This window comes from Dendrobates tinctorius, unplaced genomic scaffold (assembly GCF_039654945.1).
Source record: "Dendrobates tinctorius isolate UK_male_01 unplaced genomic scaffold, ASM3965494v1 ptg000233l, whole genome shotgun sequence".
In the NCBI taxonomy this organism is placed as follows: Eukaryota; Metazoa; Chordata; class Amphibia; order Anura; family Dendrobatidae; genus Dendrobates; species Dendrobates tinctorius.
In genome coordinates, this window is record NW_027361900.1 from 3008720 (window position 1) to 3080808 (window position 72089).

The 72089-nt window shown below is 45.6% G+C and overlaps 1 long non-coding RNA gene across 2 annotated transcripts; it reads right to left on the bottom strand.

Annotated features, from left to right (window-relative positions):
• Positions 1 to 25118: 25118 nt before the first annotated feature.
• Positions 25119 to 48214, bottom strand: LOC141060204 (uncharacterized). 2 transcript variants are annotated; one of them, XR_012222675.1, is made up of 4 exons: positions 48117 to 48214; positions 31563 to 31641; positions 29548 to 29629; positions 25119 to 25283 (listed from the first exon to the last, which is right to left on the bottom strand). It is a non-coding gene; the product is annotated as an uncharacterized lncRNA (long non-coding RNA). The 2 variants fall into 2 exon arrangements; XR_012222674.1 differs by lacking the exon at positions 25119 to 25283 and having other exon boundaries at positions 29211 to 29629.
• Positions 48215 to 72089: the final 23875 nt, after the last annotated feature.

Below are 72089 nucleotides of genomic sequence, written 5' to 3' on the forward strand. Positions count from 1 at the left end.
TCTTTTCTGTAGCTTGTATGGTAGTGGTTTCCCGGGTGCAGTCCAATTAAGCCACAGGCTCCACTCCTGGTGGTGCCCTTTTGGACATTCCTTTAAGGTTCAGCTTTGCAATCATACTGCCCCCGGAAACCAAAAACTTTGCCTTCAGGGACGCTGTTTGGAGGTTCGTGTGAATAACGCCGCCCGATCAGCAGTCGGCATATGGGTCGCCCTCCAAGGGCTGTGGGGTACTCGGTACCGGGCCAGTGTCAGTGGGATGTGTCACAGCGGCGGTGACCCGGACGGTGGCCCTGGGCGCCCATGTAAATGGCGTGGTATAATGGTAAAGAGTTTATATAGATAGTTTGACGCCACCTGTGGTGTTCGGCAACATAGATGTTAGGCCGACGCTGCATTCAGATCCTCTGGGACTGATGGTGTTGTGCAGCAAAGATGGTGAAGTTCCCCACAGGTGGAGCTGGAGTCCCAGGGAAGTGTAGATGTAGTGATGGGGGAAAGGCACAGGCGGTGTAGGTGCTGGTACCCAGATGTAGCGGTGCTGGAATAACTAGGACACCAGAGCGTGCAGTTCCAAAGCTTTACTCACAGTCTGCAGGTTACACAGATGCCTGCCTCCGTGCTGTGTCCTTCGGGTCAGGACCTCTGCCAACCTCCAGGACCAGAATGAAAAGCTCCCTTCCAACACTCCGCCAACATGTACCTTCCTGAACATCTCCTTTCTAGCGCTTGTGGGGGAAGCACTCACAGGACCGTGGTTCACTGAAACGCCTCCTGTCTAACAGATGTTCCTCAGACTTTACTTGTATGGCAGACAGCTGTAGCCTTTTCCTTCTGCCTCGCACACGTCGATGCTGGGGCCTCCGAGCCTTAGTTGGGTACAGAGCATTTATAGCTGCTACTTCCCCCGGTTTCTGCTGCAGGAACGTCAGTGTCCCTACAAACTCGGAGACCGGAATCCGGACCATGCGCACCAGCTAGGAGTGAGCCTTAACTCTGCTCATCCTCCAACTCCCCTTCTCACGTCCACACACTTCCCCTTCCCTGCACAGAGTGCCCTAACTTACCTCCTCCCGACCACAGAGAGCAGCTCCTCAGCAGTCAGGTTCAGAGGTCTCCCTTCTGGCCTGGAGTGGGAAATGTGTTGTGTGTTGGTTTCACTGCTAGAGAGATCCTTCGTTACTCCCAAGCTTGACAACACACTCCCTAGGAGGAAGGTAATGCCACAGTGGTGACCGTACTCTTGGGGACGCCACAAGTGCACTGAGGCCCAGCCACTGCTGGATGATGCTGCTGGTACATTGACCCAGACCACTACATTCCCCTCGCACGCTACACAGCCAGAATCTGACCCAGAGGAAACTCAGGTTCCCCTTCCCGCATACTATACCACCTTACACGGTGACAAAGAGGAAGGTGCAGATGAAAGTGCAGGTTCCTTGAGCAGGTGGGGGGGCATACTCATGGGCGATGGCACTGGCACAGGGCACCGCATAGTACGCAAAAGTGTCTCTGCCGGTGGGAGGGCCTAAACAGCCAAGTGCAGTGAGATGGAAGATGGGGACGACAAGGAGTTCAGAGTAGTGCAGGTATTCCCTAGCAAGGAGACTTATGTAATTGTTTTCAATGTTGGGACAGCAATTTTTGGGGAGCACTATACTCTGGAGAATGATATATGGGGCCCACCATACACTGGAGCATTCCAAAGGTGGGCATCAGACACTGGAGCAGCATTTACAGGGCCCATTATACACTAGAGCAGTAGAAATGGGGCCCATTTTATATGGAGCATTATTTGGGCCTATAAGACAGTGGAGCTTCATCCATTGGGACCAACATATACTGTAGCATTATGTGGAGCTCATCATATACGGTTTAAAACATTATATGGGACCAATGATTCTGTATGGAGAAATATATGGGCCTCATTACTCTGTATAGCGCACTAAGCGCTGGCCATAATACTGTATGGAGTTATATACTGTCCGTTTTTGGAGGTATTGGAGAATTTAAAATGGATATCAGTCATGAGATGTAAGAAGTGAAGTATTTTTCATTGTACTATACTGCTATTTCTCTGCCGTATCGGAGCATCATGAGTTGTGGTATGTGTTAGGCCGGGGTCACACTGGCGAGGAATACGGGAGAGTGAGAGGCGCTAAAAGCACGCATTAGACACGGACCAATGATTCTCTATGGGGTCCCTCGCACCAGCCGTATATTTCTCATCCGTATTCTACGGTCCATGCCAATTGCAGCATGCTGCGATTGTTAGCGTACTACACCCGTAGTATGCCAATGCAAGTCTATAGGTGCGCAAAAAATACGGATTACACACGGACCACACATGTGACTTGCGAGAAATACGCACCAGGTGTCTTTTAGTAAAGCCGGCAATTCAGTGCGCTATACAGTAAAGTCACACTGACAGGTTTAATAAAGAAACGAAAGAATAGATATAGACACATAGAATACATATATATATATATACAGTGGGGGAAAAAAGTATTTAGTCAGTCAGCAATAGTGCAAGTTCCACCACTTAAAAAGATGAGAGGCGTCTGTCATTTACATCATAGGTAGACCACAACTATGGGAGACAAACTGAGAAAAAAAAATCCAGAAAATCACATTGTCTGTTTTTTTTTCATTTTATTTGCATATTATGGTGGAAAATAAGTATTTGGTCAGAAACAAAATTTCATCTCAATACTTTGTGATATATCCTTTGTTGGCAATGACAGAGGTCAAACGTTTTCTGTAAGTCTTCACAAGGTTGCCACACACTGTTGTTGGTATGTTGGCCCATTCCTCCATGCAGATCTCCTCTAGAGCAGTGATGTTTTTGGCTTTTCGCTTGGCAACACGGACTTTCAACTCCCTCCAAAGGTTTTCGATAGGGTTGAGATCTGGAGACTGGCTAGGCCACTCCAGGACCTTGAAATGCTTCTTACGAAGCCACTCCTTCGTTGCCCTGGCGGTGTGCTTTGGATCATTGTCTTGTTGAAAGACCCAGCCTCGTTTCATCTTCAATGCCCTTGCTGATGGAAGGAGGTTTGCACTCAAAATCTCACGATACATGGCCCCATTCATTCTTTCATGTACCCGGATCAGTCGTCCTGGCCCCTTTGCAGAGAAACAGCCCCAAAGCATGATGTTTCCACCACCATGCTTTACAGTAGGTATGGTGTTTGATGGATGCAACTCAGTATTCTTTTTCCTCCAAACACGACAAGTTGTGTTTCTACCAAACAGTTCCAGTTTGGTTTCATCAGACCATAGGACATTCTCCCAAAACTCCTCTGGATCATCCAAATGCTCTCTAGCAAACTTCAGACGGGCCCGGACATGTACAGGCTTAAGCAGTGGGACACGTCTGGCACTGCAGGATCTGAGTCCATGGTGGCGTAGTGTGTTACTTATGGTAGGCCTTGTTACATTGGTCCCAGCTCTCTGCAGTTCATTCACTAGGTCCCCCCGCGTGGTTCTGGGATTTTTGCTCACCGTTCTTGTGATCATTCTGACCCCACGGGGTGGGATTTTGCGTGGAGCAACAGATCGAGGGAGATTATCAATGGTCTTGTATGTCTTCCATTTTCTAATTATTGCTCCCACAGTTGATTTCTTCACTCCAAGCTGGTTGGCTATTGCAGATTCAGTCTTCCCAGCCTGGTGCAGGGCTACAATTTTGTTTCTGGTGTCCTTTGACAGCTCTTTGGTCTTCACCATAGTGGAGTTTGGAGTCAGACTGTTTGAGGGTGTGCACAGGTGTCTTTTTATACTGATAACAAGTTTAAACAGGTGCCATTACTACAGGTAATGAGTGGAGGAAAGAGGAGACTCTAAAAGAAGAAGTTACAGGTCTGTGAGAGCCAGAAATCTTGATTGCTTGTTTCTGACCAAATACTTATTTTCCACCATAATATGCAAATAAAATGAAAAAAAACAGACAATGTGATTTTCTGGATTTTTTTTTCTCAGTTTGTCTTCCATAGTTGAGGTCTACATATGATGTAAATTACAGACGCCTCTCATCTTTTTAAGTAGTGGAACTTGCACTATTGCTGACTGACTAAATACTTTTTTTCCCCACTGTATATATATACATTCTATATCTCTTCTTTGGTTTCTGTTAGAAATCCTGTCATAGGGCTCCATTACATGTCCATTTTGCAAGCCTGCGAGAAAATCTCGGCATACGGATTACATACGGATTACATACGGATGCTGACATGCGCAAAATACGCGACCACACCTTGATTATGGATGACATACGGAGCACTATTTAGGGGTCTGTCATCCGTATTACGCCTGTAAAATACTGACCGTATTTTGCGCAGGTTAGTGTGACTCCAGCCTTAAAGGGGAGCTCTTTGGCCCTGGGCCCACGAAAACCTGGAGCCAGCCATCCCCCCCCCACAACTGTAGCCAAATAACCCCCATTTTTCAGTGCGTAACTAGTATTATGAAGTTAATTAAGGTTGACAAGCTTCAGTAACAAGAATTTATGCTTTTGGCATTCAAATGCGCACTGTAAGTGTGTTTCCTGTCCTCCTCTCACTGCCGACTTTAATTCTCCATTGACTTACATTGGGTTTCGGGACGACCCCGACTTTTCCCTATAGTCGGCCGATTTTGCTCGACCCGACTTTTGGAAAAGTTGGGTTTCATGAAACGAAACTCGACCCTAAAAAAACAAAAGTCGCTCAACACTACTAGTTACACCTCTCTAGAGTAAGCCTGGCCAATGGTGCAGTGGGTCCACATCCACCAATGTTACATCAAATAACTGTGCACACCTCACAGAAAGAGGCACAGATCATTCGGCGCGCATAGCAGCAAATTTTGGCCTCACCCTAATCCACGACCATTTACAACTGCTTTCTCCCCCGGCAGGAGGAGTTGTCAGAGGGACACTGGTAGTGAGGGAAATTCAGCAGACGCCTGAGACTGCAGGGCGTAGACCCAAATCCGGGACTGTCCGCTGTATCCGGGACAGTTGGGACTGGAGATGAGCAGGTGGATTCATGGGTCTCTGGTCCAGCGTGCGTGGGACCTGGGGATTATTTTTTGTGCCGTCATTCACAGTCGGAGCCTCCAGAACGTTCTCCTCTTTATGTAGCGTCACTATACGACACCCGGCTTATTTGTGTCTGTAAGGCCGTGTTCACACACTGCAAAAATAGGGTGTTTTTGTTTTCTGCAGGATCCGCACCATCTACAATAACAATCTTCTCCCCCTTATTTGATGCGTTCTTGGTGCAGAGGTGAAGCTGCGGTTATAATGCGCTTTTTAGAGGACAGAAAAGCTTTGATTCTGCACTTAATAAAGTTTCTGCAGTTTTTTACCTGCGATTTTATTAGAGAGAGAAAAGCCCCAAATCCGCACAGATCAGCCGCGTCCTCGGGCGCACAGCGGGCGCCTTTTATGGTAAAGTAGTTTTTATTAAGGATTTATTTACATAAATGGGGAAAAGGAAAAGGGGAGACAGATTATAAATACCCAGTAATACAGACAAGAACCAAACAACAGCACAAAAGAGAAATGTAAAGTCATGAAAGAGAGAGGCAGAATAAAGGGGAGAAAGGGTTAAGGAGGAGACTGGGGAAGGAAAAATAGGGTTTGTTAACCCCTTACAGACCTTGCCCTTTTTCTTTTTTGCGTTTCTGTTTTTCTCTCCCCTTCTTCCCACAGCCATAACTTTTTATGTTTCCGTCAGTATGGCCATGTTAGGGCTTGTTTATTGCGGGACAAGTTGTGCTTTGGAACGACATCATTGGTTTTACCATATCGTGTACTCAAAAATGGGAAAAAAATTCCCAGGGCGGTGAAATTGCAAAAAAAGTGCAACTCCATAACTTTTTTCGGATTTTCTTTCTACCATATTCACCAAATGCTAAGACTGCCCTGCCATTATGATTCTCCAGGTCATTACAAGGTCATAGACACCAAACATGTCTCAGTTCTTTGTATTTAAGTGGTGAAAAAAATCCAAAATTTGTTGGAAAAAAAAATTGCTCCATTTTCATGATCTCGGGTTGGGTGAGGGCTTATTAGGGTGAGGGCCGAGTGGATGTTTTTATTGATCCCATTTTGGTGCAGAGTTGATATTTTCATCATCCATTATTGCATTTTAATTCACTGTCGTGGCAACCAAAAACCCTAAATTCTGGCATTTTGGCCGTTTAGCGATCGGGTTGTTCCTTTTTTTATTGATAGATCGGGCGATTCTGAACGCGGCGATACCAAACTTGTGTATGTTTGGTTTTTCTTTTGTTTTATTTTGAATGGGGCGAAAGGGGTGGGGTGATTTGAACTGTTAGATTTTTTAATATTTTTAAAAACATTTTTTTACTTTTGGCCTGCTTCAATAGTTTCCATAACTCTGCAAAGGAATACGTGGATTTCATCCGCGCTGCCCAAATGATGAACTTCCAGAAGAGTAATAAAGTTTGACAGTGGTTTATTCTACGCGTTTCAAGGTTTATTGAACCTCTTCTTCAGGAAATACCACATGACGCATACATAGGTGGTGCATTAAGTACACACAGATTTAAAAAAAATGAGCTCCAGTCAGATGACAGATGTCGAAGTTCATAGTTAGCAGACAGTATAAATATTCATAGTAAGAGTTAGAAGCTGTTCTTATATTCACATGTCTATTATAATTCCACAGGTTGTTGAACAAAAGGAAAAAAATAAGGAAAATTAAAAAACACATATATACTGAGCAAGAAAAGCAAATCTCGGACACGAACTCCTAGAGATCTGCCTCAGCTTCCTCTAGCTCTGCCGCCCGACAATCAGACCCCTCGGCTATACTAACAAGCTCCTGCAAGCGGATCCGATGTGGAAGAGACATAGGATGAAATAAACCATTAAATAAACATTAAATTGTAAGGATCTAAATTTTAATCAATTAAAAATAAATGTTTTATTAATAAAAAAATAATATAAATTTTTTTAAAATCTTAGGTTTGGCTTATTATAAAAAAAAAGGAATCACTCATCTGTAAAAGCTCAGTGGCAGAGTGGGAAGGACGATGTGCTCCACACCTGCAATAGTGCGCACATGCTCAGGATCGCACCGCAGGAGGAGCACACGGCGCTTCTCCCAATACCACATGGCTGTTACATCTCCCGCACAGAGTCAGATTATACAGCGACCGGTGTAAGTCACATCCCAAAGTTTAAAAAATCACTCCTTCAGCAGCGTTATTAACACCTCCTGAGGATAGCAAATCATGTCAGAGGATGATTTCTTTAGGACAAAGGAATGATTGGTTCTATATAAAGATTTCTGAGAGGAATATTAACAAACTTAGAAAAATATATATATATACCAGAAATCATTTTTATAATTATACTGGGGTCCACAGACAGTCCGGAAAGAGGAGAGGGTTAATGCTCTGTAGAACTACTATTTCTCTGAGTGGAGATAGAGTAGAAAAAATTGATAAAACAGTGTTTAGGGCTTTCCCTTACCCGCTCTGCGGGAAAAAGAGAGAGTGACGCTCTATATGTAATTATGGTGTAAAATGTATCAGGAAGGACCAAGAACACCTAACAAGGGGGACAATCACTTATTTGGCGTTACTCATCCAATTTTCTAACCGCAGCACCATCAGTTTAATCCTATTACTGTGGAGCGCTTATAGTTAATAAGTCTCTAAATTTAAAGGGCTTACTAGACATAAAGGAGTATGATGGAAATAATTATATTAAAAACACATTAAAAATACTTCCCTTATAAAACATGAATAAGATCTTTTATAACAATTAAATAATCATCAGGTATTTCATGGTGAAATTCCTTATAAACTCCCATAGAAAAATAAATATCAAAGGACATCCATAAATATAAAAAAAATATAAATAAATACATATAACAACCTCCATTAATAAATAAAATAAAAACCTCTGTGATCTCATGAAGACCCTGTGGTTTGAGGCTTCTTAATTTATGGATCCAATATACCTGTTTCCTGTTTAATTTCAGAAGCCTATTTGGAATATGAGTAGGGATATGATCAATAGGAATAATTTGTAACTTATTAAAATCTTTATTATGAACTAAGGTATAATGTCTCAAAAGACCATGGGTAAGAAGTAGAGATGAGCGACTTTGCCTTTTTTCGCAAAAGTCGGGTCGAATGAAATCAGCCGATTATTGTGAAAAGTTGAAGGCCGACTGAAACACGAAACCCAATGTAAGTCAATGGGGAAGAAAAGTTGGCAGGGAGTGGAGGACAGGAAACACACCTACAGTGCCCATTTCAATGCCAAAAACATCAATTCTTATTCCTTAAGCTTGTCAACCTTAATTTACTTTATAATAATAGTTAGGCATTGAAAACTGGGGGTTATTTGGCTAAAGTTGTGGGGGGGTAGTGCTGGCTCCAGATTTTCGTGGGCCCAGGGCCAAAGAGTGTCACTGGGCTCCTTTAACATATGCCACAATTCATGATCCTTTGATACGGCAGAGAAATAGCGGTATAGTACAATGAAAAATACTTCACTTCTTACATCACATCACTGATATCCATTTTAAATTCTCCAATAGCTCCAAAAACAGACAGTATATTCCTCCATACAGTATTATGGCCACCGCATAGTGCACTATACAGAGTAATGAGGCCCATATATTTCTCCATACAGAATCATTGGTCCCATATAATGTTCCATACAGTATATGATGAGCTCCACATAATGCTACAGTATATGTTGTTCCCCATGGATGAAGCTGCACTGTCTTATGGGCCCAAATAATGCTCCATACATAATGGGCCCCATTTCTAATGCTCCAGTGTATAATGGGCCCTGTAAATGCTGCTCCAGTGACTGATGTCCACCTTTGGAATGCTCCAGTGAATGGTGGGCCCCAGATATCATTCTCCAGAGTATCGTGCTCCCCAAAAATTGCGAGGGACCCCATAGAGAATCATTGGTCCGTGTCTAATGCGTGCTTTTAGCGCCTCTCACTCTCCCGTATTCCTCGCCAGTGTGACCCCGGCCTAACACATACCACAACTCATGATGCTCCGATACGGCAGAGAAATAGCAGTATAGTACAATGAAAAATACTTCACTTCTTACATCTCATGACTGATATCCATTTTAAATTCTCCAATACCTCCAAAAACGGACAGTATATAACTCCATACAGTATTATGGCCAGCGCTTAGTGCGCTATACAGAGTAATGAGGCCCATATATTTCTCCATACAGAATCATTGGTCCCATATAATGTTTTAAACCGTATATGATGAGCTCCACATAATGCTACAGTATATGTTGGTCCCAATGGATGAAGCTCCACTGTCTTATGGGCCCAAATAATGCTCCATACATAATGGGCCCCATTTCTAATGCTCCAGTGTATAATGGGCCCTGTAAATGCTGCTCCAGTGACTGATGTCCACCTTTGGAATGCTCCAGTGAATGGTGGTCCCCAGATATCATTCTCCAGAGTATCGTGCTCCCCAAAAATTGCTCCCAACCTTTAAAACAATTAAATAAGTCTCCTCGCTAGGGAATCCCTGTACTCTGGACTCCTCGTCGTCCCCATCTTCCATCTCACTGCACTTGGACTGTTTAGGCAGAGGGCGTACAGACGTGATGTCATCGCGCTCTTTGACCAGAATGTCACTGTCAGGAAAAGTGTTTGGTTTCCGGGGGCAGTATGGTTGCAAAGCTGAACCTTAAAGGAATGTCCAGAAGGGCACCACCAGGAGTGGAGCCTGCGGCTTAACTGGACTCAACACGGGCAACCTCAACCATCCAGCCACAGAAAAGCTGCACAGATTGCAAGCTTAATTCCATTAACGAACGAGACTCAGGCATGCCCCCGCGGTCCGCGTCCAGCTTACTAGAGGGACACACAAGGCTCTGGCATGCGAGATCGGCCAATAACAGGTCTGTCATGCCCTTACATGTCCGGGGCTGCACGCGTGCTACAATGAAAGGACCAGCGTGTATCGATTACAGGTGCGGATAACACGCTGAACCCTGCTAGTGATGGGGATCTGGGATTACAATTCTTCCCCATGAACAAGCATTTCCCAGTAAGTGCAGGTCAACCATAATTCCGGAATTAGGCCTAAACGGCATTCCAGAAAAAATGAAAAAATTAAGTGCCCAAACCACAGGTGCTGTAGCTTGCTTAACAGCTGGGTTCCTCTGCTGAGTAGCACACAGTTCTTACATAAACAGGCGGCATAGCTTGGTTCACGGGTGGCCAACTCTGCTGAGTAGCATACACAATTACTAGGCCCAAAGTATTAAGTGGTGTAAATGCAGTCAAAAACTGGTTCTTTCATAAACAGGCGGCATAGCTTGGTTCACGGGTGGGCTCCTCTTCTGAGTAGCAGACACAGTTACTAGGCCCAAAGGGATTTTAGGACAATATGTGGTAAAAAATTATTAGAAACACACACGGTGTAGCTCCTTCACAGGTGTAGCACACCGCTGACTACCAGACACCGCTACTATGCCCTAAAACTGTCTATTATCATTGAAAACCATTATTAATGTGAAAAAAAGATACGCTTTTGTTTAACGAAACGTTCTCGAACGGAAACTCGAACAGCTGAATTTTAATCAAAGTGTTGTAGTTCGACGAACGGATCTAACACCGCCCAAAACAGCTAGAATTTGAACTTGGCCAACAGTTCCACTCAAACACCACTCATCTGTAATCAGGAGGCAGACTCAGACGGTCTCAGGCACAGTATGGATTTGACAAGATTGCAGAAAGTTGAGAAAGGGTACAGTATCTCCGGATAACAGGTATATATAGCAGAGTTTAAACATTTAAAATCTCTGTGTTTATTTCCGGAGTACGACAAAGACACTCACAGCCTCAGTATGGATTAGACAACAATCTAAAATGTAACAAAAAGGAAATGTTTTTGAAGCGTACACCAGTATACACTGTTGGGGTATTTTTAAATCTTCATTTATATCTCAGTCTCAGTAAGACAGTCCAGACTCTCCGCAAGAGGAAACGAGATGGATAAAAGTACAGACATAAAGTCGAGTGATTGCAGAAATTTAGGAATTACTAATCACGGGAAAAACTCCCAGGAGAATTCTCAGAGGCGATGCTGACCATCAATTACTTTGTGTGTGGAGACAGCGAAAACAGTTCTTTGTGAAGAAAGTGTTGCTGTATCGCAGTACCGTTGATCCCATCACCGTTACTCATCTCCATCAAATTTTGATCACAAGGAGAGATGCAGACATGGTCCTCACTGCCTATCATGATCTGTCAGGTAATTTTGGAGTGCAAAAGACAGAAGCCACAGGCTGTAAGCGATTCTATTGGATTCTATCTGTCTCCAACGCCACTTCGGATGTGTGCACCACGAACACCTCTTCCATGTTGCACCCTACGGCTCGTGTGAGAACCATCACCGCTGCTGTGTGCTGGGAATGCCTTAAACAAACGGTTTACCAGAGTTGCTTGTTTGTTAGCCAATATTAGCTCTAGGTTCTCCTGTGGCATGATGTTTTGGAATTTGCCTTTATAGCGTGGATCCAGGATGCTGGACAACCAGTAGTCATCATCGTTCATCATTTTGGCAATGCGGGGGTCCCTTTTTAGGATCTGTAAGGCATAATCTGACATGTGGGCCAATGTTCCCGGTGTCAATGATGCACTGTGAGTGCTGGGTGGAGGAGCACTTTCTGGCAAATCCACTTCCCTCCAGTCATGCATAAACCCTGTACCTGACCTTGCCACGCCAAGATTTTCTCTTGCCCCCTGAGAAGCATCCTCCTCCCCTAAATAATCATCCCCATCATCCTCATCCTCCTTCTCTTCCTCTTCTTCCTCCACCTCGTCCAGGAGAGTTCCCTGAGCAGACAATGGCTGACTGTCATCAAGGCTTCCCTCCTCTTCCTCCTCGGCTGCAGACGCCTGCTCCTTAATGTGCGTCAAAGTTTGCATGAGCAGACGCATAAGTGGGATGCTCATGCTTATGATGGCGTCATCTGCGCTTACCAGCTGTGTGCATTTATCAAAACACTGAAGGACTTTACAGAGGTCTTTCAGCTTCGACCACTGCACACCAGACAACTCCATGTCTGCCCTCAAACTGCCTGCCCGTGTATCCTCCCACAAATGCATTACAGCCTCCCTCTGTTCGCACAGCCTCTCAACCATGTGCAGGGTGGAGTTCCACCTTGTTGCAATGTCGATAATTAAGCGGTGCTTGGGAAGGTGGAGCAATCGCTGCAGCTTCTGCATACAACTGGAGTGTATGGGCTACCGGCGGATGTGCGAGCACAGTCTTCGCACCTTATGGAGCAGGGCTGTTAACTCCGGAAAATTATTGAGGAAGCACAGCACCACCAGGTTCAAGGTGTGAGCCAGGCAAGGTATGTGTCTGAGTTTTGAAAGGGCTATGGCTGCCACAAAATTCCGGACGTATCGCTAACTACCTTGCCTGCCTCAAGATGTAGACTGCCCAGCCATGACTAAGTTTGTCGCTGCAAGTAGTCGGCCAGTACCTCCGAGGTGTGTCTGTTGTCGCCCAAACACATCATCTTCAACACAGCCTGCTGACGCTTACCACTAGCTGTTCGATAGTGGGACACCTCGGGTGCAACACTGGCAGCTGCGGATGGAGTGATCGTGTGACTGCGCTCTGTGGATGACCTTTCGCTTCTGGAGGAGGAGGAGGAGGGTCGAACGCCTACAGCCAACTGTTTCCTATACCGTGGGCTAGGCAGCACTGTCCCACCGCCGCTGTCCCCTGTGGACCCTGCATCCACCACATTAACCCAGTGCGCAGTGATGGACACGTAATGGCCCTGGCCATGCCTACTGGACCATGCATTTGTTGTGAGGTGCACCTTTCCACTCACTGATTGCTTTAGTGCATGGACAATGCGGTCTTTCACATGCAGGTGGAGGGCTGGGATGGCTTTTCAAGAAAAGAAATGTTGACTGGGTAGGTCATAGCGTGGTACTGCGCAGGCCATGAGCTTGCGGAAAGCTTTACTTTCAACCAACTGGTAGGGCATCATCTCTAACGAGATTAGTTTGACAATGTGGGCGTTCAAACACAGTGTACGCGGATGAGAGGATGAGTACTTTCTTGTCCTACTCAGAGTCTCTGGTAGGGTGAGCTGGACTTGAGAGCTGCATATGGTGGAACTAGTGGTGGACATGGCGGACAGAGAGGGTTGGTGATGGTGATGGTGTTGGTGGTCTTGCTGATGGCCTAGATTCAGTCTTTCATAGCAATAACATTGTGATTCCCTGACTGCTTTGGCCTTGCGACGATACCTCAACATTGCTGCTGGTGGTGTGCTAACCGGTGGGCTTACAGTGGGGGAAGCGATGTAGCGTTGCTAACTACCTTCATTTGGAGCAGGTGCACATGTGGTACGTGAGGTTTGGTATTTTGTCCACGCTTGCAAGTGCATGGTGGTTAAGTGTCTAAGCATGCAACTGGTATTCAAATTTCTCAGATTTTTCCCTCGGTAAAGGTCTTTGCACACTTCTTACAGATAACCTTTGCCTGATCAATAGGATTTTGTTCAAAAAAGTGCCATACTGCACTCTTCCTACTGTGGAAGACATTGTGAAGCCTTGCACGCTGTGCTATTTTGACCGTCTGGCCAAGCTGTCCTGCAACTCTTTTGGTTTTTGTAACCCGTTTGTGGACTGCTACGGGCCTGCCAGATAACAGCTGTTGCGAAGTTGATGCCTGCTGCGGATCCTCCTCCTCCTCTTCTGAGCTATTGGCAGCGGCACCCTCTTCCCCCTATGGATGCCAATCTGGGTCAACAACTGGGTCATCCATCACCTCCTCTTCAATTTCATGTGCACCTTCCTCTGTGTAACCGTGTAAGGTGGTATAGTATGCGGGAAGGGGCACCTGAGTCTCATCAGGGTCAGATTCTGGCTCAGTACACTGCGAGGACAATGTAGTGCTCTGAGTGAATGTACCAGCAGAAAAATCTAGCAGTAGCTGTGCATCAGTACACTCCATGTCAGATTCATCTTGGACTGGGGAATTCACGATTTGACTTGATAACCCAGGCATGGTATGTGAAAAGCGCTCCATGGAGAAATCTGTAGTGTGGCCTGCCGCATCCTTCACTTTTGGTAGGGGTGAAGGACACAAGGAAAGGTGTTGTTCCTGACCAGAAGCCTCCACTGATGACTCAGTGCTTTTATTTTTTGAAACTTCAGAAGAGGAGGCGATAGAGCTGGAGGCTGTGTCAGCAATGTAAGCCAAAACTTGTTCCTGAAGCTCCGGCTTTAAAAGCGGTTTACCTACTCCCAGAAAAGGGAGCCTACGAGGCCTTGTGGAGCCAGACGATGACGCAGGCTCAAGACCTCCTGCCTTAGGTGCTATTGTGCTTTTGCCACTACCTGCAGATGCAGAACCACCATCACCACCAGCTGGCAACCCCCGCCCACGTTCACGGCCTCTTCCACCATAATTCCTCATTTTTGGGAAAATGTACCCAAAATACCACCAGCTATATGGTACTGTAAAACAAGGTACAAGGTGTATATAGTATTGGGGAGAATTTGAATCTCCCTAGAGATTTTAGGAGGCTGAACTATTATCTCAGGCCCACTATAGATTACACCTCAATTTAACAGGCTGAAATTGGATGGTGTATGACAAAGTACAAGGTGTATATAGTATTGGGGAGAATTTGAATCTCCCTACAGATTTTAGGAGGCTGAACTATTATCTCAGGCCCACTATAGATTACACCTCAATTTAACAGGCTGAAATTGGATGGTGTATGACAAAGTACAAGGTGTATTTAGTATTGGGGAGAATTTGAATCTCCCTACAGATTTTAGGAGGCTGAACTATTATCTCAGGCCCACTATAGATTACACCTCAATTTAGCAGGCTGAAATTGGCTGGTGTATGACAAAGTACAAGGTGTATATAGTATTAGGGAGAATCTCCCTAGAGATGTTAGGAGGCTGACAATGATGCTTTCAGTCCAAGTATGGCGGCAGGCAGCCTAATAAGCAGGACTGCTGCACACAAAACTGTGGAAAAATGAACGCTTGGTAACTGTGCAGAAAAGAGGACGAAAAGTATTTTTGCTTTTAAAAAAACAGTTTGCACAGCAGTGTGCAAACAGCAATGCAGCTATCAGGGAGCCTTATAAGGCAGCCTAATAACCAACAGAGCTGATGCACAAAAATAGAGCCTCCCCTGTCACTGCACACAGTGTTGTGTTGTAAGTGGAAATCGCTACCAGCAGAAGCTGTTTTTGGGTTCTTCTTCCCTGCCTAATGCTCTCCCTTATTCAGAACGAGCAGCAGCACCTCTACCTATGCTAAGATCGGCAGAAGTAAGATGGCGGTCGGCGTGTACGCCCTTTTATAGCCCCTGTGACGCCACAAAAAGCCAGCCAATCACTTGCATGCCCTTCTCAAAGATGGTGGTGACCGCTGCCCATGTCATCGCGTTGCCCACAGTGTGCATCCTCCATCATTGGGTGAAAAAGGGCGCTGGAAGCATCATTTGAAACGCGACTTTGGCGCTCTAGTCGCCGACCTCACGCTATGGTCGGGTTTCGTTTCATGAAAACCAACTTTAGCGAAAGTCAGCGACTTATGAACTTGACCGACCCGTTTCGCTCAACTCTACCTATCGCATTATATTATGGGGGAGCATTATGGGGGTGCATAATACCCCTATGGGTTATATTATACCCCTATGGGGGTGCATTATACTGCTATATATGACTATGGGATGCATTATACAATTAGGGATGACTATGGGCCAATATGCAGAGACATGAGGCAGAATGCGTGGACACGTGGGGTCCAGAATGTGGGATATTATTACTATAGGGGCTAATTAAAGGGTATTATTTTTGAGGTTACTGTTTTCAGTGTGGGGGAGGAGAGGTCCTGTCACTATGCATGGCGACATGGTCGCTTTTTTCATCTGGCGTAGTATAGAAGTTGGGCAAAAATCAGGGAATGTACTATAGATTACTGTGTTATTTTATGCAGAGACCTGTCTGGAAGAAGTGATCGTGGTCTGAACTGGATGAAGAAGAGAAGCGAAGATGAAGGACTTTAACTAGAGATGTCACCGGTGAGTCAGTGTGTTACCTGTACACTGACACTATATACTGTATACTATATACATAGCTCCTGTGCATAATGTCACTATTGATCATAGTATTACCTGTACACTGACACTATATACAGAGCTCCTGTGTATAATGTCACAGGTGATCACTGTATTACCTGTACACGGATACTGTATACTAAGTACAGATCCCCTGTGTATAATGGCATTAATACTGTGTTTTTATTTTATTAATGATCAGTATTGTAATATTCAATCACTATGTGGTGGTAATATGTGATCTGGTCATGATATGGTGGTATTTGTTCCTTGTATGTGCTATTATTCGGTCACTGTGGTGGTAATATGTTGTCTAGTTATGTTGTGGTGGTATTTATTCCCTGTATGTGGTAATATTTGGTCACTATGTGGTGGTAATATGTGATCTGGTCATGGTGAGGTATTTTTCCCTTGTATGTGATGTTAATGGTCATTTTAAAAAAATGATAAATAAATAAAAATATACCTAAAATTGTATTGGATATTTTAACAATTGTTTAATAAGTTACAGTAGAGTAGAGCCTGGCCAGAAGAGAATACTTTGTCGTGGAGGGGGATTAAAAAATCTTTTGGCCAAAACAAAAGCTGCTGGCTATGTATGTGATCTGGTGATGTATAATTGGTGAGGATATGGTGCAGAAGTGGAGTTTTTCCAAGAGAGGTTGGTGGGACCGTGGAAGGTCCGAGAGGTGGAGCCTGGGCAGAGTTTCAAGGGGGCTCCAAAAACTTTGCCAATATGGGGCCCTGAAATTCCTAATGGCAAACCTGCAGTGGTGTCTCCCACCCAGGATCAGACAGCTGAACCTACAGCCAAAGCCATTTGTCAGGACTTCATTCGCATATATGGATGCCCAAAGTGAATTCCCTATGACCCAGGGTCCTGCTTCCAGGGGCAAGTAACGAACAAACTGTACTGCATCCATGGAATCAACAAATCCCGAACCACACCATATCATCCACAGGGGAATGGGGCTTGTGAGCACGTCAACCGAACCCTGTTGCAAATGTTGCGGACCCTGGAAGAGGACAAGAAGATGAAGTGGCTCGAATTTGCCTCTGAGTTGTTGTGGGTTTGCAATAATTGTTTCCATGCGACTGCTAGTTACACCTCTTACATGCTACTGTTTGGCGGAGAGACCACTGAACTGGAGCTGGAGGCAGAGGATTCCTGTTCGGGCAGTAGTCCTAGTGCCAGGATCCGAGAACACAGTCACAGATTTCAGACGGTAAGGAAGCTGGTTGAGCAGAAGCTTCAGGAAGTGGAACATTCAAGTCGATCCTCGATGTCAGATGGACCACTTCAGCTAGGGGACCATGTGTTGATGCCGGTCAAACGACCCGGAAACAAGCTGCATCATCATTGGGAGGCGGTACTCTACCGAGTGGTGAGGAAGAATCACCTGAAAAACCCAGTCTATGAGGTTAGACCTCAGGTGTTGCACAGGAATATGCTGTGACCCTGCTCTTCTGAAGCAGAAGACCATACCAGGCAGGGGCCCCAACTGAAGTGGCTGAGGTCCACAATGGGCAGTCTTAGAGGAAGAAGAATAATGGTTAACAGGGTCAAAACAAACACAGAGTCGACTTACCACACCCAGTGCTTGAGTCTCCAAGTACCCCAAATGCGCCTCTGCAGGAAGAGCTCCTCAGGACTGAGCGAGCCAATGCCGGGATTACCCCTAACCAGTATGCTCAGGATGAATTTGTTTGATCCGAGAAGACCCAGGAATGCACGCAATTGTTGGCTGACATCGGCCTACCTGTGGGGAAACCTCAAACTCAAAAGAATTCACTCACCCAAGGACTGGCGAGCAAAAATGGGGAAGAAAGTAACAAAGTGATGAGACCACTGGAAAATTAGTGCAATATGTGCCATTAATGAGGAAAGACTGCTACCTGCTGGCCAGCCAAAATCAAGCGGAACCAAAGGGCGCTAGAAGATTTGCAGGATTAAGGACCTTGCTGGGCCGGATTGGCCATCTTGCAATTCTGGCAAATGGCAGAAGGGTCTGTCTGGTTGTGGGCTGCCTTATCTGCTATGTTGCTAACAGAATCGGCTTCCTCAAGATGCGCATACTTTTAACAGTTGTGACGGAGCACAAAGTCACTGGCTTCGTCACTTACCCCAGCCAGCTGTGGGCGTCCCTTCTATCTTTGGCCTGCTGGAGTCCGGCACTAAGCAAGGAACATTGGCGGTGCCAAGATGTCACTGCATCGTGCCATCAGAATCCACTGCGAGAATGGATAGAAGAAGAGACAGACACTGCGGAGGATGAGGATTCTCGATTAGGTGAGTATAGGTATTCTTTTTTCTTTTTTGGGAGCTCTGTGGTACAATCGCACTATATAGTGTGCTGACAGTTGGACCATCATAGTATATAAGGGGGCTGTATGATTCATCCATGAGGTCGAGACTGGGGACAAGGTCTATGTGAATGCCGGGTCCATTAGTTTTGACGGTCCTTTTCAGGAATGGGACCGAGTGACATTTATTAAAGAACAAGGGCCCCGTGGACAGTATGCTGTGGTGGTGAAAATGGTCTCCAGCATCAAAGAGAGACAGGCACAGGAAGCGCAGTATTGCATGCAGCCGTCTGCAATGATCGTAGTCCCTACAGAAAGTCAGAGGCGCCCTTAAAGGAAGCGGTGGCCACAATCAAGTCACGGGAGCAGGAAGCTCCAGGTACCATGAATCAGCCGCTGACAAAGGAAAGGAGCAGGAGAAAGAGTGGAGAGTCCTCCTCCAGCGGGTCTTCGGGCAACACGTTTATAATAATTCAGGACCAGAATGCGGCCCATTATTCCAGTCGCAAGGAGAGCAAGGAGTGAAGGCAGCCCCTAAAATGGACTGGATGTGCTAGTTGCATGGATTGAAGTGCAGGAGAGACTGTTCCGTATATGTGAAAGGGTAGTGAGCACTGGACGGGACCAGGACTGGGTGTCAGTGGTGGCCAGTGTGGTCACAGTTGAAGGACTGTTGTTTGTTTTTCTTCTACACTTTTTCCAAGTTTATTTGTGCACGTTTCCTCACCCCCTGCTGGATTATGGGACTAAAACCTGAAGGGGTTAATCACCCTTGGAAACAGTAATGGACTGTGTGTGGCTGCTTTATGTACTGGACTGTTTTAACCCTGAACTTTTCCTGTTTTAACCCTGTACTGTCCTCTGATAAAAGCAGCCCACTTGTTTTGTTAAGGGTCCGTACTCTGCTAAAGGAGGAAGGGTGGAAAATCTGAACAGGAGGACCCGAGGAGCAAGTCCGGTCAGGACTATATGTACTGTTGTTTGTTAAAGGGAACCTGTCACCCCCCCAGGGCGTTTTTCACTTAAAGAGCCACCTTCAGCAGCACTAAGGCTGCATTCTGTGAAGGTGGCTCTTCTTTCTCTGATCCCCAGTAATGCCAAAATATTGACTTTTATAATTAGCTCCTCATACCTGTAATGTGTCCCACAGGTATGATGTGTCCCCCTCTATCAGCCGCCTACCATCCGTCAACCATGCCTGTGCGGCGCCTCGGCGCCGCCCACCATCTGTTCATCATGATGCCCCGTGTGTCGCTGCCTCCTCTTGATTTGAATCCCGGCGCCTGTGCTGTGACAAGTGCAGTGCGCGCTGCCCGAGAACTACATCAGACTATTGCGTCTGCGCGTTGTGGAGGCCCCAGCCCCGCAGTGTGAATATGTCATAACACATTGCAGGGCGGGATCTGGGGCCTCCACAACGTGTAGGCGCAATAGCCTGATATCGGTTCTAGGGCAGCGCGCACTACGCATGCCCGAGAATGCTTGTCACAGCACAGGCGCCGGGATTCAAATCAAGAGGAGGTAGCGACGCATGGGGCATCATGATGGACAGATGGTGGGTGGCGCCGAGGCGCCGCTCATGCATGATTGACGGATGGTAGGCGGCTGATATGGGGGACACATCATACCTATGGGACACATTACAGGTAAGAGGAGCTAATTATAAAAGTCAATATTTTGGCATTACTGGGGATCAGAAAAAGAAGAGCCACCTTCACAGAATGCAGCCTTAGTGCTGCTGAAGGTGGCTCTTTAACTGAAAAATGCCCCTGGGGTGACAGGTTCCCTTTAAGATGGGTCCCAGGAGCCAGGAGACTGAGGTCAGTCGGACCCACACTAAAGGAACTTGAATTCTTTTGTTGGGGGGCTCTAACCAAGTGGAGCCAGGGTCACGGTTGACCCTCAGCAGCATTGGACATAGGCTGTACTAACTGTATATGTTTTAAACAAAATTCTAACAGTTTTAAGCCTACAGGTGCCGCCATGTTCAGGGATGACCATATTTTAGGAGGGAGGAGTGTAAGGAGGTGGCGGGGACCCTCACATTCCTCCTCTTCCCTGGACGCTGTTCTCATGGTTACGTATGGCACCTCATTGTTCACTAACGTTATTATACTTGTTATGTACTGTAATGTGATATATCTGTCATGTACGATGTATAGGCTTAGGGCCAGGATAGGATCTTAGATAGTATAGGACCGTAGGGGGATTAGAATAGATGGGGTCATCATAGAGAAAAGGAATAGAATAAAATAGATTAGGAGTGTTAGTTAGGTACAGTTAGCATAGAGGTTTGTCAGTAGGGAGGAGTCAGAGTTGAGCAGGGCAGAGCATAGGGATATAGTCAGGACACTTCCTGGATAGGCAGCAGAGCCCGGGCAGCCTTGCCTAGGGCAAGGTGCAAGGAGCAGTGAAAGAGACAGTCTGCCGGCTGTGGGGATAGAGCTGCTACAGCAGGAAGGGGTCCCAGGCTGAGGATCGTGCAGGTGGGCACCAGCTTAAGGACTGTCTCAAGAAGGATCCGGGGTCTACGACCGAGGCAGGAGTAGTTGAGATGTCTTTCCTGGAACCTTTCCGTATTGGAACCGGACAAGGGAATGGCAGGGAGTTGGTGACACTGAAGGCATTGGATAACACCCGAGCATGCTTGGATCAGACGTTATCCGAGCATGTTTGCTCAACACTAAAAACCATATACAGTGATTGACTTACAAGTTTAATTCGTTCTGTGGCCGAGCTCTTAACTCAATTTGCTTGTATATCAAATTAAATGTCCCCATTAAAATGAAATGAAATGCAATTAATCCGTTCCAGCCCCCCAAAAACCACACCAATTATTTTATTAGGAGTTTTTAAAAAAGATTCATTAACAGCAAAATTAGCAGAAGAATGAACCAAAAAATAACCATTATCCTATGAACAGCCCCATGTCAAATACATGCAGCATGCAGTGCTAAAAATAGAGTCCACCCCAGGAAAATGGCAACGTTGGTAATACCAAAAACCTGTGTGCAGCAAAAGATGGTAAGGTCCTGAATCACAAGAACAGGTAAAAAGAACTGACAGGGCAACTCACATTTTTAGGACCATAGTCGAACAATGAAGCAATGACAGAGGTGCTTGCACGGCAGGGTAACCACGAGGTGAGTGGTGTAAGCTCGCTCGCTTGTAACTCAGATCTCGGCTCACATCATAAAGCTGACAGAGCGACGGCTCGCATCTCGCAAAATTCATAAGTAGATGCACTCGTTAGTCAAGGTATTACTATAATGTACTGCTTTTTATAAATTTTATAGAAAACAGCAACTGCTTCAGGTATTTAGCCTTAACCCAGAGGCATGTCTAGGGGAGGGCAGGAGGGGTATCTACCCTGGTTCAGCTGGCAAGGGAACACTGTTGAGCCGCCTCATCCGGCGGTCCGAGGAGATTTCCTGGAGGTTGCATTATGGGCCAGGCAGACTAGGAGTCGGCTGTTCTCTGAGACGGATGTCAAGCTCAGAGAAGATGAAGTGCGCCGGATCCCAGTGATCAATTGTACTTGCATTTTTTAGACGGACTGAGCACAATTGAAGTCCTGACCACCGGGATATGGCGATGTCAGCAGCGTGATCAAGTCATGTGATCACCCTGTTGACGTCATTCGACGGCGCCTCAGAGGCGCAAACAGCATCGGTGCTAAGTGCTCCAATGGAACTGAAGAAACTGACGATTTATTGTAACGGGGTTGGGGAAGATTTGAATACACAGCTTGGGGGGCAAGGAAGAGATGTATGTGTATACAATATGGGGAGAGGGAAAAATCTGAGACAGCAAATAAACCCTAACTAAAGTCTACTAAAATATAACCTTTATTGAAAAATTATATAATAATAAGATTAAAGTGCAATTAGAAATACAATAGTTGCTGACAGTAGAGGGATACATTTAGCCAGACCATTAGCCAGCAGGATAGGTATAATGTATAAAGCAGTAGAGCTATCACTACTGGGATACAATTTCCCAGGTCCTGGAATATAAGGTATTTATCTGGCCAATGGGACACAATTATCCAGATTTAGAGACAATGTATCAGTGACCATTCACTTACAGGATATAACTACACAGATTTAAGAGATAGAGGACTAAATAATAGTGTTAATAACAAGTCTCTACAGGGATACAGTTACCCCGGACAAAGCTCAACCTCTCTCTGTAGTGTTGTATATTGGTAATCGATGGTAATTGGTAATGCCAACTTGTCAGTTGTTATGTGCGGAGACTGATCGGAATACTGACCGGCATGTTGTAGCTCGTATTCAACTACTGCCCTCTGCTGCTCACAAACACTTGCCAACATATGTAATGTGGGGTTCCAGAGTATGGTCACGTCGCACACCAGTGTGTGAACTGGCACTTGCAAGAGCTGCTGAAGCACTGCTAGATCAGCGGCAGCTGTAGCTGTCTTGTGGAAATGTGCGCACACGAGGCGTTCCTTCACAAGTAGCTCAGGCAAATCGGGGTGTTATGCCTGTGTGGTAACTCACTTGGGAAATAGGTTATACACTAAATAGCTGCAACTGACCCTGACGGTTCTTGTACAGAATAGATCTCTTGGCACCGCAGTCCCTAGTGGTGCCTACGGGGCAGAGCTAGCCTAACCACAGACTAGGAGATGGCAACTTGGACCTATCTGCCTAAAAGGCTGTCAAATTGCTTCATGTTCCTTCTAAAGAACTGGAGGGCAGAGCAGAATGTGAATTCAAGTAGTTATTCCTTCCAGATTAAATATTAGAACATCCATGGTGCAAGATTAAAAACATGTTCATTCTGACGCGTTTCTGGCTGAAGACCTTAGTCGTAAAATAATCTTGTACCATGAATGTTCTAATTTTTTACCTGGATGGAATAAAGGTGACTTGAATTGTATATTCTTCTGTGATGCGCTTCCTTTTTTTCTTATGTATCTGTCACCAGTAGTCAACAGTTTCTGGATTTAGTCATAACTGACTGACGAAGCGGCGATACGCGTGGGGCCTCTTCCCACTCTCCCTTCTTGTCCCCCTCGGGACTTCTTGCCGCCCCCATGTCAGTGTCTGGCTTTCTCATTTTGGGTGATCATACTTTTATTTCATTATAGCATTCTCAGTCAGTTATGCCCATTTTTTGACGTCATCTGTATTGTCACAACTATTTTAGGGTGACTTCTTTGCATACATGCTTTGGTATATGTGGGAGTCTCTATTTTCTGACTGTTTATACCTGTGCAATGGGAAATGATGTTGATTAGTCGCATCCTGCATGTACCATCACCCATTCTGTTTATATTTGTAGTTATAGGTTCATTTATCATTATCACCGTATGACACATGTATTTTCTTTCTGCATATGCTGGGGGCTGCCATTCACCCATTACATGGGTTGTATTTAAGGCTTATGGGCTTTTTGGGGACTTTTGGGCTATTGGTTTGTTGTGTATTTTAAATGTTTTTAAAGTTACCATGTCCATGATGAAATAAAGGTTTTCTCACTTTTTTATATACGGAGGTGTATACCGGGTTATTTGGCTTTTCTTTTTCTCCGTGTCTTTTGGCTTCATTAGTTTATAGGCTAGGTGTTGCACTCTATTTGGGATCATTATTGACATTAGTGTACCCTTTTTTGGTTAGCGTTGGTCTCATACTATATACAAAGCACTATGTGAGGACTGATATTGAATATAGAGAGGATATGTGGGGGCTCATACTATATATAGAGAGGCTAGGGGGGTTCTTACAATGTATGTGGAGGGGCTATGTAAGGGCTCATACTGTATGTAGGAAGCTAGGTGTGAGCTCTTACAGTATATAGAGGTATAAAGGGGGCTGTATATGGGTTCATATGGTATGTAGGGGGTGTCAACATATTTAATTCTACTCAATATTAAGTTATACAATTATTATTAATATAAAATAATAATAGTAATTAATATGTTATGGTCTCTCATATAGCCACTTGGGAAAATTAATAGCCCAATCCTGGTATATAGTAACACTGTCTATAGTGTCCTCCCCTATTTTCTGGCCATTTATCCTACAGCAGCATGTCCACCTCCACATCCAACCATCCATATCATCTAATCTTCTGTAATACTGGGATATATGGGTTATTATTGTCGATTTATCACTGTTCACATCAGTGGAAACTACTCCGGAATTACAATGTATGGTAATAATGACATTTTGGCATTTTTTGAAAGTTTTAAGAGGTCAAGATGGATAATTAGAGTCAATTTCATTTATATGGTAATGAATGGGTTGTGTGGCCTGCTCTGGTCTCTGTAAATAACTGCTGCTCCTGCTGCTGATGTCACGGAATGTTGAGGTTTCTGACTCCGCCCCCTTGCCTTATGACATCACACACATTGTGTATGGAGCTGCAGAGCCAACATTCCGTCTGACAGTTGCAGACGGTGGAGAGAGCGGTAAGTCGGCTCTATGTCGTCTCTTGTTGTGTCTTTCATTCTCTTCTATCATCCATTTCTCATTTATTTTTTATTCATTATGGAGTCTTTATTCTATATAATACAAGCAGGTCCAAAATAATTAGTGAACCCCTCAGATTAGGAGCTGTCCAAGCATTACAGCTCTTCTACCAATAGTAAAGGGAGATATATAGGGTGTGACGGGATTTATCTTCAAGCCCAGAAATGACAGCGATCTACCGATTATCCATCACATGATTCTGGCTTCTGACTTTCTTGCTCATCAGCTCCATAGATTAGTTATAATTGAGAGGATCCCCTCAGCCAGAACTGGAACATGACGACTTCTCGATTTTTAGGCCATGTATTGTTAGAGAATCATCCAAATCTGGGAGATTAAAGTTATATCCTGTAAAGGGAACACGTGTAACATGAAGATAACTATGTAATTGTCGGATGTTATTGAGACATATAGTAATATACAGTCCAGATCAAAAATATAAATCCAACCAATATTGGGAAATCCTTGTACAACACCGATGTATATACATATTAGCTCCATATGCAGTGAAGCTAGTCAGATCTTCCCCCACATTGGAGGATTCATAGCGTTTGATCTCTAGTATATTGGGCAATGCACTTCAATGGAAGTGAGGTTCTTGGCTCCGCCCACATTAGCTCTTATTTGTCATTTCACGGAATGTTTTGGTGCTTAGTTTTGCCCCCATAAGCTACTACTACTACCAAATGTTTTGGTTGTTGGCGTCACCTCCATTAGCTTCTACTTGTGATGTCACTAATGAGGATAGTAGCCCTTCAGAAGACAATGGCGCTTGTCTGCCTGTTAGCAGGTGAAGGGGGCACTTGCGCTGTTATAGGTGAGCAATGCTGCTCCTAGAAGATGCACATGATTCAATAATGGATAAAGTAAAGGAGCTGCAGCAAAAAGCTGGGGATATATCCAAGGAGGGATGGAATCCCTTTTTCTGGATGGGGTCTATCAGAGTTGGGTTACATAATTTACTCTCAACTTTTCAAAAGCCCACACAGTATTGGTAGTGATAGGATTGATGATGTTGAGCTTGATTGCCGGGAAATTATTAATGTGATGTGATTCTCACTGCAGGAAATTAATTATATATTGGAGCCACTGGAAGACACAGGCGGAAGAGGGACACTGTGCATGAACAATATATGGATCCTTTGCAGCCCAATAACTCATCATAATGCCCAATTTCATCTGCTTTGGAGGTGGAAATGGGTCCCCTTACCTCTTGGCTCGTGGGCAGTTGCACAATTTGCACCAATAACATGTCCAACACTGTCCACCCCTGAATGGAACCACAGCTACAGAGGTGACCGTCTGATAGCCTAGCTCAACTACCCACCTCTCCTGAAGACCCTTTCAGCTTTTTGAGACTTGGGTGGAGGACATCATCTCTGAAAATAGGGTCCCACAGCTGCACCCCAACAGTTTGAGCAGACACTCCTAAATGAGTAAATAGCCTGAGATCAGAAGGGGGCGCATAGCCCCTCACTGTGTCACTGAGGATGATAGCATTCTCCAGGGATTACTCTGGACTGTTTCTTGTGGTGGGATGCAGGTTTGGAATGCTGTCGTCATCCTATTAGATAGATAAGAATTAATATATGTGTGTTTATGCTTTAAAGGTAATCTGTCACCCCTCCCCCCCGAGACGTATATGACCTATTAATATGGGCATACAGGTAATAGAAATGTTATGCTAGACCTACCTGTATGCCTCATATTAATGGTCTTGTGGATATATTATGTCTTTATGCTAAAGATCAGCCCAATAACTCATCATAATCCACAATTTTATCTGCTTTGGAGGTGGAAATGGGTCCCCTTACCTCTTGGCCCGTGGGCAGTTGCACAATTTGCACCAATAACATGTCCACCCTGTCCACCCCTGAATGGAACCACAGCTACAGAGGTGACCGTCTGATAGCCTAGCTCGACTTCCCACCTCTCCTGAAGACCCTTTCAGCTTTTTGAGACTTGGGTGGAGGACATCATCTCTGAAAATAGGGTCCCACAGCTGCACCCCAACAGTTTGAGCAGACACTCCTAAATGAGTAAATAGCCTGAGATCAGAAGGGGGCGCATAGCCCCTCACTGTGTCACTGAGGATGATAGCATTCTCCAGGGATTACTCTGGACTGTTTCTTGTGGTGGGATGCAGGTCTGGACAGCTGTCGTCATCCTATTAGATAGATAAGAATTAATATATGTGTGTTTATGCTTTAAAAGTAATCTGTCACCCCCTGAGACGTATATGACCTATTAATATGGGCATACAGGTAATAGAAATGTTACGTTAGACCTACCTGTATGACTCATATTAATGGTCTTGTGGATATATTATGTCTTTATGCGAAAGATCAGCCCAATAACTCATCATAATGCACAATTGTATCTGCTTTGGAGGTGGAAATGGGTCCCCTTACCTCTTGGCCCGTGTGCAATTTCACAATTTGCACTAATAACATGTCCACCCCTGAATAGTACCATAGGAAGGATGACTACAGCTACAGAGGTGACCGTCTGATAGCCTAGCTCGACTACCCACCTCTCCTGAAGACCCTTTCAGCTTTTTGAGACTTGAGTGGAGGACATCATCTCTGAAAATAGGGTCCCACAGCTGCACCCCAACAGTTTGAGCAGACACTCCTAGATGAGTAAATAGCCTGAGATCAGAAGGGGGCGCATAGCCCCTCACTGTGTCATTGAGGATGATAGCATTCTCCAGGGATTACTCTGGACTGTTTCTTGTGGTGGGATGCAGGTCTGGACGGCTGTCGTCATCATATTATATATATTAATTCTTATCTATGTGTGTTTATGCTTTAACGGTAATCTGTCACCCCCCGAGATGTATATGACCTATTAATTTGGGCATACAGGTAATAGAAATGTTACGCTAGACCTACCTGTATGCCTCATAGTAATGGTCTTGTTATTGAGAAATGTTATATTCTTTTTTTAAGTTTATGAGTTCTTCCAGGCACTGGGGCTTGCATTGCCTGGAAGAAATCCCTGCCTTCTCTCTTCATTGTAATACTAACCCCCTCTCATGCACGGCAGTTTTGGCCCTGGAATCCCATGCCTGCGCCCTGCACTCCCCCAGAAATACATATCTCATCCTCCCTTCTATGGGTACTGCACTCAGGGATCTTCTGCAGAGGTGCTGGCGCCTTCCGCTCCAGTAATCTCTGGTGTGCGCGCCGACAAGGTGCATGGCTCAGGCGCAGGATTCTGGGGCTATTACTGGCGCTGATGGGAGGAGGGCAGTATTGTAATGAGGAGAGAGGGCAGGGATTTCTTCCAGGCAGAGAATGCCCCGGAGCATGGAAGAAATCATTAACGTAAAGACAGAATATAACATTTCTCCACAACAAGACCGTTAATAAGAGGTATACAGGTAGGACTAGTACCTATTACCTGTGTGCCCATATTAATAGGTCATATATGACCTTGGGGGGGTGACAGTTTCCTTTTAATATAGATTGACTGAGTACTTAGATGAAATGGCAACTGTAGGTAGCCAGGAATGGATGTCTGACATCCCATGATCTATGTAGACTAGCTACATACTTCATGTAGGCAGGGACAGGGCCGCCATCAGGGCATTACTGCCCGTACTAGTGTATGGTGCCCGGTGAGCAGAAGCAAAGAGGGGGGTCGGACCTGCTTCAGTTCCTTAGATTGTGTGCAATACTCTTTGTTGTTTTTATATTATGTTTCTCTGGTCTCACAAAATGACCTTATTTTTATTGTGTTATATGTTATTGTTATATGTGTTGTTTTTGTTTTGTCTGTTTTCTCTTTTGTTATTGGCACTGTAATTTTGCACTTTATGTAATTGACCAAAGGATTTAACTAAATGACTCTTATGAAAATAGATTTAGTTAGCAAAATATTTAGTGGGAATGTGTTATGAAGCTTTTATGTTTTGGGCATTGTCCACTCTCTACGGTAGTTATTATTATTAACCAATGAGTATATTATTATTACTATTATTATAGCACCATTTATTCCATGGCACTTTACATGTGAGGAGGGGTATACATAATAAAAACAAGTAGAATAATCTTAAACAATACAAGTCACGACTGGCACAGGAGGAGCGAGGACCCTGCCCGCGAGGGCTCACGATCTACAATTATATGAGATGATTAAAAGGCATTTAGTGCAGAAATTCAGCATAGCCTATATTTCTATTTCCCATATTTCATATTTGTTGCTGTAATTCAAGAAAGGCCATATTAGTAAGAGCCCTATCATCTCAAACACATTCGTGACCAATAAACAGAACATGGCCAATCCTTTTAATCATAGTTAAAAAAGTTTTGCAAGAATTGAGTTTAAAGTATGTAACCCCTTATATCATAAAATAATAAACAGAAACAACTTTTCTAATAGACTGGGACTTCCAGAAGAGATCCCTTATTAGCAGTCACCTCATTATCATAACAAGCAGGATTACAATGAGAGATAACAGAATCCACCATTCCCAGTAGGTAATGTCACAGCTCTCCTCTTCCCCCTTCCTGCACAATGACATCTGCATGAAACTAAACATGAGAACATGAATAGAAAACTCTCCCAAGGAAATAGAGTCCCCTATAATGTCTTATGATATACATACACATGTATATGTCCAATATCCATATCTCCAAACAGGCAAGAGAGCAGCTTCCATAAATGTTCAGGAAACAGCATACAATAATCTGCAATCAGAAATACAGATTATACAAAAGATTATAACAATAGGATCTCAATTACTTTAAAAAATGTATGTGACACATTCCCTTAAAGAAAAATAAATAGAAAATATTGCTAATAAGATTATTGGATATTTTAAGAAACGTTTAATAGGTTAGAGTAGAGTAGGGCCCTGCCAAAAGAGTCTACCTTGTCGTGGTGGCAGGCTTAAAAAATCCGTTGGTCAAAACAAAAGCTGATGGTTATGTATGTGATACGGTTCCATGGGAACAGTTAGTGTGTGATTGGTGAGGATGGGGCAGAAGAGTTTTTCCAAGAGTGGGTGGTGGGACTGTGGAAAGTTTGAGGGGTGTAGGCGGGGCTTGAGTGGAGGCAGAACTGGGGTGGAGCCTGGACGGAGTCTCATGGGAGCCCAAAAATTTTGCCAGTATGGGGCCCTGAAATTCCTTTTGGCAGCCCTGATCAGGAACATAGCTTCCATAATATGTGATAGTTTCATTATCACAATGGTGAGATAATGTGAAAGAAATGATAACTCCATTGTCTTACCCTTGATCTTAGTATCTCTTGGTACATGTATCAGAGATAGAATAACTGTTGTTGCTTTGCGATAGTTCCTTCTCCCATTTTCCTTTATTTTCCCTTGTTTCCCCTTTTTTTCCTTTATTTTGTTTAACTCTATCTTGTATAATAATTAGCGATGCTGGATGAACCCGGTCGGACGGAGCGCAAAGAGAGGGGAATGTAGATTTAAAATCTTCTTTTATTAATGTAGTCCAATGTGATTAATATAAGAAGATTTTAAATCTACATTCCCCTCTCTTTGCGCTCCGTCTGACCGGGTTCATCCAGCATCGCAACCTCCTTCCTCTTTGGAGGCACCCGGCAGGAGCTGCATTGATCTCCCCAGAGAAGGCACGGCTGGCGCTCCTCTGTGACCGTCATTACCTGGATTGTATAATAATTAGGACATTTTCAATAAAAACAATTTGAACAGGATATAGAATATCTGCCTGGTAAAAAAATGCTTTTGTGACTCCTTTGTGAGCATCATGTGCTAGAGAAGAGCCACGTCCGGCTGAACCAAGGTGCAGGGTGATGATGGACTTTATCTGGTCACGTCACATTCTTCATGGTGCCCATCAGGAGGTGGCCAGTGGCTGTGATTTTTTTCCTCATGCTGAATTAGTATGAGATACAGAGTACAGCTCTGCTCTGCCCCATGGTATAATATTGGGTCTAGCGCCATCTGATAAGACATCGGATAGTTCTCGACCATATCATATACTTATGTGAACGAACTCTCATTGTAATAAACTAATTTTCTTTTCATTTGGAGCAGATGTGATCATGTTGGCTTATTATCCAAAACAGGAGCCTCCGCTCAGGGCCGTATTTAGAGTTTGTGCTGCCCTGGGCACTTTTAGTGCTGCCCCCCCATTGATGAGTATGACTAATGCAGACACTGTCGTCAGGGACTTAGGCTACTGTCACATCAGCCATTTTTGCCATTCGCGGCAGATCCGGCAAATGCTGTACTTGCAGCAACGGAAAACAACGCTGCGAGCTGTGATTTTTTTGTTTCACTGCAAGTTCAAAACCGCAAGTGCAGCAGATGTTCATAATTCCCACAGGGAATGAATGAGGCCGAACGCAGTGTGGCCATAAGTGATCCGTTACGGGGCAGAGGCGGAAAAACTGCCGGCAAAAATCGCTGCGGCATCCATCGGACCGGACCGCCCCCGGGTGAGTGTAAGAAAACTTCTTTTTCTCATCTTTCAGGTTAGATCGGGGGTTTATCTGCAGCGTTATAGAATGCTGTAGATAAGCCCCTAAAGGCGGTGGCCGCATCTTACAGCAGCAAAACGAGGCAACAGGTTCCCTTCTATAGAGTAATATCAATGAATGAATATTGCTCTTAATATTATGTCACAATACCAGGATCTGGGGATCTTCTGAGGTCACGAGCTCTCTGATGCGATGTCGCTGCCTGTCTCACCGTCTTCCTCTTTGGACACTGCAGTGTGGTGGACAAGAAAGCATTAACTGGTTAACAGCAAGAAGTCTGGTGTCTATGTTCTAACAGAACTAGAAACTCTCCCCATCCCATGTCCAGCAGACATTGGAGGATCACTGGATGGATTTTACTATTCTATTACTGCCAGTCCCTGAATAAGGCCTTATTCATACCTCCGTGTTTAACCCCTTTCTGCCATGTGACGTACTATCCCGTCCATGTGCCCTGGGACTTCATTCCCAGGGACGGGATAGTACGTCACAGCGATCAGCGGCGCCCACGTGGTGAGCGCCGCTGATCGCGGCCGGGTGTCAGCTGATTATCACAGCTGACACCCGGCACAATGTGTCAGGGGCGGTCACGGACCGCCCCCGACACGTTAACCCCTTGCACACCGTGATCAAACACGATCGCGGTGTACCGGGAGTTAACCCCTTCACCCCCAAGGGTGGTTTGCACGTTCATGACCAGGCCAATTTTTACAATTCTGACCACTGTCCCTTTATGAGGTTATAACTCTGGAACGCTTCAACGGATCTAGGCGTTTCTTAGTCTGTTTTCTCGTGACATATTGTACTTCACTTTAGTGGTAAACATTTTTCGCTATAACTTGCGTTTATTTATGAAAAAAACAGAAATATAGCAAAAATTTTGAAAATTTTGCAATTTTCAAACTTTGAATTTGTATGCCCTTAAAACAGAGAAATATGTGACACAAAATAGTTACTAAATAACATTTCCCACATGTCTACTTTACATCAGCACAATTTGGGAAACAACATTTTTTTTTGTTAGGAAGTTATAAGGGTTAAAATTTGACAAGCGATTTCTAATTTTTACAACAAAACTTACAAAACCATTTTTTTTAGGGACCACCTCACATTTGAAGTCACTTTGAGGGGTCTATATGGCAGAAAATACCCAAAAGTGACACCATTCTAAAAACTGCACCCCTGAAGCTACTCAAAACTACATTCAAGAAGATTATTAACCCTTCAGGTGCTTCACAGGAGCAGAAGCAACGTGGAAGGAAAAAATGAACATTTAACTTTTTTGTCACAAAAATATTTTAGCAACAATTTTTTTATTTTCCCAAGGGTAACAGAAGAAATTGGACCCCAAAAGTTGTTGTCAAATTTGTCCTGAGTACGCTGATACCCAATATATGGGGGGGAACCACTGTTTGGGCACAAGGCAGGGTTCAAAAGGGAAGGAGCCCCGTTTGACTTTTTCAACCTAAAATTGGCTGGAATTGAGATCGGACGCCATGTCGCGTTTGACGAGTGTCTGATGTGCCTAAACAGTGGAAACCCCCCACAAGTGACCCCATTTTGGAAACTAGACCCCCTAAGGAACTTATCTAGATGTGTGGTGACCACTTTGAACCCCCAAGGGCTTCACAGAAGTTTATAACACCCGGGCGTGAAAATAAAAAATCATATTTTTTCCACAAACATGATCATTTAGTACCCAATATTTTGTTTTCCCAAGGGTAATAGGAGAAATTGGACCCCAATGGTTGTTGTCAAACTTGTCCTGAGTACGCTGATACCCAATATGTGGGGGGGGAACCACTGTTTAGGCACATGGCAGGGCTCAGAAGGGAAGGAGCCCCGTTTGACTTTTTCAACCTAAAATTGGCTGGAATTGAGATCGGGCGCCATGTCAAGTTTGACGAGCGTCTGATGTGCCTAAACAGTGGAAACCCCCCACAAGTGACCCCATTTTGGAAACTAGACCCCCTAAGGAACTTATCTAGATGTGTGGTGACCACTTTGAACCCCCAAGGGCTTCACAGAAGTTTATAACACCCGGGCATGAAAATAAAAAATCATATTTTTTCCACAAACATGATAATTTAGTCCCCAATATTTTGTTTTCCCAAGGGTAACAGGAGAAATTGGACCCCAAAGGTTCTTGTCAAATTTGTCCTGAGTACGCTGATACCCAATATGTGGGGGGGAACCACTGTTTGGGCACATGGCAGGGCTCAGAAGGGAAGGAGCCCCGTTTGACTTTTTCAACCTAAAATTGGCTGGAATTGAGATCGGACGCCATGTCGCGTTTGACGAGCGTCTGATGTGCCTAAACAGTGGAAACCCCCCACAAGTGACCCCATTTTGGAAACTAGACCCCCTAAGGAACTTATCTAGATGTGTGGTGACCACTTTGAACCCCCAAGGGCTTCACAGAAGTTTATAACACCCGGGCGTGAAAATAAAAAAATCATATTTTTTCCACAAACATGATCATTTAGTCCCCAATATTTTGTTTTCCCAAGGGTAACAGGAGAAATTGGACCCCAAAGGTTGTTGTCAAATTTGTCCTGAGTACGCTGATACCCAATATGTGGGAGGGAACCACTGTTTAGGCACATGGCAGGGCTCAGAAGGGAAGGAGCCCCGTTTGACTTTTTCAACCTAAAATTGGCTGGAATTGAGATCGGACGCCATGTCACGTTTGACGAGCGTCTGATGTGCCTAAACAGTGGAAACCCCCCACAAGTGACCCCATTTTGGAAACTAGACCCCCTAAGGAACTTATCTAGATGTGTGGTGAGCACTTTGAGCCCCCAAGTGTTTCATTAAAGATTATAATGCCCAGGCGTGAAAATATAAAATCCTGTTTTGTTCCCACATAAATGATCATTTAGTCCCAAATTTTTAATTTTCCCAAGAGTAACAGGAGAAATTGGACCCCAAAAGTTGTTGTCCAATTTGTCCTGAGTACCCTGATACCCCACATGTGGGAGAAAACTACTGTTTGGGCACACGTCAGGGCTCGAAAGGGAAGTAATGACGTTTTGGAAAGCAGACTTTGATGGAATGGTCTGCGGGCGTCATGTTCTATTTGCAGAGCCCTTGATGTTCCTAAACAGTAGAAACCCCCCATAAGTGACCCCATTTTGGAAACTAGACCCCCTAAGGAACTTATCTAGATGTGTGGTGAGCACTTTGAACCCCCAAGTGTTTCACTAAAGATTATAATGCCCAGGCGTGAAAGTATAAAATCCTGTTTTGTTCCCACATAAATGATCATTTAGTCCCCAATTTTTAATTTTCCCAAGAGTAACAGGAGAAATTGGACCCCAAAAGTCGTTGTCCAATTTGTCCTGGGTACTCTGGTACCCCACATGTGGGAAAAAACTGTTTAGGCACACGTTGGGGCTCGAAAGGGAAGTAGTGTTGTTTTGGAATGCAGACTTTGATGGTCTGCTGGCGTCATGTTCCATTTGCAGAGTCCCTGATGTGCCTAAACAGGAAAAAACCCACATATGACATCATTTTGGATACTAGACCCCCAATGAACAAATCTAGATGTGCCCCCAACTAATCTAATGTAAATTAGTAGTGCATGGAGGTGTGGTACAATTTGAAGCAATCCTTCATGCACAGGCCAGGTTTTTCGGGGCAGGTGTCGCACTGGTAAATGGTGTCCCTGCGTATTCCTTTTTTGTAACACACTCGACACCTTTTTTGCGGCTTACCTTTTCTTGGGGTTGGCGGGACCACCCCCGGAAAATGCTGACCTGGGACAATACGAGCACCTTCAGTTCCTGAAGTACTGGGGCCCGCTCCTTCCTGAGCGCCAAACATCATGGCCTTAACCACTACCTCCTGGAAATGAAGGTACGACGTATCGCTGGGGCATGCACATTGTGACAGCAGGAATGCGTTGAGCATTGCCATTTGGACGATGTGCACGGCCAGCTTTTTGTACCACACCTTGGCCTTCCTCAATGCATTGTACGGTTGGAGGAGTTGATCGGAGAGATCAACTCCCCCCATTTTTTTGTTGTACCCCACTACACATGTCGGTTTGAGGACCTGTGTAGAGGTACCCCGTACAGTGCAGAGGGTACTGCCATCACCGTGTATGGTGGTCAAGAGATGGACATCTCTCTTGTCCTTGTACTTGACCACCAGCAGGTGGTCGCTACATTGGGCTCTGCTCTCACCTTTTCGGAGCATCTGCCCAAGTAGCATCTTCGGGAGGCCTCTCTGATTTTTGCGGACAGTACCGCAGGCTGCGGTACGTCGCTCAGAGAGGGATTTGTAGAGTGGGATGCTGGTATAAATGTTATCAGTGTAGAGGTGATAACCTTTATCCAGCAGTGGTTGCACCAAATCCCACACAATTTTCCCACTCACTCCCAGGAAAGGAGGACACTCAGGGGGTTCAATCCGGGTGTCCTTCCCTTCGTAAACTCTAAACTTGTGGGTGTACCCTGAGGTACTCTCACACGAATTATAGAGTTTGATTCCGTACCTGGCCCTCTTACTGGGCAGGTATTGACGGAATCGCAGCCTTCCCTTGAAGTGAACCAAGGACTCATCCACGCAGATGTTCCTTTGGGGCACGTACACTTCAGCAAACTTTTTGTTGAAGTGTTCGATGACCGGCCGAACTTTGAACAGACGGTCAAAGTTGGGGTCATCTTGTGCGGGACACTCTGCATTATCAGTATAATGCAGAAACTTGTGGATGGCCTCAAAACGCGTCCGGGCCATGACCATTCGGAACACTGGAGTGTTGTATAAAATATCAACACTCCAATATTGCCGAATTTCCGGCTTCTTCAGTATCCCCATATGAAGGACCAGGCCCCAAAACTGCGTCATTTCAACTGCGTCTACAGGAGACCAGTTTGAAAATGTTGAACGCGGGTTTTGCTCCAAAAATTGAAGAGCGTAAAAATTAGTTTGCTCCACCATGAGGTTAACAAAATCCTCAGAGAAAAAGACTTTGAAAAAGTGAATTTCTGTGAGGCCGGTGGTGTCAAACTTGATTCCTGATTCTGCCACAAAATCAGGAATCAGTGGCTCGTAATTTTCGGGGGGCGAGGTCCATACGGGGAGCACTGGGTCAGCTGCGGGCATGGTGGGCGCTGCCTCATCTTCTGTCCTGGAGCGTCTGCGTGGCGGTTCCGCAGGACCCGAGGAGGAAGATGAGGAGGGGGAAGAGGAAGAAGAAGAGGATGAAGAATCCGAAAAATAAAGAAAAGTCGGATCGTCATCCAAATCGCTATCATTTTCGGAGGCAAGTAAAGCATATGCCTCCTCCACTGAATAGCGCTGTTGGGATGAATTTGATGACATTTTTGTGTAAATATGGTGCTTGGGTGTACACTTTATTGAAAACTGTATGTGTACGTGAGGGGGGGGGGGGGGAGTGATTGGTGTAAAATTTCTGTAAAGAAAAAGCTGTGGAAAAAAGTCTAAAACAGCAGGCCCTAGCTGATAAGTGTCACTTATCAAAACTAGGCTGCTGGATGTGCGCAAGGGGTGGCGCAAGGGGGGGTGGAAAAAAAAAAAAAAAAGGAAAACGGCAAACTCTGATAAGTGAACTGTGTCACTTATCCAAGTTTCGCAGCTGCGGGATGTGTGTACGGAGGGGCTAAGGAAAAAAAAAGTGAGCTCAAGTGTTGATCGGTGAACTGCGTCACCAATCAACGCTCGGCGGCTGCGCACGGAGGTGGCGCAAAAGTGGGGTGGAGGGGGGTAAAAATAGGGGGAAGGGGGGATTGGGGTGGATGAAGAGAGATTGGGCAGGGATCAACAGTTAGGGTTGTAGTTAGGTGGCACAAAGGGGGGTGAAAAAAATGAAAAACGGCAGGCACAAACTTGGATAAGTGACGTGTGTCACCTATCCAACTTTTGCGGCTGCGGAATGTGTGAACGGAAGTGGCGCAAAGGGGGCTAAGGAAAAAAAAGCGAGCTCGAGTGTTGATCGGTGAACTGCGTCACCGATCAACGCTCGCCGGCTGCGCACGGAGGTGGCGCAAAAGTGGGGTGGAGGGGGGTAAAAGGGGGGTGGAGGGGGGTGAAGGGGGGTAAGAGGAGGGGTGGAGGGGGGATGGGGGGATGAAGATAGATTGGGGGGGTGAAGATAGATTGGGCAGGGGATCAGGGATCAATTAACACTTACAATTGTAGTTTTCTTTCTTCTTCTTCTTTCTTCTGCAGGGATTGTGATGCTACAAGCTGTGGCACCACAATACCCAGCACAGGAGCTCTTGCTGCGTCCGACCTCTCTGCAGGAATCCTCAGCTAGAGTGAGGACCCCTGCAGACAGGTCAGACAGGTCAGAGGCAGGTCAGGGGGCAGGTCACAGAGCGGTCACATCGCTGCTGTGACCTGTCATTGGTGGGATCGAATGATTACATCGATCCCACCAATCCCTGATCTGCCTGGTGACCATGGCAACTGCCTAGAATCGGAGCTCACAGCTCCGATTACTAGGCAGGTCATGCCCAGGTCACCAGCAGGGCACAGAGCGGTCACATGGTGACCGCAGCTGTGCCCTGTGGTTGGCGCGATCGCCGATCTAATCGATCGCGCCAGCCAACTCCTGCAGGCCCTGCTGGGCCTGCATCAGGCTCCAGCACGATCGGTGCTAATATAGCACCGATCCTGGCCGGTACTGGCAGGGCACAGCGGCGATATAGCGCCGCTGTGCACTGCGATTGGCGCGATCGATCAGATCGGCGATCGCGCCAATCCGGGTGCTTTTTGCCGGTGCCTGGCATTGCCAGGCACCGGCTCTAGGATCGAGTACATCGGTACTCGATCCCAGCCTAGGACATCATTGTTTCAGCCAAGCTGATTGGCTGAAACAATGAGAAACGCTGCGATTGGCTGTTCAGAATTGAACAGCCAATCACAGCGCTCTGGATGCCGGGGGGGCGGGATCGCAGCCCGGGATGCCGACGCCATCTTTTCTAAGGTGAGATGGCGTCGGAATTTTAATGCGATCACCGCGACTTTAGTCACGGTATCGCATTAAAGGGCCCGACGTACTATCCCGTCCCCGGTCATACGGGCCCGGGTACCGTGGACGGGATAGTACGTCGGATGGCAGAAAGGGGTTAAAGGGAAGCATCGGCAGGGAGGGGGCTCCCTCCGTGCTTCCCTGAGCCCCCCAGAGCAGCGCAATATGCAGCGCTGCTGCGGGGGGCTCCTTCCCTGCAGGTCCCCGAATCCAAGATGGCGACGGGGACCTTCGGGGGCCTGCAGGGAGCTGGCTTCCTCAGTGCCTGCAAAGCGCAGACATGAGGAAGTCTGCTTCAATGCCTGTGACAGATCGCTGATCTGTCACAGTGATCTGTGATGTGACAGATCAGCGATCTGTCACAGGACAGTGATGTCCCCCCTGGGACAATGAAATAAAGTTAAAAAAAAAAAAGGTGTAAAAATAATTTTAAAATACAGTCATGGCCAAAAGTATTGACACCTCTGCAATTCTGTCAGATAATACTCAGTTTCTTCCTGAAAATGATTGCAAACTCAAATTCTTTGGTATTATTATCTTCATTTAATTTGTCTTAAATGAAAAAACACAAAAAGAATTGTCCTAAAGCCAAATTGGATATAATTCCACACCAAACATAACAAAGAGGGTGGACAAAAGTATTGGCACTGTTCGAAAAATCATGTGATGCTTCTCTAATTTGTGTAATTACCAGCACCTGTAACTTACCTGTGGCACCTAACAGGTGTTGGCAATAACTAAATCACACTTGCAGCCAGTTGACATGGATTAAAGTTGACTCAACCTCTGTCCTGTGTCCTTGGGTGTACCACATTGAGCATGGAGAAAAGAAAGAAGACCAAAGAACTGTCTGAGGACTTGAGAAACCAAATTGTGAGGAAGCATGAGCAATATCAAGGCTACAAGTCCATCTCCAAAGACCTGAATGTTCCTGTGTCTACCATGCGCAGTGTCATCAAGAAGTGTAAAGCCCATGGCACTGTGGCTAACCTCTCTAGATGTGGCCGGAAAAGAAAAATTGACAAGAGATTTCAATGCAAGATTGTGCGGATGTTGGATAAAGAACCTCCACTAACATCCAAACAAGTTCAAGCTGCCCTGCAGTCCAAGGGTACAACGGTGTCAACCCGTACTATCCGTCGGCATCTGAATGAAAAGGGACTGTATGGTAGGAGACCCAGGAAGACTCCACTTCTTACCCCGAGACATAAAAAAGCCAGGCTGGAGTTTGCCAAAACTTACCTGAAAAAGCCTAAAACATTTTGGAAGAATGTTCTCTGGTCAGATGAGACAAAAGTAGAGCTTTTAGGGCAAAAGCATCAACATAGAGTTTACAGGAGAAAAAAAGAGGCATTCAAAGAAAAGTACACGGTCCCTACAGTCAAACATGGCGGAGGTTCCCTGATGTTTTGGGGTTGCTTTGCTGCCTCTGGCACTGGACTGCTTGACCGTGTGCTTGGCATTATGAAGTCAGAAGACTACCAACAAATTTTGCAGCATAATATAGGGCCCAGTGTGAGAAAGCTGGGTCTAACTCAGAGGTCATGGGTCTTCCAGCAGGACAATAACCCAAAACACACTTCAAAAAGCACTAGAAAATGGTTTGAGAGAAAGCACTGGAGACTTCTAAGGTGGCCAGCAATGAGTCCAGACCTGAATCCCATAGAACACCTGTGGAGAGATCTAAAAATGGCAGTTTGGAGAAGGCACCCTTCAACTATCAGGGACCTGGAGCAGTTTGCCAAAGAAGAATGGTCTAAAATTCCAGCAGAGCATTGTAAGAAACTCATTGATGGTTACCGGAAGCAGTTGGTCGCAGTTATTTTGGCTAAAGCTTGTGCAACCAAGTATTAGGCTGAGGGTGCCAATACTTTTGTCCGGCCCATTTTTGAAGTTTTGTGTGAAATGATCAATGTTTTGCTTTTTGCTTCATTCTCTTTTGTGTTTTTTCATTTAAGACAAATTAAATGAAGATAATAATACCAAAGAATTTGTGTTTGCAATCATTTTCAGGAAGAAACTGAATATTATCTGACAGAATTGCAGGGGTGTCAATTCTTTTGGCCATGACTGTATATCGCTAAATAAATTAAAAAAATATATATATATATTCCCTAATAAATTCATTTTTTGGAAATAAAAAAAACAAAAACATTAAAAGTACACATATTTGGTATCGCCGCGTCCATAACGACCCGCCCTATAAAACTGTCCCATTAGTTAACCCCTTTAGCGAACCCCTTAAAAAATAAAAATAAAAAACTAAGCAAAAAATAATGATTTATTATCATACCGCCAAACAAAAAGTGCAATAACGCGCGATCAAAAAGACGCATATAAATATCCATGGTACCGCTGAAAACGTCATCTTGTCCCGCAAAAAACGAGCCGCCACACAGCATCATCAGCGAAAAAATAAAAAAGTTATAGCTCGCAGAATAAAGCAATGCAAAAATAATTATTTTTTATATAAAATTGTTTTCATTGCATAAAAGCGCCAAAACATAAAAAATGACATAAATGAGGTATCGCTGTAACCGTACTGACCCGAAGAATAAAAGGGCTTTATCAATTTTACCGCAGGCGGAAAGGTGTAAACGCACCCCCCCAAAAGAAATTCATGAAACGCTGGTTTTTGTTCATTCTGCGTCACAAAAATCGGAATAAAAAGCGATCAAAAGATGTCACGTTCCCGAAAATGGTATCAATAAAAACGTCAACTCGTCCCGCAAAAAATAAGACCTCACATGACTCGGTGGGTCAAAATACGGAAAAATTATAGCTCTCAATATGTGGTGATGCAAAAACTTTTTATAATAAAACGCGTCTTTTAGCGTGCGACAGCTGCCAAATATAAAAACCGCCATAAATAGTAAATCAAACCCCCCGTTATCACCCCCTTAGTTAGGGAAAAACAATAAAATTAAAAGAAAATGTATTTATTTCCATTTTCCCATTAGGGTTAGAGCTAGGGTTAGGGCTGAGATTAGGGTTAGGGGTGTGTTGGGGTTCGGGTTGGAGTTAGGAATTGGGGGTTTCCACTGTTTGGGCACATCAGGGGCTCTCCAAACGCAACATGGCGTCTGATCTCAATTCCAGCCAATTCTGCGCTGAAAAAGTCAAACGGCGCTCCTTCCCTTCCAAGCTCTGCCATGCACCCAAACAGTGTTTTACCCCCACATATAGGGTATCAGCCTACTCAGGACAAATTGCAAAACAACTTTTGGGGTCCAATTTCTCCTGTTACCCTTAGGAAAATAAAAAATTGGGGGCAAAAATATCATTTTTGTGCAAAAAAATGATTTTTTTATTTTCACGCCCGGGCGTTATAAACTTCTGTGAAGCACTTGGGGGTTCAAAGTGCTCACCACACATCTAGATAAGTTCCGTGGGGGGTCTAGTTTCCAAAATGGGGTCACTTGTGGGGAGTTTCAATAGTTTAGGTACATCAGGGGCTCTCCAAACGCACGACACCCGCAGACCAGTCCATCAAAGTCTGCATTCCAAAACGTCACTACTTCCCTCCTGAGCCCCGACATGTGCCCATACAGTAGTTTACTCCCACATATGAGGTATCAGCGTACTCAGAACAAATTGGACAACAACTTTTGGGGTCCAATTTCTCCTGCTACCCTTGGGAAAATAAAAAAATGGTGACTAAGTGATCAGGTTTGTGGAAAAATTATGATTTTTTTCATTTTCTCGCCCGGGCGTTATAAACTTCTGTGAAGCCCTTGGGGGTTCAAAGTGCTCACCACACATCTAGATAAGTTCCTTAGGGGTCTAGTTTCCAAAATGGGGTCATTTGTGGGGGGGTTTCCACTGTTTAGGTACATTAGGGGCTCTCCAAATGCAACATGACACCTGCAGAGCATTCCATCAATGTCTGCATTCCAAAACGTCACTACTTCCCTTCCGAGCCCCGACGTGTGCCCATACAGTAGTTTTCTCCCACATATGGGGTATCAGCGCACTCAGGACAAATTGGACAACAACTTTTAGGGTCCAATTTCTCCTTGTACCCTTGGGAAAATAAAAAAAATGGGGACTAAAAGATCATGTTTGTGGAAAAAATACGATTTTTTTATTTTCATGCCCGGTCATTATAAACTTCTGTGAAGCACTGGGGGTTTAAAAGTGCTCACCACACATCTAGATAAGTTCCTTAGGGGGTCTAGTTTCCAAAATGGGGTCATTTGTGGGGGGTTTCCACTATTTTGGTACATCAGGGGTTTTCCAATCGCGACATGGTGTCCGATCTCAATTCCAGCCAAAAAAGTCAAATGGCGCTGCTTACCTTCTGAGCTCTGCCATGCGCCGAAATAGTCGTTTACACCCACATATGGGGTATCAGCGTACTCAGGACAAATTGCACAATAACTTTTAGGGTCTTGTTACCCTTAGGAAAATAAAAATTGGGGGTGAAAAGATTATTTTTGTGGAAAAAATATGATTTTTTTATTGTTCCGCTGTACGTTATAAACTTCTGTGAAGCCCTTGTGGGTTCAAAGTTCTCACCACATATCTAGACAAGTTCCTTGGGGGGTCTAGTTTCCAAAATGGGTCACTTGTGGGGGGTTTCCACTGTTTAGGTAATTCAGGGTCTCTCCAAACGTGACATGGCATCCGATCTGAATTCCAGCCAATTTTGCATTGAAAAAGTCAAACGGCGCTCCTTCCCTTCTGAGCTCTGTCATGCGCCGAAACAGTGATTCCCCCCACATATTAGGTATCAGCGTACTCAGTACAAACTGCACAATACCTTTTGCGTCCAATTTCTCCTGTTACCCTTGGTAAAATAAAAAAAAATTGAATCTGAAGTATTTTTTTGTGAAAAAAAGTTAAATATTCATTTTTTTAAATATTCAAAAAATTCCTGTGATGCACCTGAAGGGTTAATAAACTCCTTGAATGTGGTTTTGAGCACCTTAAGGGGTGCAGTTTTTAGAGTGGTGTCACTTTTGGGTATTTTCTATCACATAGACCCCTCAAAGTGGCTTCAAATGTGATGTGGTCCGTAAAAATAAAATGGTGTTGCAAAAATGAGAAATCGCTGGTCAACTTTTAACCCTTATAACTTCCTAAAAAAAAAAAGTTTTGGTTCCAAAATTGTGCTGATGTAAAGTAAACATGTGGGAAATGTTACTTATTAAGTTTTTTGTGTGCCGTATCTCTGTGATTTAAGGGCATAAAAATTCAAAGTTGGAAAATTGCGAAATTTTAAAAATTTTCGCCAAATTTCCGTTTTTTTCACAAATAAACGCAAGTTAATTGAATTAAATTTTACCACTAACATGAAGTACAATATGTCACGAGAAAACAATGTCAGAATCACCGGGATCCATGGAAGTGTTTCAGAGTTATTACCTCATAAAGTGACAGTGGTCAAAATTGTAAAAATTGGCCTGGTCATGAACGTGCAAACCACCCTTGGGGGTTAAGGGGTTAACTGACCCAATTTAGAAAATAGGCATAAATGGATCAAAGCTAAAGCAGAATTTGACCTTTAGCTGGACAGACTAGAAAGAATAAGGGGGAACCAAAAAACGTCTGAATTTTTAGATACGGTAATAAGGCTGGTTCATTATTGGCTCGCTTGGCAAAAGGTCGAACACCTATGATATTTATAGGTAGCCTGAATGATCACAAAGGTTCACCACAAACAGACCCAAAAATCATAAATGACAGCTGGCATAAATACTATAACACAGTGTATGAACAAGAACCAGTAGATGGAGAAGAGGGGAAGACATTCCTAGACAGACTATCCCTCCCAACAGTCTCAGAAGGTGAGAAAGATTCAACTCTACAATAAGAAAGGAAGAGATACTAGACACTATTAACTCCCTGAAAAATAGCGAGGCCCCCGGATCAGATGGGCTGCCAGGGGAGTTCTATAAAACATTAGTAGAAGAGGTTTCTTCTCCACTGGTGGAAGTTTTTAATCAAATCCTAAAAGAAAAGGTATACCTGCCAACAGGAAATACGGCTAATATTAAAGCACACTACCATGTAAAAGTTTACGGTCACTTAGAAATTTCCTTATTTTTGAAAGAAAATAGTTTTCTCTAATGAAGCTAACATTAAATGATTCAGAAATACACCCTATACATTGTTAATGTGGTAAATGACTATTCTAGCTGCAAACATCTGGTTTGTAATGCAATATCTTCATAGGTGTATAGAGGCCCATTTCCAACAACCATCACTCCAGTGTTCTTATGGTACTTTGTGTTTGATAACTGTGTAAGAAGGCTAATGGATGGTTAGAATACCCTTGAAAAGTATGTAAGTAAGTATGTTAGCACAGCTGAAAACAGTTTGGCTGATTAGAGAAGATATAAACCTGACCTTCCTTTGAGCTAGTTGAGAATCTGGAGCATTACATTTGTTGGTTCCATTAAACTCTCAAAATGGCCAGAAAAAAACAGTCTATTCTCGTTCTTAGAAATTAATTCTATATAAGAAATTGCCAAGAAACTGAAGATTTCCTACAACGGTGTGTACTACTCCTAGAGCAAAAACAGGCTTTAACCATAGTAGAAAGAAAAGTAGGAGGCCCCGCTGCACAACTGAGTAACAAGTACATTAAAGTCTGTAGTTTGAGAAATCGATGCCTCACAGGTCCTCAACTGGCAGCTTCAATAAATAGTACACGCAAAACGCCAGAGTCAACGTCTACAGTGAAGAGGCGACTCCGGGATGCTGGCCTTCAGGGCACAGTGGCAAAGAAAAAGCCATATCTGAGACTGGCTAATAGAAAGAAAACATTAATATGGGCAAAAGAACACAGACATTGGACAGAACAAGATTGGAAAAAAGTGTTATGGACAGACGAATCCAAGTTTGAGGTGTTTGTATCACACAGAAGAACATTTGTGAGACACAGAACAACTGAAAAGATGCTGGAAGAGTGCCTGACGCCATCTGTCAAGCATGGTGGAGGTAATGTGATGTCTGGGGTTGCTTTGGTGCTGGTAAAGTGGGAGATTTGCACAAGGTAAAAGGGATTTTGAATAAGGAAGGCTATCACTCCATTTTGCAATGCCATACCCTGTGGACAGCGCTTGATTGTAGCCAATTTCATCCTACAACAGGACAATGACCCAAAGCACACCTCCAAATTATGCAAGAGCTATTTAGGGAAGAAGCCGGCAGCTGCTATTCTGTCTGTAATGGAGTGGCCAGCGCAGTCACCAGATCTCAACCCCATTGAGCAGTTGTGGGAGCAGCTTGACCGTATGGTACACATGCCAAAGGTCTGCAATGCTGAAATTGCTGCCAAGGGGGCATTCTTTGACGAAAGCAAAGTTTAAAGGAGAAAATTATTATTTCAAATAAAAATCTTTTTTTCGAACCTTGTCAATGTCTGGACGAGATTTTAACCCCTTACAGACCGCTGACGGGATAGTACATCAGCGCTCAGTATCCTCTGCTTTGATGTGGGCTTCGGCGGTGAGCCCACTTCAAAACCTCGACATGTCAGCTGTTATAAACAGGTGACATGTGCCGGCAATAGGCGCGGGTGGAATCAAGATCTGCCCGCGCCTATTAACTAGTTAAATCTCACTGTCAAACACTGACAGCGGGCATTAAACTAGTACTTCCGGCGTCCAGCCAGAAATGAGCGTATCACCAACCCCCGTCACGTGATCGGGTGTCAGCGTTGCCATGACAATCAGAGGTCTCATAGAGACCTCTATGGTTGTTGCCGTCAGATTGCTATGAGCGCCAATTGCTGTATTACTGCTACATATGGGTGATCTGCTCATCTCCCATATGTAGCAGAGCCGATCAAGTATGGCATGCTTCTACTCTCCCATGGAGGCTATTGAAGCATGCCAAAAATAAGTGTTTAAAAATTAAAGAAAATAAAAAACATAAAAATTCAAATCACCCCTCTTTCGCCCCAATCAAAATAAAACAATAAAAAAAATCAAACCTACAGATATTAGGTATTACCGCATTCAGAATTGCCCGCTCTATCAATAAAAAAAGGATGAACCCGACTGCTAAACGGCGTAGTGAGAAAAAAAATCAAATGACAGAATTACGTTTTTTTTGGTCGCCGTGACATTGCATTAAAATGCAATAACGGGTGATCAAAAGAATGTATCTGCAAAAACGTGGCATCATTAAAACCATCAGCCCGGTACGCAAAAAATAAGCCCTCACCAAGCACAAGATCACGAAAAATGGAGACGTTACGGGGCTTGGAAAATTGTGCTTATTTTTTAGCAAATTTTGTATTTTTTTTCACCACTTAGATAAAAGAGAACCTAAACATGTTTGGTGTCTATGAACTCGTAATGACCTGGAGAATCATGATGGCAGGGCAGTTTTATCATTTAGTGAACCGAGCAAAAAGGCCAAGCAAGAAACAAGTGTGGGATGGCACTTTTTTTGCAATTTCACCGCACTTGGAATTTTTTTCCCGGTTTTGAGTACAAGACATGGTAGAAGCAATGGTGTCGTTCAAAAGCACAACTCATCCCGCAAAAAATAACCCTCACACGCCCATACTGACGGAGAAATAAAAAAGTTATGGCTCTGGAAATAAGGGAAGCGAAAAATGTAAAAAGCTCCATTCATTAAAGGGAATCTGTCACCCCATTTTAGCCCTATCAGCTGCGGCCACCGCCATCAGGGGCTTATCTACAGCATTCTGTAATGCATTCTGTAATGCTGTAGATAAGCCCCCGATGTAACCTGAAAGGTAAGAAAAACACGTGAGATTATACTCACCGGGGGGCGGGGGGTGTTGCAGTCCGGTCCAGGGCCTCCCATCTTCATACGATGACGTCCTCCTCCTATCCCTCGGCTCCTGCGCAGGCGTGCTTTATCTGCCCTGTAGAAGGCAGCGCAGAGTACTGCAGTGCGCATGCGCGGGACCTCTGTGACCTTCCCGGCCCCTCGCACTGCAGTACTCTGCTCTGCCCTCAACAGGGCCAATAAAGCACGCCTGCACAGGAGCCGAGGGAGAAGTTAGGAGGAGGACATCATCGTATGAAGATGGGAGGCGCCGGACGGGACGCCGGGGTGAGTATAATCTAACGTGTTTTTCTTATCTTTAGGTTACATCGGGGGCTTATCTACAGCATTACAGAATGCATTACAGAATGCTGGAGATAAGCCCCTGATGGCGGCGGCCCCAGCTTATAGTGCTAAAATGGGGTGACAGACTCCCTTTAAGGGGTTAAATTCATTTGGCAACTCAATAGATGAATAAAAGTCGGAGTTTTCATGGAAAACACAAAATTGTCTGGGTGACCCCCAAACGGAGCAGTCGTGTATTACACAAGCGACTCCCCTGAGGGTTAATAATCCTCCCTGCCCCCTAGATGAGCCCCCAGAGGTGGAGGGGGTAACATGGGGCCACTTGTGGGGTCTCTGCTGTTCTGGTGTCAGCGCTCTTCACACGTCACACGGCGTCCGCCGTCTATCCCAGCCACAATGGCGCCCCTTCCCTCCCGAGCCTGTGGGGTATCGGCCCTCAGGAGACACGGCGCACTGTGCGGCCTCAGCGCTCCTGTCACCTGTAGGACAATGATACATTGGGGGAAAGTCACATTTCTGTGAGGAAATAAAGTACAATTGTCATTTCTTCCTTCCACATTGCTGAAATTCCTGTCACACTGTCCGAATTCAGATATTGTCCTGTCAGAAAGGAGAACACAGGGAGCGAAAGGGTTAATAGGACTCACAGGAGGAACCGGCCCAGAAAGCAGAAGGTGCAGGAGGGTCCGACACATATATGACTGCTCTGTGCACAGGACCTGTGATGAGGTCACAGGAGGGGAGGAGTCAGGGGTCACATGATCAGGGGCCTCAGTGTCTGCCACATATATGGCTGCTCTATGCACACAGGACCTGTGATGAGGTCACAGGAGGGGAGGAGTCAGGGGGTCACATGATCAGGGGCCTCACTGTCTGCCACATATATGACGGCTCTGTGCACACAGGATCTGTGGGGAGGTCATGGCCATGTGACCAGAAGGGGCGGCGCCTCCTCCTCCATAGAACAGACGGGAGGAAGCTGTGGCCCCGCCCACACTGTCCAGCATTCACCATAGGAGAGAAGTGTGCAGAGCGCGCAGCAGAGGAGCGGAGCTGTCAGCGGGGAAGAGCGCGACACAACACACCGAGAAGCCCGGAGGAGGGAGCGGCGACACCCCGCAGAGGACAGAAGGGAGACGGTGTGTGGAGGGAGAGTGGGGGGGAGCAGAGGCTGAGCAGGGGGGGGGAGCAGAGGCTGAGCATGGGGGGGAGCAGAGGCTGAGCATGGGGGGGGAGCAGAGGCTGAGCATGGGGGGAGGAGCAGAGGCTGAGCATGGGGGGAGGAGCAGAGGCTGAGCATGGGGGGGGGAGCAGAGGCTGAGCATGGGGGGGGGAGCAGAGGCTGAGCATGGGGGGGGGAGCAGAGGCTGAGCATGGGGGGGGAGCAGAGGCTGAGCATGGGGGGGGGAGCAGAGGCTGAGCATGGAGGGGGAGCAGAGGCTGAGCATGGGGGGGGAGCAGAGGCTGAGCATGGGGGGGGGAGCAGAGGCTGAGCATGGGGGGGGGGAGCAGAGGCTGAGCATGGGGGGGGGGAGCAGAGGCTGAGCATGGGGGGGGGAGCAGAGGCTGAGCATGGGGGGGGAGCAGAGGCTGAGCATGGGGGGGGGAGCAGAGGCTGAGCATGGGGGGGAGCAGAGGCTGAGCATGGAGGGGGAGCAGAGGCTGAGCATGGGGGGGGGAGCAGAGGCTGAGCATGGGGGGGGGGGAGCAGAGGCTGAGCATGGGGGGGGGAGCAGAGGCTGAGCATGGGGGGGGGGAGCAGAGGCTGAGCATGGGGGGGGGGAGCAGAGGCTGAGCATGGGGGGGGAGCAGAGGCTGAGCATGGGGGGGGAGCAGAGGCTGAGCATGGGGGGGGAGCAGAGGCTGAGCATGGGGGGGAGCAGAGGCTGAGCATGGGGGGGGGAGCAGAGGCTGAGCATGGGGGGGGGAGCAGAGGCTGAGCATGGGGAGGGGGAGCAGAGGCTGAGCATGGGGGGGGGGAGCAGAGGCTGAGCATGGGGGGGGGGAGCAGAGGCTGAGCATGGGGGGGGGGAGCAGAGGCTGAGCATGGGGGGGGGGAGCAGAGGCTGAGCATGGGGGGGGGGAGCAGAGGCTGAGCATGGGGGGGGGGAGCAGAGGCTGAGCATGGGGGGGGGAGCAGAGGCTGAGCATGGGGGGGGGGGAGCAGAGGCTGAGCATGGGGGGGGGGAGAGCAGAGGCTGGGCATGGGGGGGAGCAGAGGCTGGGCATGGGGGGGAGCAGAGGCTGAGCATGGGGGAGAGCAGAGGCTGGGCATGGGAGGGAGCAGAGGCTGAGCATGGGGGGCTGGGAGCAGAGGCTGAGCATGGGGGGCTGGGAGCAGAGGCTGAGCATGGGGGGGGGGGAGCAGAGGCTGAGCATGGGGGGGGGGGAGCAGAGGCTGAGCATGGGGGGGGGGGGGAGCAGAGGCTGAGCATGGGGGGGGGGGAGCAGAGGCTGAGCATGGGGGGGGGGGGGAGCAGAGGCTGAGCATGGGGGGGGGGGGAGCAGAGGCTGAGCATGGGGGGGGGGAGCAGAGGCTGAGCATGGGGGGGGGGAGCAGAGGCTGAGCATGGGGGGGGAGCAGAGGCTGAGCATGGGAGGGAGCAGAGGCTGAGCATGGGGGGAGCAGAGGCTGGTGCTTGGGGGGCGGAGCCGGAGCTGGAGTGTGGTGGACGGGAGATAAAACATAACCTTAGTATGTAGGGCTGTGGAGTCGAAGTTGGTATAAAATGGACCGATTCCGACTCCTAAAATATATAATAAATTGGGTACAGTAGTTCAATGCAGAATGTGCTGAATATTTTTTCATAGGAATTTGGGAAAGTTATGAAATGTCCTATAAATGGCTGTTCTATTCCTGATCTAAGGCTACATTCACACACAGCGTTTTTGCTGCGTTTTTTGAGGATACGTTTTTCAGTTGCAAAAGCAGATCAGCTTTTTAAAAACTGCATCACCTGAAAGGTTTTTGAGCTCATAGATAATGTTTTCAATATCAGAGCAGATTTCTAATCTGCTTTTATTTATATATCTGTCTATCCATATCATATCTGTACCAAAAAGAATGAAAGCCGGATAGCACACAGACTAACACTCCTTTTTTTTTTTTTAGCACCAGTCAGGTCCACCTCATAGCTGCCCAAAAGGACGCCCAGGACAGGCATTGCTCGTCTTCAGTAACATCAACTGATAGTTGGAATAAATATACTGCATTCACCACCACATCTTCTTAAGGTGCAGGCTTTATTTTCAAGTGTAGGGGTGTGCAGTATGAGGTTCTGCCCCCCCCAGGTTTGATCCTGGCTACGCCCATGATGTGGATGTAGCCTGAGGATCTAGGCTTTGTCTTAGCCGAGATAAGTCACAGTATGTGTGTGTATGTGTATGTGTGTGTATATATATATATATATATATATATATACACATATACACACACACACAGTACAGACCAAAGGTTTGGACACGCCTCAATCAAAGCATTTTCTTTATTTTCATGACTATGGTTTAATAAGTGGGATTTCTTGCCTTATAAATGGGGTTGGGACCATCAGTTGTGCATAAGTCTGGTGGATACACAGCTGATAGTCCTACTGAATAGACTGTTAGAATTTGTATTATGGCAAGAAAAAAGCAGCTGAGTAAAGAAAAATGAGTGGCCATCATTAGTTTAAGAAATGAAGGTCAGTCAGTCCGAAAAATTGGGAAAACTTTGAAAGTGTCCCCACGTGCAGTGGCAAAAACCATCAAGTGCTACAAAGAAACTGGCTCACATGAGGACCGCCCCAGGAAAGGAACACCAAGAGTCACCTCTGCTGCGGAGGATAAGTTCATCCGAGTCACCAGCCTCAGAAATAAATCGCAGGTTAACAGCAGCTCAGATTAGAGACCAGGTCAATGCCACACAGAGTTCTAGCAGCAGACACATCTCTACAACAACTGTTAAGAGGAGACTTTGTGCAGCAGGCCTTCATGGTAAAATAGCTGCTAGGAAACCACTGCTAAGGACAGGCAACAAGCAGAAGAGACTTGTTTGGGCTAAAGAACTCAAGGAATGGACATTAGACCAGTGGAAATCTGTGCTTTGGTCTGATGAGTCCAAATTTGAGATCTTTGGTTCCAACCACCGTGTCTTTGTGCGACGCAGAAAAGGTGAACGGAAGGATTCTACATGCCTGGTTCCCACCGTGAAGCATGGATGAGGAGGTGTGATGGTGTGGGGGTGCTTTGCTGGTGACACTGTTGGGGATTTATTCAAAATTGAAGGCATACTGAACCAGCATGGCCACCACAGCATCTTGCAGTGGCATGCTATTCCATCCGGTTTGTGTTTAGCTGGACCATCATTTATTTTTCAACAGGACAATGACCTCAAACACACCTCCAGGCTGTGTAAGGGCTATTTGACCAAGAAGGAGAGTGATGGGGTGCTACGCCAGATGACCTGGCCTCCACAGTCACCAGACCTGAACCCAATCGAGATGGTTTGGGGTGAGCTGGACCACAGAGTGAAGGCCAAAGGGCCAACAAGTGCTAAGCATCTCTAGGAACTCCTTCAAGACTGTTGGAAGACCATTTCCATTGACTACCTCTTGAAGCTCATCAATAGAATGCCAAGAGTGTGCAAAGCAGTAATCAAAGCAAAAGGTGGCTACTTTGAAGAACCTAGAATATAAGACACATTTTCAGTTGTTTCACACTTTTTTGTTAATTATATAATTCCACATGTGTTAATTCATAGCTTTGATGCCTTCAGAGTGAATCTACAATTTTCATAGTCATGAAAATAAAGATAAAGCAAACTCTTTGAATGAGAAGGTGTGTCCAAACTTTGGTCTGTACAGCCATGGCTAAAAATTTTGAGAATGACACAAATATTAATTTTTACAAAGTCTACTGCTTCATTTTTTCTAATGGCAATTTGCATATACTCCAGAATGTTATAAAGAGTGATCAGCTTAACAGCAATTACTTGCAAAGTCAATATTTGCCTAGAAAAGGAACTTTATCCCCCAAAACACATTTCAACATCATTGCAGCCCTGCCTTAAAAGGACCAGCTAACATCATTTCAGTGATTCCTCCATTAACACAGGTGTGGGTGTTGATGAGGACAGGGCTGGAGATCAATCTGTCATGGTTAAGTAAGAATGACACCACTGGACACTTTAAAAGGAGGCTGGTGCTTGGCATCATTGTTTCTCTTCTGTTAACCATGGTTATCTCTAAAGAAACACGTGCAGTCATCATTGCACTGCACAAAAATGGCCTAACAGGGAAGAGTATCGCAGCTAGAAAGAATGCACCTCAGTCAACAATCTATCGCATCATCAAGAACTTGAAGGAGAGAGGTTCCCTTGTTGCCAAAAAGGCTCCAGGGCGCCCAAGAAAGACCAGCAAGCGCCAGGACCGTCTCTTAAAAGTGCTTCAGCTGTGGGATCGGACTACCAGCAGTGCAGAGCTTGCTCAGGAATGGCAGCAGGCAGGTGTGAGTGCATCTGCACGCACTGTGAGGCGGAGACTCTTGGAGCAAGGCCTGGTCTCAAGGAGGGCAGCAAAGAAGCCACTTCTCTCCAGAAAAAACATCACGGACAGACTTATATTCTGCAAGAGGTACAGGGAGTGGACTGCTGAGGACTGGGGTAAAGTCATTTTCTCTGATGAATCCCCTTTTCGATTGTTTGGGACATCTGGAAAACGGCTTATTCGGAGAAGACCAGGTGAGCGCTACCACCAGTCTTGTCTCATGCCAACTGTCAAGCATCCTGAAACCATTCATGTGTGGGGTTGCTTCTCAGCCAAGGGAATGGGCTCTCTCTCAGTCTTGCCTAAAAACACAGCCATGAATAAAGAATGGTACCAGAATGTCCTCCAAGAGCAACTTCTCCCAACCGTCCAAGAGCAGTTTGGTGATCAACAATGCCTTCTTCAGCATGATGGAGCACCTTGCCATAAAGCAAAGGTGATAACTAAATGGCTCAGGGAACAAAACATAGAGATTTTGGGACCATGGCCTGGAAACTCCCCAGATCTTAATCCCATTGAGAACTTGTGGTCAATCATCAAGAGACGGGTGGACAAACAAAAACCTTCAAATTCAGACAAAATAAAAGCATTGATTTTGCAAGAATGGACTGCTATCAGTCAGGATTTGATCCAGAAGGTGATTGAGAGCATGCCAGGGAGAATTTCTGAGGTCCTGAAGAAGAAGGGTCAACACTGCAAATATTGACTTGCTGCATTAACTCATTCTAACTGTCAATATAACCTTTTGTTACTCATAATATTGTTGCAATTATATTTCTGTATGTGATAAAAACATCTGACAAACACACATAAAAACCAGAGGGCAGCAGATCATGTGAAAATATAATATTTGTGTCATTCTCAAAACTTTTGGCCATGACTGTACTGTATACATGTAATCGATATTATACAGCGTATTACATATTTACAATTTATTACAGTTTTTTGTGTTCTAAAGTTGTATTCCTATAAATAGATATGTTCTATCTAAATATCTTGATTATTGGATCATAGAAATGATTAAATGTCTGATGTTCACATTGTAATACAATAAATTTTTCACTTAAATATAAGCAATATATGTCGGAGTCATGGAGTCGGAGCCGGTGTAAGGGAAATTGAGGAGTCGGAGTTGCAGGTTTGGCTTACCGACTCCACAGCCCTGGCTAGGTGTACGGAGCGGAGCCGTGTGTGTACGAGGTCTACGGAACAGAAACCTGTATACACTATATACACCTGTATTCCCCCAGCTTCAGTCGCAGACCCCTGTGTACACTGTATACACTCGTATACCCCCAGCTTCAGTCACAGACCCCTGTGTACAATGTATACACATGTTTACCCCCAGCTTCGTTCGCAGACCCCTGTATACACCCGTATGCCCCCAGCTTCGGTCACAGGCCCCTCAGTGTGCACTGTATGAACCAGTATACCCCCAGCTTCAGTCAGACACCTCGCTGTACGCTGTATACACCTGTAATCACACCAGCTTTGGTCACAGACCCCTGTGTGTAGGCTGTACACACTCGTATATCCCCAGCTTTGGTCGCAGACTCCTGTGTAAGCTGTATACACCCGTATACCCCCCAGCTTCGGTCGCAGCCCCCTGTGTATGCTGTTTACACCCATATACCCCCAGCTTCGGTAACAGCCCCCTGTGTACGCTGTATACACCCGTATACCCCCAGTTTCGGTCACAGACTCCTCTGTGTACACTGTATACACCAGTACACCCCCAGCTTCGGTCACAGACACCTCTGTACTCTGTATACACTCGTATACCCCCAGCTTCAGTAACAACCCCCTGTGTACCCTGTATACACCCGTATACCCCCAGCTTCGGTAACAACCCCCTGTGTACGCTGTATACACCTGTATACCCCCAGCTTTGGTCGCAGACCCCTCAGTGTACACTGTATACACCCGTATACCCCAGCTTCGGTCGCAGACCCCTCAGTGTGCGCTGTATACACCCGTATACCCCCAGCTTCGGTAACAACCCCCTGTGTACACTGTATACACCTGTATACCTCCAGGTTTGGTTGCAGACCCCTCAGTGTACGCTGTATACACCCCCTATCTGTGCTGATGGGGAAACATGGACATGAGAGGAGCACCGTAGGTCAAATAGGGGACACGTGGCATCTGTGAAAAACATGATAAGTCATGTGAAGGGGCCGTACAGTCACATAATAGAAAACAGCAGAATTGCCATCTTTTTCTACATCCCACCTCGCAAACAGCAGAATAAAAACAAGTCCTACATGTCCCCCAAACTACTCTGCTAAATTCCCTCTGGCTCCGTTGCCGATGGTTCAGGCTCCCTGATGGTTATTATTCACTTTGCAGCTATAATATAAGGTGAAGCCACAAGACCTCTGCAGCCCAGTGCTGAGACTGACGGAGACCCCCAGAGCCACCAGACACCTGCAGCCCAGTGCTGAGACTGACTGACTGAAACCACTGACTGACAGAGCCACAAGACCACTACAGCCCAGTTCTGAGACTGACGGAGAACCCCGGAGCCACAAGACCACTGCAGCCCAGTGCTGAGACTGACGGAGACCCCTGGAGCCACAAGATGACTGCAGCCCAGTGCTGAGACTGACGGAGAACCCCGGAGCCACAAGACCACTGCAGCCCAGTTCTGAGACTGACGGAGAACCCCGGAGCCACAAGACCACTGCAGCCCAGTGCTGAGACTGACGGAGACCCCCGGAGCCACAAGACCACTGCAGCCCAGTGCTGAGACTGACGGAGAACCCCGGAGCCACAAGACCACTGCAGCCCAGTGCTGAGACTGACGGAGAACCCCGGAGCCACAAGACAACTGCAGCCCAGTGCTGAGACTGACGGAGAACCCCGGAGCCACAAGACCACTGCAGCCCAGTGCTGAGACAGGCAGAGACCTCCCGGAGCCACAAGACCCCTGCAGCTTAGTGCTGAGACTGGCAGAGAAGCCCGGAGCCACAAGAACACTGCAGGCCAGTGCAAAGACTGGCAGAGACCCCCAGAGCCACAAGACCCTTTTGTCAGGGATTTTTTATGTTCCAATTAGAAATCGTCTAGACCTGAATAAGTAAGATGTTTCTTTATTTGGTCATGCCGGCACGGAGAGAGAGAATGACAGCCACACTAGGTGTGGGCCGTCCTCTGTCTAACTCAATACATATTCTTAAGAGTTTAAATAGGAAAAGAAGGCGTTGAAAACACTACATTTGCAAGAAAAATAGTACATGCAATTAGAATAAGCGTAGCTGTTAATCCTTATCTACGTTACCAGAGAAGTCATGCAAGATAAGGAAAACCAGCTAACGTTCACAAAAAGTAACACCCAAAGGTAACACCCATATGTTCACAATACGTAAGCTAAAAAGAGTTTCAAAGTCTAGGCAAAATAAATGGCTTATGCAATCATGTGTGCATATATACTGTGGATGCACACACACATATATATATATATATACTCACACATACACACGTGTGTGTGTGTGTGTGTGTGTATATATATATACTGTATATATATATATATATATATATATATATATATATATACACATACATACACATGCACATAAAAGAAAGAACTTTATTACAATTATTATAACATTCCCTCATCTTGTAGTAAAATCATCTATCTGTACACATTGGGGACAGATTTCTTTTTGTCAGGTTTCACAGAAGATCTTCATATAATATAGATGGAGAGTAATATGTTCAGTATATTTATCATTAAGTCCCAACATTTTCATTCTTCCAAGGTCTCCATTCCTTGATGCATAGTTTTTGTTATGGCAGAGTCAATCAGTCTTTGAACAAGTCCTCTAGTGCATAGAATAGCACAGCATCCACAAACAATCAGCAGTCCGGCCACGATGGTAAGAGATGTCAACGCAGAAGTGAATACTCCGGACCATTTCCCAAACCATCCTTCAGTCTAGGAATATGTCGTCATATCCAGAGTTCTCAGCTAATTCATTAGACAGGGCAGTCAGTCCATCAAGAGCTTTGGAGATACTCCCATCAGGATCTGTATTAGGGATAAAGGGTGCAACAAAATCCTCCAAACATTTTATATTCACCTCCCTTTTCTGCTAAGAACTTGTCTAATGCCATCCTATTCTACCAAGCCATGAGAGAAGTTGGTGCTAATTGCTCAGCTATCCCTTTAACTGCATCTCGGGTATAATTAGCAAATCTCTGCTGGTTATAGTATAAGTAGTTTATCCAATCTACATTTTTATTTATAATCACCCACCAAATTATGGCTTCCCACCTGGCTGCTACCTGGATCCTAGCCTTGTACTCGGTGGTCACTCCCGTGGGAACTCCAATGTCATCTCTGTAGATACTAGAATGGAAGGATCCTTGCAGAGTTTCACGCTTCTGTCTCTTCCTCTACGTACCTTTGGCCATATCCCTGTTGACAACAGGTGGAACGGAATTATTAGCTGGACCACCACACAATCCCCTCGGGAACCATGTGGTAGTCTGGCTCTTATGCTTTTATCACCGCATAACGACCATATATCCGCTCTCAGGGTAGTGTGGTCTGACCATATGGCTGAGTACTTGGCCCTGTGGGAGACAATGATCCATTCTCTACAAGAGTCGCCTTGGAGCTCTCCGAAGTCGTGTCCATGCCCTGGAAGACTAGAACAAGTATAGTTACCAGGATTAGCAATCACCTGTGGTGGGATATCCGGTTTCTCAAGTGGGGGATATACATTTTCCTTCCCTTTCTGAGCAGACATAAGTTTTACTATATAACTTAATTTTTTAAACCTGTTTGCAATGTATTTAAGCCATTCTAACCATTCATTCTTCTCCTCACAGCCTCTCTCTAGAGCTAGTTTATCTTCATAAGTTAGGTTAGACAATCTAACTATGAACCCTATGGACTCTGTTATGGTTCTCTCTGGCATACCTTCCTTGGGTCTATGTATTATTATTAATAATGCTATTAATAATGCTATTATTCTGAACTTCTATGTAGAAATGTCCTATTGGGTCTGCTCCTGACATATCAGCTCCTATAACCTTCGATCCCTCATCTTAGGGTTTTTTAAAAGTTCTCAGTAGCTGATTACAATTATTCTTATTTGTGTAAGGGGATCTCCTTTCTCCTAATGGAGAATCAGGCTTTAAAATCTATGTAGCCATAAGGCTTATACCTATAGTCTCGGGCTACAATTGTCCATGCTGCTTTACTCCAGTCACACATCCATTACCTCTGCTATTAGAGCTCATAACACAAACATACTTATCAGACTGCTAGTTTCACAGCTTGTTCCCTGTCTCTACATCATATATACAACAGACAGAAATCCACTAACATGGCGGCCTCCTGCCCGATTTCAAAAGTAGGATTTAAAGTCTTAAATCTGAAACCATTCTACCACCCTGGACTTTCCTCTCCTGCTGGGTCTATTACCCTCCAATCTCCCATCACTATGGTCACGAAGAATATACATGTGACTAACCCTGATGTACACATCCTAGATCTGACCGTCTTGTCCGGGTAAGGGGATGAATGGGAGACCACCAGTTTGAGACAAGCTTTCCCTTCTGGAAAAACCTCCCTTTGTAGCTGGACTTTGACAAGCAAGTCAGATCCTACTCTGTCCCTACCTGTCTGACAAGTTTACAGTATGAGAGATGGATCCAGGAATCTTGACCACAGTAGGAGAAGTCCACAGGACTTGGTAAGGACCTTCCCACTTAGGATGGTGCTGGTGTTTCTTCTTTATCACCTTCACAAGGACCCAGTCTGCAAGTTTCACAATCTCAGGTTTTGTTAGTGAGTTTCCTGGAAAAAAACTACGAGTAGAAACTTCTTTGTGAGTTAATATCTTAGCCATATATTCTGCTAATGTACAACCAACTTCCTCATCTATCCTTTTAAAGGATTTTAGCTGAGGTGACAGAAAAGATCTCCCGTATATGACTTCAAAAGGCTGTCAGCACTACAGATGTCCGTGTGACATACATATTTAGTACAACCAATAGGAGACAGTACAACCAATTTTTCCTGTTTCCTGCATGGTCTTTGTCAACCTATTTTTCAAGATCCCACTGTGTCCTTCAGTCCGGCTGACTGAGGATGACAGGCACAGCGGTTTCCCAACTCAATTGACAATGTTTTAGGTAATAATAACATTACTTAGTTTACTATATATTTTCTGGAACCCCAAATCTGGGTATGACTTCCTTTAGAAGGGCCTTCGGTACCATTAATGCATCAGGGTGGACAGCTTCAATCCACCTGCTGAAAGCATCCATAATAACAAGGCTGGACTTTTTCCCTCACACTTGTTCAATAACATCCATACAAATGTGTTGGAATAAGTATTCAGGGTGAGAACATTGTCCTCTCTTTGGTCTCAGATTCCCTTAGGAATTATTTTTTGCACAAGTAATGCAGATTAAACAAAAATTTTTAATAGTTAGTAAAGCCATACATCATAAATACGTAAGATATGACCTCTACCACCCCTCCTGTTGAGACATAGCTTATACCATGGCTCAATACTGTGACATATCTTAGGAGGTCACTGGGCAGTTCATACATATAGGTCATCTTTAAAGATAACCCCTTTGGTTACCAATTTGTTTTTATTCTTTTTTAATGCCAATAGCATGTCATCCACATATAAGAGCATCTGGCTGCCTTCTGGTGACTCACATTGAGCTAGGTTAGCCGATTTTACCTGGAAAACAATAGTAGGTGATTCACAGTACCCTTGTGGGATTCTGGTGACTGTATACCTGCTCCCCTTATATGTGAGTACAAACCAAACCTGGCTATCTGGATGTACCAGGATGCTGAAGACATCACTGTAAAGACCTTATGTTCCGGCCTCCAGTCATTCAGCAGAGTATGGAGGTCTGGCCCTGTGGGGGCTCTTGGAATCACAGCCTCGTTTACAGATGGGGGCGCCCTCCCTACTGGAAACAAGGTTGTGTTACAAGGTGAGCTGGACAGGGTATAATCACCCCTTTTATCAATCCCACATCTGCAGGTCATGAGGACCACAAAGATTCTGGGTATGTGGTCAATTCTTCTAATTCTAGGAAAGGATCAGCATTTCTCACTCGTTCCCCTGCCTCGCTGCAGGTGGACACTGGGTTTAGAAATGGTGTTCCACTTTTTGTACTTGTGAACATGCCTGCAGTCTGGCACTGCAAAATAAGCCATCACCCAAATCCTCCCATTGTTACTTTCCTTACACTCTTCAACAAAATCACCAAGGAATTTCCATGATCTACCTTTACATCTGGAGAGGGAAACATGTGGCTCGGTGCCTCTAAAAAGCAAAAACAACAATTTAATTTGTTCTGACAGTTTACAACTGACGGCACAGTTCCCTTTATAATTCCAGTATATGGTGTGCAATAAACAATCTAGAGCATGGAAATTCTCATATTTTACATCAGGACCCCTGAAATACCTGTAGTACATGGTGCTGTGTAGTTCTTCAGGTGTGTGAACATCTACATTTGTGTACCTTTATCTATTGCTTCCTTGATTAAGGACTCAGTAACTGAGGATGGTCCTTCAGTTATTAGATCTAGACTGTAATAGTATCTAGATTCCCCATACCCCTGGAGCACCATTGTCTCAGCCATGGATTTCACCTATAGTCCGGCAGCAGTAGGAATTATTCCCAGGCTCAGGGCTTGCATCATATCCCTCCCACAGAGTTGATATTATAATTTGTGTAATTGCACTTTTACCTGTGCTGAGGGCCCGGTGTTTCCACAGGCGTAGACAATGGTTCTCTGTGTCTTACCACTTGCTCCTTTTACCACTGTGCAGACAGCAGACAGTCCAATAGTCGGTATCTCTTCTGGAAGTACTAAGGTTCTAGTGCTCCTGAATCAACAAGAAATCAACAAGAAAAGTGACCTCATGGCTTCCCACAAGGACAGTTACTTCTGGAAATACAGTGTTTTATAAATGTATTTCTACTTTAGCCAAATTAAATATTTCCTCTCATTACACTTTTCCATTTCCTGTACCAAATTTTCACATTTTATGAAACTAAGTTTATCATAAAATACAACCCATCCATCCGGGGACACATTCAGGATCTCCTAGTGGCCCCTTCTTATCTCAAAACCACAACCACATTCCACAACAATTCTCATGCTAACAGCTTATCTCCCCACTTCAGGACTGTTTGCTCTGGGTGGTGCCTACTCCTAGATTGTCAAGACTAAAAAGACAATGTCAGCGATATAGAATTTTTACTCTCTATTTGTTATAATATATAAGAGTTCGGCCTATAAGTTACCAATAAGGACACATTGCACATTTGATCTGAAGGCTGTTCTCTCTGGGTACTCGATGAAAAAGGACCATATCCTGCTTCATTCCAGGGATACCTTCTTGGTACAATCTTAATAACTTTCCAGCCATCAGATGAAATGGTCAATAACAATCCTGCCCTACAATGAGGACAAGGTCTTAAAATATATATCTATATGTCTATGGGATAAAGCCCCATAAGGATGTTACGTAAAATTCTTAAACACAAAAAGACAAAAAACAAAATAAGGACAATACACAATATAAACCCTGGAGCACAATGGATTTCTACCCACTTGCAAGAAGATTGACAAATATCAGTGAAATTCATAAGTCAACAAGAAGATAAAATAGCAACAATACAATTACTGTTACTAATATCCAGGATCTAAATAATCCTCACTGATTACACTATGTCCTAGGTATTTACCAGCTTGTATCTCTATATCTTGCCACCTCCGTCCAAGGAAAGCCTGTAAGGGGTGAGTGTGACAACACAGTGTAACAAACAAGAAAGGTCCCCAAGGGCTATGGTCACTCTCATGGACTTTTAACTAACGTCACAGTGCAAACACACAAGGTACAACAGCTTCCACAGTTAGGGACTGGACATACACACATACACAGAGACATATAAGACAAGAGAGTAAAGTTCCCTCGTACTCCTATTCCTGAAGTGCTGAGATAAAGTCTAATGACACTGTCTCTTTTTATCCAGAGACGTTCCCGTTCTTAATATCAGGTATTCAAAGCACCACAGGCGCGGACTCTCCTCAGTGATCATTATAAGATCTTAATCTGACTTTGTGTCCACTTTTTAAACGAGGAGGGTTCAGTCACTCTGTCTTATTAAAAGAAAAACATATAACATAACAACATAGAATATTCTCTATGGGGATCAGGTCGCGTGTACCTAGGTGATTTATATCACTATAATAACCTATGATTTGTCTCCAGTCCACAGATGACTGTTAACCACGCCTACTGGACTCCCTTATACACTCAGGATTTTATATTTAAATCCTCATACATTCACTCAAGATAACATTCAAGGAGTCTCATGAGTAACATAAAACATATATTTATGGCGTTTTAGTTCTATAATTTTAAAAGACAGACAAAACAGCACACTTACCAGAAAACAACATTCAACAAAGTACAGAAGACAAAACAGAATACCGGCAAAAATTCATCTTATACCGGGTTCCTTAACCCCTTAGTAGCCCATTTTTTAAAAAACAGCACCCCCTGACATATTGAAAACTTCTGTCAGGTAGTTTATTAACCCTTCAGGTGATTTTCAGGAATTATTGCAAAGTGGTATAGCCGGATACAGCAAGTTGTCAGCTATAGTGGATAGCCGACAGCTGCTGGATCATCACCTGCACGGGGATGATATTCTCTTAAATCTCAGGTCAGTAAAAAGACATATTGGCTGTCATTAAGGGGTTAATCTAACAAGAATCTCCCTCGATTCTCCCATCTAGATCAATTTAACGTGCACAGGGAGTTTTTTATTGCACAGTAGCCTTCTCACACTGGCTTTGTACCCATTCAAAAATAAAAATAAATAATAAAAAAAAAAGATTATTGCTATTCAGTGGAATATTTTAAAAGAACAAACAAACCCCAATCACTATGGAGCTTCGCAACTTACAGGAGGTTTAATAACTCCAATTGCATGTAAACCTCCAACTTACAGGAGCCTCTCACAAACCCCAATTGGAAAAGTCCACAAGTTCCCTATTCAATTCCTAAAATAACATTCATCCCATTCAAAAATAAAAAAAAGATTATTATTATTCTTCGGAATATTTTACAAGAACAAACAAACCCCATTCCTATGGAGCTTAGCAACAGGAGTTATTATAACTCCAATTGCATGCAAACTACCAACTTACAGGAGCCTCTCGCAAACCCCAATTGGAAAAGTCTACAATCACAGTTCCCATTCAATTCCTAGAATAACATTCATACTGGATTAACAAGGTTACCGAATATAATGAAAATTATTAAATGTTCTTACCTGTATTCAGATACAGACGATTCCCAGAGATCCTTAGATTATACGAAATCCATCACTTTCCCTCAGTCCGGGATAACTGATAATGCCCCTGTTGACGCCTAATGGCAAGGCGGAGGACTTACTTAAGGAGTTCCAGACTCCCCCGTGCACGGTTTACAGTACTCACCGGTGAGGGAAAGGTGTTGGATTCCCGGCCAACGCACCAAATGTCAGGGATTTTTTTATGTTCCAATTAGAAATCGTCCAGACCTGAATAAGTAAGATGCTTCTTTATTTGGACATGCGGGCATGGAGAGAGAATGACGGCCACACCAGGTGTGGGCAGTCCTCTGTCTAACTTCAATACATATTCTTAGAGTTTAAATAGCAGGAAAAGAAGGCGTTGAAAACACTAAATTTGCAAGAAAAATAGTACATGCAATTAGAATAAGCGTAGCTGTTAACAATCCTTATCTACATTACCAGAGAAGTCACGCAAGATAAGGAAAGCCAGCTAACGTTCACAAAAAGTAACACCCAAAGGTAACACCCATATGTTTCACAATACGTAAACTAAAAAGAGTTTCAAAGTCTAGGCAAAATAAATGGCTTATACAATCATGTGTGTGTATATATATATATACTCGCACACATTCACGTATGGATATATATATACACGCACATAAAAAAAGGACTTTATTACAATTATTATAACACCGAACCTGGGGGTATACAGGTGTATATAGCGTACACAGGGTCTGCGACTGAAGTTGGGGGTATACGGGTGTATACAGTGTGAACAGGGGTCTGCGACCGAAGCTGGGGGTATACAGGTGTATACAGTGTACACAGAGGGGTCTGTGACCGAAGCTGGGGAGTTATGGGTGTATAGAGTGTAAACAGGGTTCTGCGACCAAAGCTGGGGGTATACATGTGTATACAGTGTACACAGGAGTCTGAGACTGAAGCTAGGGATATACGGGTGTTTATAGCCTACACACAGGGGTCTGCAACCGAAGCTGGGGGTATACGGGTGTATACAGTCTACACAGGGGTCTGCGACTGAAGCTGGGGTTGTACGGGGGTATACAGCATACACACAGGGGTCTGCAACCGAACCTGGGGGTATACAGGTGTATACAGCATACACAGGGGTCTGCGACCGAAGCTGGGGGTATACGGGTGTATACAGCATACACAGGGGGGTCTGCAACCGAACCTGGGGGTATACAGGTGTATACAGCATACACAGAGGGGTCTGCAACTGAACCTGGGGGTATACGGGTGTATACAGAGTACACAGAGGGGTCTACAACTGAAGCTGGGGGAATACAGATGTATACAGTGTACACAGAGGGGTCTGCAACTGAAGCTGGGGTAATACAGATGTATACAGCATACCCAGAGGGGTCTCCAACTGAAGCTGGGGGTATACGGGTGTATACAGCGTACACAGAGGGGTCTGTGACTGAAGATGGGGTATACAGAGTACACAGATAGGTCGGCAGAAATGTGGCTCCGCTCCGTACACCTTGTTCACACGCGGCTCCGCACCATACACATCGTACACACTCGGCTCCGCTCCGTACACCTCGCACACACATGGCTCCACTCTGTACACCTCGTACACACGCTGCTCCGCTCCGTACACCTCGTACACACATGGCTCCGCTCCGTACACCTTGTACACATGCGACTCCGCTCAGTACACCGCGTACACACTGCTCCGCTCCGTACGCCTCGTACACACACCTCCGCTCCGTACACCTCGTACACACATGGCTCTGCTCCGTACACCTCGTACACACACGGCTCCGCACGCCTCGTACACACACAGCTCCACTCTGTACACCTTGTACACACACCTCCGCTCCGTACACCTCGTACACACACGGCTCCGCTCTGTACACCTTATACACACGGCTCCGCTCCGTACACCTCGTACACACACTGCTCCGCTCCGTACACCTCGTACACACACGGCTCCGCTCCGTACACCTCGTACACACACGGCTCCGCTCCGTACACCTTGTACACACGCGGCTCCGCTCCGTACACCACGTACACACACGGCTCCGCTCTGTACACCTCGTACACACAGGGCTCCGCTCCGTACACCTCGTACACACGCGGCTCTGCTACATCCACCCTGTAAACCCCTCCTGACCCCACACATAAACTTCCCCTCATCCACCACCATGACAACCAGCACAGCGGACAGCAAAGAGCAGCTGACAGCACAGCGGAGGATTGGATGCCAGTTCAAAGGTTCATGGACCCAAATGAACAATAGTCCAAATAAGGAAGAGGAACAGCATCCGGTCTGGGTGAAAAATTGTATCAAAAATGTATTCTGCCAGTACAAAATACAACGTTTCGGCCATATTGTGGCCTTTTTCAAGTATAACATAACAGCACAAATGGTGGCCTTTTATAGTGTGGCACAGCCAATCACCATTTAGGTAACACCCATCACAGAAAATCCATACATAAAATACATATAAATACATCCATCAGATACATATACAATAGCACAGTTTATCTAGTCGTTAACAATAATGGTCATATTCATATTAGAAATATTGCAAAAGCATTTCATATATAAACAACGATCCCCAAATCAGCCACCAATGATCGTGATGCATCAAAGGTATCCATAGAAATAATGCACCAATCACTTGCAGTAATACATATCCATATATAAACCGCCAATCCCTAATCACATAATAGTGGCGCCAACCCCAATGGACCAATCATATGAGGACTCACAAATCCCTATATCGGCAGAGTTCCCTCTCCCCATATGACAACATCAGCCAGAGCCAGGTTGTATCAGGAGCGCAGTCTAATGACGCGCACCACCAGGTCACGGTGCGCGCCGCCCATCCCCGCAGGTCCGGTCACGTGACGTCTCCGTCACAGAGCACCGCGCATGCGCGGTGCTATGCAAGGGATCAGCCACATGTCTCTTATATGCTGCGTTGTTTGGGAGCATTTTGGACTATCTGTGTGGACTCATTTATTCAAGTGTGGTATTACACTTGTTTTTGTTAATCAGCGCATGCGCGGGTTTGTGAGGGAGTGCGGTATGTGATCGCGTGCTCTAGGCCTCTGCGCGTGCGCGGTCCTCCCCGGTGGGCGGTTCGTGTGGCTGATCCCTTGCATAGCACCGCGCATGATGGGTGTTACCTAAATGGTGATTGGCTGTGCCACACTATAAAAGGCCACCATTTGTGCTGTTATGTTATACTTGAAAAAGGCCACAATATGGCCGAAACGTTGTATTTTGTACTGGCAGAATACATTTTTGATACAATTTTTCACCCAGACCAGATGCTGTTCCTCATCCTTATTTGAACCTGCACAGCTGAGTCCTGCACACACTGAGGCCTCTGATCATGTGACCCCTGACTCCTCCCCTCCTGTGACCTCATCACAGGTCCTGTGCGGACAGAGCAGTCATATATGTGGAGTGTGGCTCTGCAGGTTCGGGGCTTCTGTGCTCTGGATATGGGTAGGTTATGAAGTGTCATTTGAGTACAGGGCCTCTTGGCTCATGATTGCTGCCATTATTATTTTTGCTGGTCACATGATTTTATACTTGATGTGTGGCCCTTTTAGTGCTATTTATTCCATATAATATGGGTATTTAACCCATCATTCTGCCCCTCCTTTTTCCTCATTTTTAGCATCTGCACTTTACTATGTAGTGATTGAGATGATCTCGTTTGTCTCATGTTTGATCCCCTCCGGTGCTCTCCAGGTAATCCGCTGCCGCCTGCTCCTGTGGATATCTATTATTATAAGCTCTAATCTTCTATGTGTATTCACATCTATGTCCGTCTGTAATAAAGACAATGGATGTCCACCTGTAAATTGTCTTGGATTAGAGTCATTTGGACTTTTTTCTTGTAATAGGATTAAAAAAACTCTCTGGTTTTTCATACTTTACACAGAGCAGCTGTAGAAATCTCCGGCCTCGGGGGTCTCACCAGACTTTGCTCTTTTCTTGCAGGGGCCGCAGTGGATTTCATCCTGGATCCATAGAGCTGAATAGAGGAGCGATGTTCCTTCACTCTGATGGGAATTGATGGTGACGTTTGTCCAACGTCCACGTTACCGAGTAAATCCCCCCAGGACTGCAGCCGGTAAAGACCCCGATATCCACAGGTGTCCCCTCTAATTGGGGGAAAGGGATAGAGAAGCCTCTTATCCCGAGGGGAAACCCTGTACATGGAGACATCGGCCTCAGATCTCTCCTGTCCTGTTCTTCCAGAAAAGCCTCAAACTTCTGTGTGTGACTCAGAGCTGAGATCTAACGTGAGAGAAGATTCCAGTGCGGGGAAGACGGGAAACCTTCATATAGACGGCCGGTGGGGATGGAGGCAGTGACCGACTCTGGCCAAATCTGTCTCTAGAGCCGCAGTAGAAGATGAAGATGTCGTCCTCATCATGAAGGAGTTATTTCTCATGTCGCGTGTAATGAATATCTCCTGCAGTATTGCTAATGCCGATTCCAGTGTCGGTAATGAGACGAGAATTAGCGTTATGGAAGATGAGTCTATGAGGAACGTGTTCAGCTGCCGACTCCGAGGAGGAAACTGCTTGTTGTCTGTGGCCTAAATATATAGGTTTTATTAGTAGATGTCAGGGAAGAAAACTAAACACTGTAAGATAATAAATCTCCTCATATGTTTCCCTTATTATCTCCAGTAATTGTATTATTACACAGGATTCTTATGATGTTACATCGGATCATCTTCTTCTCATTCAGGTCTCTACAATATCGGATCCTCTCAGGGAAGATCTTCTACAGAAGAGAATTTTCCTGATTTACCCATCAAGGATGGATATGGACAGAGACAAGATGGCGGAGAGGATGTTACACCTCACCCTAGAGATCCTCTTCCGTCTCACTGGAGAGGTGAGAGATTCTGATGACGTCACATTACATCATTCTTATCTATGGGAATAACAGATGGACAGAACTGGAGAGGTGAGGACTCTGGAAATGTCTGTAGTGAGATTTATTAATGTGTCTCTCCATAACCAGGATTACACAGTGGTGAAGAAGACCTCTAGTGATCGCTGTCAGGACCCTGTGTCTGAGGGATGGGGAATACCCCTGAGCCCAATCACGGGGCCTCCACCTCACCCCCTGATCCATGAGGACATCAATGACCAGAAGATCCTAGAACTCATCTACAAGATGATTGAGCTGCTGACTGGAGAGGTGACACTGCTGGGAATGCTGGGACATTATACAGTAACACTATGAATAGATCGGGGGATGACGGTATCATTGTATGTGTCAGGTTCCTATAAGGTGTCAGGATGTCGCTGTCTATTTCTCCATGGAGGAGTGGGAGAATTTAGAAGGACACAGAGATCTGTACAAGAACGTCATAATGGAGGTTCCCCAGCCCCTCACATCACCAGGTAATAGACAGGACTAAATACACACGGCCTATAATTATCTGTATGTAGAGAATGAATTCAGTCCCTGTATGTGTTTCCTCCAGATCTATCCAGTAAGAGGACAACACCAGAGAGATGTCCCCGTCCTCTTCTTCCACAGGACTGTAACCAAGAAGATCCCAGTGCTCCTCAGGATCATCAGGTAGATGGAGAGAAGGTGTCAGGAGATCTCCCCTATGATGTGTAGACGGCTGTGAAGGTCTTGTGCTCAGTCTTGTTTTATCCACCAGTATTATATCTCTATATATAAAACTGAATGTGTGTGTGTGTGTCACCAACCAATCACTAAGCATCTCTCATTTCACCAGAGCTGTTCAAAAGAATTTGAGCTGTGATTGGCTGCTATGAGCAGCAGCAGTTTTCCTTGCAACCAATCACTAAGCATCTCTCATTTCACCAGAGCTGGTTAAAAGCAGCTGAGCTGTGATTGGTTGCTATGAGCAAGTTTTCCCACTTGACAACACCTCAGCAGACACTGACATGGTGGGAGAAATCTAGCATCCCCGGGAACATAAGCTCCCAGCCATTGTCTGCCCCCCCCAGAAAGGAGCAGAGAGCATGACAGAAATGAATCCCCCCCTCCCTGCCCATATACCCATCACACATCCTCCGTCCCATAGGCACATCTTGCCTCTTAAAGGGATCATTGGTATGGAAGTTAGGGCAAATCCATCCAGCGCTTCAGTTTTGAACCCAGGCCTCTCTTAAAGGGATCTCCGGTATGGACGTCAGGGCAATTGCCTTCAAATGCTCTGGTACTGACCCCAGGCTCTCTTAAAGAGATCTCCTGTATGGAAGTCAGGGCAAATCCCTCAGCACTCTGATTCTGACCTCAGGGTTAAATTAAAGGGATCCCCGGTATGGAAGTCAGGGAAAATCCACTCTGCGCTTTGATACTGACCCCAGGCCTCTCTTAAAGGGATCCCCGGTATGGAAGTCATGGCAAATCCATGCAGCGCTTTGGTTCTGACCCCAGTCTTCTCTTAAAGGGATCTCCTGTATGGGAGTTAGGGCAAATCCCTCAGCGCTCTCATTCTGACACAGGGTTCTATTAAAGGGATCATTGGTATGGAAGTCAGGGAAAATCCACTCTGCGCTTTGGTTCTGACGCCAGGATGATGGGATGATGTGGGATATTAGGGTAGTAGTCCGGTGGCTCTGGCTGACTGGATGATGTGGGATATTAGGGGTAGTAGTCCGGTGGCTCTGGCTGACGGGATGATGTGGGATATTAGGGGTAGTAGTCCGGTGGCTCTGGCTGACTGGATGATGTGGGATATTAGGGGTAGTAGTCCGATGGCTCTGGCTGATGGGATGATGTGGGATATTAGGGGGAGTAGTCCAGTGGCTCTGGCTGACGAGATGATGTGGGATATTAGGGGTAGTAGTCCGGTGGCTCTGGCTGACGGGATGATGTGGGATATTAGGGGTAGTAGTCCGGTGGCTCTGGCTGACGGGATGATGTGGGATATTAGTGGTAGTAGTCCGGTGGCTCTGGCTGATGGGATGATGTGGGATATTAGGGGTAGTAGTCCGGTGGCTCTGGCTGACGGGATGATGTGGGATATTAGTGGTAGTAGTCCGGTGGCTCTGGCTGACGGGATGATGTGGGATATTAGGGGTAGTAGTCCGGTGGCTCTGGCTGATGGGATGATGTGGGATATTAGGGGGAGTAGTCCAGTGGCTCTGGCTGACGAGATGATGTGGGATATTAGGGGTAGTAGTCCGGTGGCTCTGGCTGATGGGATGATGTGGGATATTAGGGTAGTAGTCCGGTGGCTCTGGCTGACGAGATGATGTGGGATATTAGGGGTAGTAGTCCGGTGGCTCTGGCTGACGGGATGATGTGGGATATTAGTGGTAGTAGTCCGGTGGCTCTGGCTGACGGGATGATGTGGGATATTAGGGGTAGTAGTCCGGTGGCTCTGGCTGATGGGATGATGTGGGATATTAGGGGGAGTAGTCCAGTGGCTCTGGCTGACGAGATGATGTGGGATATTAGGGGTAGTAGTCCGGTGGCTCTGGCTGATGGGATGATGTGGGATATTAGGGTAGTAGTCCGGTGGCTCTGGCTGACTGGATGATGTGGGATATTAGGGGTAGTAGTCCGGTGGCTCTGGCTGACGGGATGATGTGGGATATTAGGGGTGGTAGTCCGGTGGCTCTGGCTGATGGGATGATGTGGGATATTAGGGGTAGTAGTCCGGTGGCTCTGGCTGACGGGATGATGTGGGATATTAGGGGTAGTAGTCCGGTGGCTCTGGCTGACGGGATGATGTGGGATATTAGTGGTAGTAGTCCGGTGGCTCTGGCTGATGGGACGATGTGGGATATTAGGGGTAGTAGTCCGGTGGCTCTGGCTGATGAGACGATGTGGGATATTAGGGGTAGTAGTCCGGTGGCTCTGGCTGACGGGATGATGTGGGATATTGGGGTAGTAGTCCGGTGGCTCTGGCTGACGGGATGATGTGGGATATTAGGGGTAGTAGTCCGGTGGCTCTGGCTGATGAGACGATGTGGGATATTAGGGGTAGTAGTCCGGTGGCTCTGGCTGACGGGATGATGTGGGATATTAGGGGTAGTAGTCCGGTGGCTCTGGGTGATGCGATGATGTGGGATATTAGTGGTAGTAGTCCGGTGGCTCTGGCTGACGAGACGATGTGGGATATTAGGGGTAGTAGTCCGGTGGCTCTGGCTGACGGGATGATGTGGGATATTAGGGGTAGTAGTCCGGTGGCTCTGGCTGACGGGATGATGTGGGATATTAGGGGTAGTAGTCCGGTGGCTCTGGCTGACGGGATGATGTGGGATATTAGTGGTAGTAGTCCGGTGGCTCTGGCTGACGGGATGATGTGGGATATTAGGGGTAGTAGTCCAGTGGCTATGGCTGACGGGATGATGTGGGATATTAGGGGTAGTAGTCCGGTGGCTCTGGCTGACGGGATGATGTGGGATATTAGTGGTAGTAGTCCGGTGGCTCTGGCTGACGGGATGATGTGGGATATTAGGGGTAGTAGTCCGGTGGCTCTGGCTGATGGGACGATGTGGGATATTAGGGGTAGTAGTCCGGTGGCTCTGGCTGACGGGATGATGTGGGATATTAGGGGTAGTAGTCCGGTGGCTCTGGCTGATGGGACGATGTGGGATATTAGGGGTAGTAGTCCGGTGGCTCTGGCTGATGGGACGATGTGGGATATTAGGGGTAGTAGTCCGGTGGCTCTGGCTGACGGGATGATGTGGGATATTAGGGGTAGTAGTCCGGTGGCTCTGGCTGACGGGATGATGTGGGATATTAGGGGTAGTA